We start from the raw sequence: 72,089 nt of genomic DNA on the forward strand, positions 1-72,089 counted from the left end.
AAACGAGATAATCACTCTCTTTTCTCTCTACTCCTTTCTGTTATGATCATTCACAGTTTGCACCAAGGGCACTATGAACTGAACCAGGAAGAAAAATATCTTTCTCTAGACCACGTGAATTCAGGTGTTTCTCTTTCTGTTCTACTCTATTTATCTTTATCAATTATAGATACCGAAAGTAATCCCCACCTAACCCAGACCAAGATGACCTTAAAATCAGGCTTCCAGGTGAGCTGGTAGAGCTAAGCAAGCCAGCAGAAAACATCTGAAAAACCAGCATACCTAAGGCTCAAGGCCAAGAGGTATTGAAGAGTTGGAACTTGAGAATGTCCTCCACAGGAACTGAGCTAAGCTGAGAACTTAATTTCCTCTCTAGAGACCAAAAAGTATAGAAAAGGATTAATTCTCTCATATTAGTGGAGTAATTTTGTGTATTTGTGATTATACCTTTAAAGTAAATATTTCTTATTAGAAGCTAAACCAATTGTGGTGACTAAATGGGAGAGAGGATACCCATTTTTATAACATTCATAACAGATATTACTATCCGTACCTATAATTGGAATACCTTAAATGTATTAAAGAGACCAGGGAGAAGGGTGAGATATAGCATACCTGGCCTTCATATAGAGAAGGGTTCAGGGGAGTTAGTGTCACACTGTTCTTAAATAGCAAAATCCCAGGAAAATAAATAGAACTAGTTGTAAAGGAAATACCAAAAAGAGAAAGAAAGAAAAGGAAAATTTGGGCCTGATGCATTAAAAGGACAATTCTATCAAACTTTTTAAGAAAAATTAGTAGCAATAATAGGCAAATTATTCCCCCAAATTGAAAAAGTTTTAATTATTGAGACAAAGGATAGTCTAGACAAGATAGTCCCAATACCTAAAATAGGCAAGAATAAAACACAGAAAGAGAATTATAGACATATACAGATTTTCTCCAAAGGTAATAGTACTATTTTGAACTGCAACAGCTTAAAATTGCACTAAGGCTTTTGTAATCCTCTGTTTAATAAGAAATATTAATTTAAAATCTTAAATAAAACTTTGTCAAATAGACTACAGAGATTCATATTAAGAAATTAAATGTGGAATTTATATTAGGAATACAAAGATGGTTCAACTTATGGTGGTAATACAAATATTTCCGTTAAAAACAAAAACATATCAAACCTTATGATTATCTCAAGATATATGAGGAAATCCTTTGGCAAAAGACAACACAAAATTTTATACTATACTATGCTGTAAAATAAAGTAAGTGAAACTACAAAAATAAAATAAATAACAAGTGAAAAGAGAAAGCAAAAGCAAGCACCCACAAAACATCCGAAGTGGATGTTACAAAATTATAAAGAAAAAGCATGGAAGAGGAAAATAGGAAACCTTAAAAGAAGAGAAAGAACTGATTATCTATTCTACTTCTTTGCAGATATAGGACATTTATAAGTAGAGTACATTAATAGTATTTTTGGTACTAGTATTAGTATTCTTGATGTAATGATCAATTTGGGGGGAGCTTAAATATATTATTTGTTATATATGACATCTAGGGAGCAGCTAGGTGGCACAGTGGATCGAGCACCAGCCCTGAATTCAGGAGGACCCGAGTTCAAATGTAATCTCAGACACTTAACACTTCTTAGCTGTGTGACCCTGGGCAAGTCACTTAACCCCAGCCTGGGGGGTGGGGGGTGGGGTGGGGAATATATATATATATATATATATATAAATATATATATATATATATGACATCTAGAGGATGGTGAATGATACAGAAAAATATTTTAATGATGTAAAAATTTAATAAAATTTGTTTTAAAAAATAATAAAATGTAAGGCTTCTCATTTTAAAAATTGAGTAACCTAGAAAGTAGTTCAAAAGGAGATGGTTTCAGAATCACATTTTTAGAAATTATGAAATAAAATTATATTTTATGACTATTAGAAGCAAAGGGCAAAGTAAAAATGGAAAGAATGCAACAACTACCTCCTAAAAGAAACCCCAAAATGAAAATTCCTAGAAATATTGTATTCAAAATCCAGAGCCTTTTTTTCACAAGCAACAGCAGTTATAGTACTGAGAACTCTAAGTCAGGATTGTAGAAGATTTGGTAGATGATATTATAAAGAAGCAGGAGAGTTTTAGTATGCTATACCCCAAACCAAAGATGCAGATTTATGAGAAAGAATGGAAAATTGCTGGAAATTGGTTTGTAGGTGTTCTTCATTCTCAAAGAAGACCAAAATGACATTACTACATTAGAGTCAAGTTACAATGTGTCCAATTGTAGCTGATCAGACCAATCAATACGAATTTATGAATGCACTGCCCCAGGTGAGATTGAATAAATTCTATGGACATTTGGGATAGCTTCTCTAATTTTGTGCATCTCTCTTTTCCTTGGGGCTAATTCAATTCTGCTTTGCTTATAGAGCACAGCACCTTCTCTGATGAGGACATGCCATATTGGATGGTCCTGTGGCAGTGTCTCCCATGTCATAAATCAATTCCAAAGTTCTTTTTATAATTATAAAATTTTTTGACAGTATATATGTATGAGTAATTTTTATAACATTATCCCTTGTATTCATTTTTCCAAATTTTCCCCTCCCTCCCTCTACTCCCTCCCCTAGATGACAATTCCAAAGTTCTTAAGAGATATGTTGTAAGTGTCCTTGTTTTGCTTTTTATAATCATCTTGTGAGCACTTGCCCTGTATGAATTCTCCATAAAATAATTGTTTTTGGCAAGTATACATTTGGGATTTGAACAATGTGGCTAGCCCAATGGAGTTGTGCTCTCTGCAGTAAAATAAATCTTTTGATGTTTCTTAAACTCCCTTTTGAGATATGGGTCCATTTTGTAATTCTAACTTATGACAGTTCTTATTAGAATCCAATGAAACTTCCTTGTACCAAACCTGAAACTCCTGTACTTTTCTTTAGCTCATGATCTATTCACCAAAGGTAAGGCTACTGACAATCATAGATCCTTAGACAGAATGAAATAGGCAACCTATTTATTACACTCAATAATCTCAAAAAAAAAAAAAAAAAAGGCAAGGTCACTGAACTTCATGTTTCATTGGTAAGGAATCCACTTCCCTTTATGTTCATAGGCCACTGACTAGTACTACAACTAAAACTCTTGGTAGCTGCTGTGGATAGGGCCTCTTGCTTTCATCAAAAAGAGCAAGAGCTGAGTTCAAATTCTATGTCTCAGCAACAGGAGGAACACCTTTCTTCCCCCCTGTAGAGTTTTTAAATTACAGAGCAGAGCTGGGTCTAAGACCCATAGTAACATCAGACAGGATCTCCTTCTTTCACCAAACAGAATAAGGACTAAGATACTAAACCCCATATTTCAGTAAAAGGGAATTTACCTCCAACAGTATCTCTTATATCAATGAGTTCTAGATTACTACTAAGGCACACAAGTTATCTGACTTGCCCTATTATAGTTAAGGTAAGGCTTGTGCCAATTATTAATACATTATGAAACACTAAGATGTCAGTTGCTAGGATGAAGACTCATTATTCTGGAAAACTGGAAAGCAGTCTTACAGAAATTAGTTTTAAACTCACAACTCACACTATAGGCAAAGAAAAAGTTAAAAGGCATGCATGACATAAATTAATGGAATTAGGATAGAGATATAATTTGTGATCAAAGAAGAGACAAAGAATATCACAAAAGATAAAATGGACAATTTTTATTACATCAAGTTTAAAAGTTTTTGTACAAACAAAAACCAATGTAGCTAAATTTAAAAGGAAAACAGTTAACTTGGGTGAGGAGGAAAATGTAATGGCAATTTTTTTCAGATAAAAGTCTTGTTTCCATGATATATAAGGAATTGATTTAAATTTATAATAAATTAGAATTTTCCCAGTGGACAAATAGTTCAAAGGTATGAACAAGCAATTTTCTTTCTTTTTTTTTTTATTCATTTTTCCAAATTATCCCCTCCCTCCCTCCACTCCCTCCCCCCCGATGGCAGGCAATCCCATACATTTTACATGTGTTACAATATAACCTAGATACAATATATGTGTGTAAATACCATTTTCTTGTTGCACATTAATTATTAGCTTCCGAAGATATAAGTAACCTGGGTAGATAGACAGTAGTGCTAACAATTTACATTCGCTTCCCAGTGTTCCTTCTCTGGGTATAGTTATTTCTGTCCATCATTGATCAACTGGAAGTGAGTTGGCTTTTCTTTATGTTGAAGATTTCCACTCAGAATACATCCTCATACAGTATTGTTGTTGAAGTGTATAGTGATCTTCTGGTTCTGCTCATTTCACTCAGCAACAGTTGATGTAAGTCTCTCCAAGCCTTTCTGAATTCCTCCTGCTGGTCATTTCTTACAGAGCAATAATATTCCATAACCTTCATATACCACAATTTAACCAACCATTCTCCAATTGATGGACATCCATTCAACTTCCAGTTTCTAGCTACAACAAAAAGAGCTGCCACAAACATTTTGGCACATACAGGTCCCTTTCCACTCTTTAGTATTTCTTTGGATATAATCCCAATAACAGCAATGCTGGGTCAAAGGGTATGCACAGTTTGACAACTTTTTGGGCATAGTTCCAAATTGCTCTCCAGAATGGCTGGATTCCTTCACAACTCCACCAACAATGTATCAGTGTCCGAGTTTTCCCACATCTCCTCCAACATTCATCATTATTTGTTCCTGTCATCTTAGCCAATCTGACAGGTGTGTAGTGGTATCTCAGAGTTGTCTTAATTTGCATTTCTCTGATCAGTAGTGATTTGGAACACTCTTTCATATGAGTGGAAATAGTTCCAATTTCATCATCTGAGAATTGTCTGTTCATATCCTTTGACCATTTATCAATTGGAGAATGGTTTGGTTTCCTATAAATCAGGGTCAGTTCTCTATATATTTTGGAAATGAGACCTTTGTCAGAACCTTTACTTTTAAAAATATTTTCCCAGTTTGTTACTTCCCTTCTAATCCTGTTTGCATTAGTATTGTTTGTACAGAAACTTTTTAGTTTGATGTAATCAAAATCTTCTATTTTGTGATCAATAATGATCTCTAATTCTCTTCTGGTCATAAATTCCTTCCTCCTCCACAGGTCTGAGAGGTAGACTATCCTCTGTTCCTCTAATCTATTTATGATCTCATTCTTTATGCCTAAATCATGGACCCATTTTGATCTTATCTTGGTATATGGTGTTAAGTGTGGATCCATATCTAATTTCTGCCATACTAATTTCCAGTTTTCCCAACAGTTTCTTCCGAATAATGAATTTTTGTCCCTAATGTTGGTATCTTTGGGTTTGTCAAAGATTAGATTGCTATAGATGTACCCTTTTTTGTCCTTTGTATCTAATCTGTTCCACTGATCTACCTGAACAAGCAATTTTCAAAGAAGATATATATAAAACCATTAGGAAAAAATGCTCAAATAACTAAAAATTAGGAGTTCACATTTAAGCAATTTTCAGATTCTATTTTCTACCCATTAGATTGGCAAAGAGGACAGATTTATAAAATGGTAAAAACAGACATATTAATATAATCTGAATGGATCTGTGAATTCTGAAAATCAATTTAGAATGATGCCTCCAACTCACTAAATTGTGCATACTAGACTTATATTCAAGTATGATTAAAGAAAGAGGGGAAAATACTTATCAGAGTCCTTTTTAATATTGGCAAAGAAGTACAAATAAAGTAATTGAGGAATTGCTGAATGAATTATATGTATATAATTGACTTTTTTTTTTTACATATAAAAATGATTACAGGAATGGTTTTATAGAAACCTGGGGAGACTCATAAAAGCTGAAACAAGGTTCACTGAGCAGAATGAGGGGATTAATTCTTATGATAATAGGACTGTTAAAAAAAATTTTAAATTCATAGAAACCAGCGACTAGGAAGTGTAGTGGACAGAATACTCAACTTAGAATCAGGAAGACTTCAGTTCAAATCCTGTCTCAGACATTTCTGAGCTATGATAATGAACAAACTATGTTTTTTTCTTGGTTTCAGTAATCTCTTCTATAAAATGAGTATTAATAACAACTATACTACAGAGAACAGAGTAGTCAACACTGTTGTAGATTTCTCCCCTAAATTCCCAAGTACATGGAGCTCACATTACTATGGGTCTTTGTACTGTCTATGCTTGGTCTGCCTTCTTCCCTGCCCCAATTGAAGCAGACCTTTTCTAAAGTTCTTCCAAATTATCTTCTGCAAGTAATTTGTTACACTCCAAATATTTGCAGGTTCTGTCACTCCAAAACCAGTTCAGAGGCTTGATTTGCTCTTAATTGGGGAGAGCTCAGATAAAGTCACATCTCCTCTCCATCTTCTTGGCTCAGCACCCACACATACACCCCCGTCATTTTGTATAGAACAATAATATTCCTTCATAATCCCCTACCACAATTTATTCAACAATTCCCCAGTTGATGGGCAAGCTCTCAAATTCCAATTCTTTGCCCTGAGAAAAGAACTATTATAAATATTTTGATACATATAGGGTCTTTCTCTTTAAAAAAAAAATCTCTTTTGGTATTCATGTATATTTAGTAGTGGCATTATTAGATCAAAAGATATGCAAGATTTCATAATCCTTTGGGCACAGATTTTTGATCATTTATCAGTTGATCATTTATCAGTTGGGTAATTTTAAAAATATAAATCTGACTCAGTTCCCTATACATTTGAAAAATGAGGCCTTCCTCAGAGAAACCTGCTTCAAAATTCTTTTCATAATTATTATTGATAACTGTATTCCCACCCTCTTTTATTCTATTATCTCTTTCCTTTCATTCTGTCCTTTCCTTAAAATATTTTGTTTCTGACCAGCCCTTCCCCAATGTGCCTTCTCTTCTATCATTCTCCCCTTTCTTATATCCCCTTCCCCTCCTAGTTTTGTTTAGGATAAGATAGATTTCTATACTCACATTGAATGTGTATATTTTTTCCTCTTTGGTGAGAATAAGCTTCACTCACTCCCTCTCAACTCCCTGTTTCCCTCAAATATAAAAGCTTTTGCTTGCCTCTTTTATGGCAGATAAGTTATTCCATTCCACCTCTCCCTTTCCTTTTCTCCCACTATATTCTTCTCTTACCCCTTGATTTTATTTTATTTTATTTTTAGGTATTATCCCTTCACATTTACTTCATACCTGTGGCCTCTGTCTATTTATACTCCTTCTAACTGTCTAACTGTCATAATAATAAAAAAAAAAGTTCTTATCAGTTACAGGTTTCATCTTTCTATGTAGGAATGTAAACAGATAAATGATTTCTTATGATTTTTCTTTCCTGATTACTTCTATATATTTCTCTCAAGAATTTCTATTCAGCTCTGGTCTGTTCATTATAAATGTTTAAAAATCCTCTATTTCATTGAATGATATTCATCTTTGCTGGCTAGGTAATTCATGATTGTATTCTTAGCTCCATTGATTTCTGGAATATCATATTATATCCCTGATTCATTAATGTAATGCTAAATCTTGGGTTATACTGACTGTGGCTCTACTATGCTTGATTGTTTCTTTCTGGATGCTTGCAATATTTTTTCCTTGACCTTGGAGTTACAGAATTTTGCTATAATATTCCTGGGAGTTGTCATCTTGGAATCTATTTCAAGAGATGATTGGTGAATTCTTTTGATTTCTCATGTACCTTCTAGTTATAGAATATCAGAATAACTTTTCTTAATAATTTCTTAAAATATGATGCCCAGTGACAGGTAGGTAGCACAGTAGATAGAGCACCAGCCCTATAGTCAGGAAAATCTGAGTTCAAATCTGATCTCAGACACAACACTTCCTAACACTTCCTATATTTTGTTTTGCATCACTCTTATTTCTCTTCCCAATTTTTTCTTACCTGATTTTCAAAATCCCTTAGAAATTCTTCTGTGAACTGAGACCAATTCTTCTTTTTCTTAGAGGCTTTGGATGTAGAAACATAACTTTGTTGTCATCTCCTGAGGGTATTTTTGATCTTCTTTGTCACCATAATAACTTTCTATGGTGGAATCATTTTCTGTAGTTTACTCATTTTCCAGACTATTATCTAGCTTTTAGCCTGTACCATTTTCATTCCCATTATCAAAGCAACGCATCTTGACCCCTTGAGTTTCATAAATAAAAATGGCCTTTTTTATGAAAATATCTCTGAATCTTATCTTATTTAGCTAGATTAAGTTCCTTCATGCATTCTAAAATCCTGAAATGACCTTTAGCCACAGGAAATCTTTTTTTACCATGATAATCTAATAATGCTTCATCTATATACCTATGTAATCATTCCACAAAGAATCTATCTTCTCTCTCTTATTCAAAATAAAGGAAGGATAAAAGGAGCTATTACATAAAGTTTTACTTATGATCTCCAGAATTTTAAAAATTCTACATGACTTTTAGGTCATCTCAAAAGTTCACAGCAGACACACTCTCCCCTTTCCTATCACTATCTCCACAAAGTGGTTAAGGCAGCTTGGGAATAAGAGGGAGACTGTGATTGTACACATACTCCTGTCCATAGGAAGCAACAATCTGTCCTGAAGAAATTCAGGTGAATGGTAGCTTCCAAACATTCTTGAGAAATGAGGTAGCTTGCTAGACCAAGAAAGATGATGTAGAAAACACTTGAAAAGTCACTTCCACTTTTTAGAATCAATGGAATCAATCCAGGAGGAATCACCATGAGGAAAGGTTGTTTTGTCTTGACATTTTGTCAAGAAAGCCATTGGCAAAAAAAAATTCCTTGCCCCTCCTACAAAAACTACTTGATTCTCTAGTCACCTGATGACAGCCTTTTTTTCCTTTTTAATTTATCTTATTTAAAGAAACAGAATAAGAAAAAAAGAAAAAAATATATTAAAAAAAACAAACAAAATGAACCAAAACAAAAGAGGATATTGTCAAGTGCCCAGCAGAACATCATGGAGGATTCAAAATATATAACAACAAAATACCAGTTCAAGAAAGTATATGCATGCATACACACACACACACACACACACACATATATATATATATATTTGTAGAAGAAATTATATTCATGAGTGTCCATCTTTGCTGCATACCTTATTTGCTTTATTATTTTTTTCACTCTTTCATCCTCCCACCACCACCACTAAGCAGACTATAATTAAGAAAGGATATATTTATGTATACATATGTAGATATATACATGCATATCCATACACACATTCTCCCATACATAGATAAACACATCTTTCCTATCCCTGCTGACCCTTTGCTTTAATCTGCTCCTAACTTGCCTTGCTATTACTTAACCTCCCACCACTCAGGGATTTCTCCCTTATCTTATTTCTGCACTCTTTGCTTCCCTAAATGCTCATCTCTCCCCTTATTTCTTTATAGATTTTGAGTGTGCTATACCCTTCATACTATATATGTAGTGCTGACTATTTAACCTATTCCCAATTTGAATAGGTTTTCAGAACTATGAGCCCTCTTCCCCCCTTTAATGTCTTTGTGTCTATTCTTTCTCTATACCTCATTTGTACAACGTAATTACTATTTTTACCTTAACTCTGCCCCAATATTTTTTTAGCTTCCCTATTGTTGATATGATTGCCTCTTTGACCTCCATACTGAGAACATGGGGCTGACTTGGATTTAGTAAGTCATCCCTAGGAGTAAGGATAATGTCGGTGAGGTTTTCTTCCCTTATATAACATTGTTTAATTTCTTCTCTTCTAGGATCATGTACTTGCCTACAGAATTCTAAGGACATAACAGCTTAAATTTTATCCTTTTGAGAGAAGGGCAAATGATCACAGGAATTTAGAACCACTTTGGGACTTTGGGCTTCATAACTAGGTGAGTAAAACTGAGGGAGCAAAGAATCTTTTCCATCTGATCTTACTTGACCTTATATTTACAGTCACCTGAATGGCAAGGCAAGTACTCTGTGTCATCTTCAACATGGCTTGCCATAGCCCTCACTTTCACCAAAACCTGTATCTAATTGCACACACAAGAGCATGATGATATTAGATTTTAAGGGTTGGAAAGGTGGATCTCTCATATTCAATCTTCTTATCATTCCTCCTTGATCTAATCCTAGGTTGTGGAATATCCTATCAAGGATATAAGCTAGCACCTGGAGATGGATTGATTAGAAGAATAATGGAGAGATCTTCACTACCCAGAAATCTTAGGAGGTAGTGAGTGTCCCATTAATGGAGATTTATAGTAGTGGAGAGGAAGAGGGGGAAAACATTTATATAAGGCACCTACTGTGTATCAGGCACTGTGCTAAGTACTTAACAAATATTTTTTCATTTGATTCCCACAACAACCCTGGGAAGCACATGCTGCTATTAACACATTCTGCAGCTGAGGAAATTAAAACAGAGGTTAAGTGACCTAGGGTCACATATCTAGGAAATCTCTGGGTTGGATTTGAACCAAATTCCTAATTCTTAGTCCAGTACTTGATCCACTGAGCCACCTAACTTCAAAGTTAAGTTGCCAGGAGGAGACTAGATAAAAACTTTTTGGAATGTTGTAAAAAGATATTCTTATATTCTACCATTTGTGTGAAAGGGTGAGCGATGGAATGACTTAATTGGGACTGACTCTGGGATCCTTTTTATGTGTCTTGTCCCTCATCATCCAGTTACAAGATGGGAAGGAGTGGAACATCAGGTATGGCATTCCCACAGACTCTGTCCAAGAAGCCATTCTCAGATCAGAGGAGCACATTATCCTAATGGCTGGCAGCAATGGAAAACATTCAGCACTTCACCTTCATGTCTAATAAAGGTCATAATCTACACTTTGGAAATGTCAGCCAATCAGTTTATTGCCTTGTCCCCACAAGAAACAATAGTAGTTAATGCCATCTTTGTATATCAATCAAAGTGTATATCAGGGATTGGATTTGAATGAACATCCCTCAAACCATGAAAAACAGGAGGAAGGATGCAATTCTCAGACAATAAAAGAAACAGTAAAAATGACACCTCCAAAGATGAGGCTCTAATCTCAAACCTGTCCCCGAAAAGTATAAAGATGATGAACCTGATTCTGAATGATTCCATTAGAGTGTAAATGAGAAAGCCTTGATCTTAGGTGGAGCCCCGATAAAAGCTATAAGCCCTCAAAGAATGGGAGTAAAAACCTTTACAATTTCAACATGCCAGACAATAGGAAAAGACTGAAAATTGCATCACAAAAAATGTATATGAATACCTCCTGATTCTCAGATAACCTGCATTGGACTGGGGAAACAAATAAAAAGGATTGGAAGGAGGAAGCTTTAAAACTGGCTTCAATTTGGCTTTCAGAGCTATGGGTGAAGGAAAATCCTCCCACTTCCTCAACCCTGCAATTCCTGCCCCAGCCCAGTTGACCGTAAAGGAGGGAAGGAATACAAGGGGTGATTGAAGATAGGATTCAGATAGAAGGACACAGATGATATGATTACACAGAAGAGGAGAATCCGTCTAGGACAAAAAAGGAATCACATTCCTAATAATTTAATAAAGATTCTGCAAAAAGATGGTGTGGTTCTTGGATGATCCTATTGGGGGGAAAGTCATCTCTAAAGAATGGGCAGTCTTGACTTTGAGCTGGGAAGGTGATAGGGAGATATGGACTCTCTACCCTAAAATGGAAAGTTATTTATGACTGGGGCAGGCACGACCAGTGGGTAAAAGATCACCCAAGAACTTTTTCTCAGCAGCTCTCTGAGAAATACTTAAGCTAATCCATTAGAGCCTGTTGCCCCACATCTGTTCCCTGTTGGGATAGAACACTTGGTTCTAAAGGTCTCCTTGTCCCCTTTAGAGCAGAAGACTTATCAGAGAATTACACATAAAGTTTTGTGCCCAAATGTGCTAGAAGTTGTCTTGCCACTGTAGGACTGCCTGGATTCCAAAGCTGTGAAGGTGAATTTCCCAGTTTTTGCTTTCCACTACAAGTCATTCTATACTCTAAAACCCACACTAGGATCCTCTTTTAGGGATACTGATGTGATACTTGTTGCCTCCTTTGACCCATGGTGATGTCTCTAATTTTCTTTAGAATAAGGGTGCAATCTACCTGTTTTCCTTCTTACCCTCTAAAGACTACCTCTACTTCTTCCAGTGGACTCCAGTCTGGTAAAGCCAGATCAGGAAGAGAATCAGATAATCTTCATTCTAATCCCTCCCTTTCCTCTATTCTCCATTATGGCCCTCACCCTCCTCAAGGGAGCTCACTCATAGTGGGCAAAAGGTCCTGTTAAGAAGATAGCAAAGGTTAACACTGAAAAGAGAATATCTTCACCAGTGGGCAAAAAGTCCTGGCAGGGCAGCTTGTTAATAAGACATCATCCTGTTTAGGTCTTCCACAAAGATTTAGGGCTCAGAATTGTCTTTTATTAGCCATCTGAGGCTTAGGCTTCAATTTAAAATTGAATGAGATTCACTCATTGTTGTTAATATTCCAGGCCTAGAGCTCCAATGGAAAAGAGATTACTTATCTTGGGAGCTTGAGCTACTGGGAGTAGTTCCAGACTACAATGTAACCACATCCCTGACCTCAATCTCCAACTGAATGAAACCACCCAACTGGGCTCCCTGAGGGTGGATCTCTTTCAGAGGAGAGTTTGAGACTCAGGAAGGGGGACAAAGTCTCAGGGCCTCCCAAAAGTCAAAAGGGATACAATTTACATCAGTTCTGCATCTTTAAGTGTAGCTTGGGCTTGAATATATCCATCTTCTCTAAACAACAATGTCAAATGCAGTAATGACTTAAGTTCAAATGGGGAATGATGGTCCAGATCAGGGAAAATCCTTTGGTTCAGAGTATGCTTTCAAATCCTTATCAGAGAAGACAGTTAATTATGGATGAGCTTCAGATACAACAGCTAATACAACAAAATCCAGAGATTAGTCTTGTGATTAACAATCTAGCTATAATAAGGCAAATGCTAGAATTTGCAAGAAATCCAGCAATGAATTTAGAGCTATGCTCAAAAAGTCATAAAACTATGCCTAGCCTTTGATCCAGCAATGTTTTTACTGGGCTTGTATCCCAAAGAGATCTTAAAGGAGGGAAAGGGACCCATATGTGCAAAAAATGTTTGTGGCAGCCCTTTTTGTAGTGGAAAGAAACTTGAAACTGAGTGGATGCCCATCAATTGGAGAATGGCTAATTAAGGTATGTTATACGAATGTTATAAATATTATTGCTCTATAAGAAACAATCAGGAGAATAATTTTAGGGAGGACTGGAGAAATTTACATAAACTGATACTAAGTAAAATGAGCAGAACCAGGAGATCATTGTACATGGCAATAGCAATATTATACGATGATCAATTCTGATAGGCATGGCTCTTTCCAACAATGAGATTATTGAAGCCAGTTCCAATGATCTTGTGATGAAAAGAGCCATCTAAATCCAGTGAGAGGACTATGAGAACTGAGTGTGGATCACAACATAACATTCTCACTGTTTTTGTAGTTGTTCACTTGCTTTTTGTTTTCTTACTCATTTTTTTCCCTTTTGTTCTGATTTTTCTTATGCAGCAAGATAATTGTATAAATATATTTACATATATTGGATTTAACATTTATTTTAACATGTATAGTATTGGATTGCTTGCCATCTAGGGGAGAGGTTAGGAGGAAGGAAGAGAAAATTTGAAACACAAGGCTATGCAAGGATCAATGTTGAAAAATTATCCATGCATGTATTTTGAAAATAAAAAGCTTTAATTTTTAAAAGAAGCAAAAAAAGAAAGAAATCCAGCAATGATTCAGAAAATGATGAACAATCAAAACAGAGCCTTAAATAATCTCAAAAGTATACCAGGCAAACACAATGCTTTGAAGCTTATTCAGGAGCCAGTATTTAGGAACCAATGTTGAATGCAGTGCAGCAATTGTAAGCCATCTGCTTTCCTGGTATGCAATTCACCCTCTGGGAAAAGAAGTCACCTTCTCCCTATAGAGGAAAAAAGAGCCTTTACCTAATCTATGGGCTCTGCACTCTGGCATTCAGAGTTCAACCCCTGTCAGTAATACCACCCTCAGTATTGGCAGCACTGGTTGCAATATAAGCAATAAGGTCCCCTGACCTTAGAGAGCTTTTATTCTAACAATCTGTCGATTCTAAAGTCTTCTGGCTTTAGAATCAGTGATCCTAAGGATCCCCACTACACAAACCTTAGAATGCTATTGTTCTAGCAATCTGTCCATCAATGATTGTAAATGTTTTCTGGCCTAGGAATATAATAATATTTTTTTCCCTTAGGCTTTAGGGAAGATATATTAGTGATCCTGAGACCCTCTGACCTTAGAGTGCTATAGTTCTTACAATCTATCAATGATTCTAAAGTCTTCGGTCCTTAGAATAGTCCTACAAATATTACTGAATGTCAGATAGATAATCTGTTGGTCAATGATTACCAAGTTACTGAGACAATAGTAAAAAAAAGCCACTCCTCAAACTTACCTGTAAGCCAAAAAATGAGCAAATAAGTGATATGAAGAACTGGATACTTTTGTCTCCTTGCTTCTTATGTAGCATGGTTCTTTGCTAAATTCTTTTGGAACTTGGCTCAATTTAACTGGCATAACAATTACAATTGCTCTTTGACTTGGAGATGGGATCAAGCCTGCAAATTCTTTTTGAGATACCTTCTGATACCGTTCTGCCACCCCAATATTTTGGGGTCCCTTATGAACCTCAACAGTAGCTACTAGCTCTAGTATAATTACAAAGTAACACTATACCAAATACTTTACATGGTATTGGAATTAATTGTTCTTTAAATGTTTGGTTGAATTCACTTGTTTATCCATCTGTCCCTGGAATTTTTTTCTTAGGGAGTTCATTGATGGCTTGTTCAATTTCTTTTTCTAAAATGGTACTATTTAAGTAATTTATTTCCTCTTCTGTTAATCTGAGCAGTTTATATTTTTGTAAATCTTTATCATTTTCTATTAGATTGTTAAACTTGCTGACATACATCTGGACAAAATAACTCCTAACTATTGCTTTAATTCCTTTTTCTTTATGGTAAATTCACCCTTTTCATTTTTCATGCTGGTAATTTGGGGTTTTTTTCTTTCATTTTTCTAATCAAATTAACTAAAGTTTTATCAATTTTGTTGGGATTTTTTTTCATAAAAACAACTCTTAGTTTTATTGATTTGCTCAATAGTTTTCTTAGTTTCAATTTTATTAATCTCTCTTTTGAGTTTCAAATTTTCTAATTTGATATTTACTGGGGGAGGGTTAATTTATTTAAAATTTCCCCTAAAAACTGTTTTGGCTGTATCCCATAATTCCCCCCCTCCCCAAGGCTGGGGTTAAGTGACTTATCCAGAGTCACACAGCTAGGAAGTGTTAAGTGTCTGAGACCAGATTTGAACTCTGGTCCTCCTGAATTCAGGGCTGATGCTCTATCCACTGCACCACCTAGCTTCCCCTGTATCCCATAAATTTTGATATGTTGTCTCATTATTGTCATTTTCATGGATGAAATTATTATTTCTGTGATTTGTTGTTTGACCCACTCATTCTTTAGAATTAAGTTATTTAATTTCCAATTGGATTTTACTTTATCTTTCCCTGGCCTGTTATTGAATATAATCTTTATTTCATTCTGGTCTAGAAAGGAAGCATTTATAATTTCTGCTTTTCTGCATTTGATTGTGAGGTTTTAAATCCCTAAACCATTGTCAATTTTTGTATTGCTGAGAAAAAGGTGTATTCCTTCCTGTCACTTTCAAATTTCTCCAGAGATCTAGCGTATCTAAATTTTCTAATATTCTATTAATGTCCCTAGTTTCACTCTTTTTTATTTTGTGGTTAGATTTGTCTGATTCTGAGAAGGGGAGATCAAGATCCTTCACTAATATAGTTTTGCTGTCTGTTTCTTTTTGTAACTGGCTTAACTTCTAAGAATTTGGATGATCTACTACTTGGTACATACACATTTAATATTGATACTACTTCATTTCTATAGTACTCTTTAACAAGATGTAGTTTCTTTCATTATCTCTTTTATTTTTTTATTATAATTTCATAATTATAACATTTTTGATAGTACATATGCATAGGTAATTTTTTACAACATTATCCCTTGTACTCCCTTTTGTTCCAATTTTTTCCCCTCCTTCCCTCCATCCCCTCCCCTAGATGGCAGGTATTCCATATATATTAAATATGTTATAGTATATACCAGGTACAATATATATGTGTGCAGAACTGAATTTTGTTGTTGTTGTTGCAAAGGAAGAATTGCATTCAGAAGGTAAAAATAACCTGGAGAGAAAAACAAAAAAATGCTAACAGTTTACACTCATTTCCCAGTGTTCCTTCTCTGGGTGTAGCTGATTCTGTCCATCATTGATCAATTGGAATTGGATTAGCTCTTCTCTATGTTGAAGATATCTACTTCCTTCAGAATACATCTTCATATAATATTGTTGTTGAAGTGTATAATGATCTCCTAGTTCTGCTCATTTCACTCAGCATCAGTTGATGTAAGTCTCTCCAAGCCTTTCTGTATTCATTCTTCTGGTCATTTTTTACAGAACAATAATATTCCATAACATTCATATACCATCATTTACCCAACCATTCTCCAATTGATGGGCATCCATTCATTTTCCAGTTTCTAGCCACTACAAAAAGGGCTGCCACAAACATTTTGGCACATACAGGTCCCTTTCCCTTCTTTAGTATTTCCTTGGGATATAAGCCCAGTAGTAGCACTGCTGGGTCAAAGGGTATGCACAGTTTGATAACTTTTTGGGCATAATTCCAGATTGCTCTCCAGAATGGTTGGATTCTTTCACAACTCCACCAACAATGCATCAGTGTCCCAGTTTCCCCACATCCCCTCCAACATTCATCATTATTTGTTCCTGTCATCTTAGCCAATCTGACAAGTATGTAGTGGTATCTCAGAGTTGTCTTAATTTGCATTTCTCTGATCAATAGTGATTTGGAACATTCTTTCAAATGAGTGGAAATAATTTCAATTTAATCATCAGAAAATTGTCTGTTCATATCCTTTAATCATTTATCAATTGGATTTCTTCTAAATTAGAGTCAATTCTCTGTATATTTTGGAGATGAGGCCTTTATCAGAACCTTTAACTGTAAAAATGTTTTCCCAATTTGTTACTTCCCTTCTAATCGTGTTTGCGTTAATTTTGTTTGTGCAGAAACTTTTTAATTTGATGTAATCAAAATTTTCTATTTTGTGATCAATAATGATCTCTAGTTCTCCTTTGGTCACAAATTTCTTCCTCCTCCACAAGTCTGAGAGATCAACTATCCTATGTTCCTCTAATTTATTTATGATCTCATTCTTTATGCCTAAATCATGGACCCATTTTGATTTTATCTTAGTATGTGGTGTTAAGTGTGGGTCCATGCCTAGTTTCTGCCATACTAATTTCCAGTTTTCCCAGCAGTTTTTGTCAAATAATGAATTCTTATCCCCAAAATTGGGATCTTTGGGTTTGTCAAACATTAGATTGCTATTTTTATTCACTATCTTGCCCTGTGAACCTAGCCTATTCCACTGATCAACTAGTCTATTTCTTAGCCAATACCAAATGGTTTTGGTGACTGCTGCTTTATAATATAGTTCTAGATCAGGTACAGCTAGGCCACCTTCATTTGATTTTTTTTTTCATTACTTCCCTTGAAATTCTCGACCTTTTGTTCTGCCCATTATCTCTTTTAATTAGCCCTATTTTTACTTTTGCTTTATCTGAGATCAGAATTGCTACCCCTACTTTTTTTTTTAATTTAAGCTGAAGCATAATAAATTCCACTCTAGTCTTTTACCTTTACTCTGCATGTATCTCTCTATTTCAAATGTGTTCTTTGTAAACAACTTTTTGCAGGATTCTGGTTTTTAATCCACTCTATTTGCTTCCATTTTACAGGAAAATTTATTCCATTCATATTCACAATTATGATTACCAGCTCTGTATTTTCCTTCATCCTATTTTTCCTCTGCATATACTTTTGTTCTCTCTTTCCACTCTGTCTCTTTCTGACCCTGTCCTCAATCTGCTTTTTCTTCTATCACCCCTCTTCTATTAATCCTTTTTCCAGATGTTTCTGCCCTCCTTTCTATCTAGTCTCTCTTTTTTCCCCCTTTTTTTCCTCCTAATTCTTTATAGAGTAAGATAAATTTCTATACCCAGCTGAGTGATTATGTTATTCCCTCTTGGAGTCAATCCTTTTTCCACCCCTTAATGTCTTTTTCTTTAATATCATTACATGAGAGTACACTCACAACTACACCCTTTGGCCGTGTATACTCCCTCTAACTGCCCCAATAACAAAAATAGTTCTCAAGAATTACAGATATCATTTTCCCATCTATGGATATAAACAGTTTAACTTTTAAATAATATGTGTTTTGTTCCTATTTACCTTTTTCTGATTCTCATGAGTTCTGTGTTCAAAGATCAAATTTTTTCAATAAAAATGATTGAAAGTCTCTTCATTGAAGAGCTACCTCTTCTTCTGAAAGATATTGCTGCTCAGTCTTGCTGGGTAATTAATTCTTTTTTCTTTTGGTCACACAGCTAGTGTCTGAGATCAGATTTGAACTCAGGTCCTCCTGAATTCAAGGCTGGTGCTCTATCCACTGTTCCACCTAGCTGCCCCATGGGTAATTAATTCTTGATGTAATCTCAGGTCCTTTACTTTCCATAATATGCTATTCCAGGCCCTTTTATCCTTTATTGTAGCTGATGTCAAATCCTGGATAATGCTGATTGTTTTTTCTTAATACTTGATAGAAGATGAGAGGAAAGTAGAAATAGAAAAAATCCACTGATCACCATATCAAAGAGATGCTTTGTAGAAAATAAACAGGAATATTATTGCCAAATTTCAAAATCCTCAGATCAAAGAAAAAAAATTTGCAAGAAACAAGAAAAAAAAATTAAATACACAGGAGCTATAATTAGAATTGTACAAGACTTATCAGCAACTACAGTAAAAAAGCACAGGTCTTGGAATCATATTTATAGACAAGCAAAAGAATTAGGCTTGCAGCCAAAAAGATCATACCCAGTAAAATTATCCATAATTTTGAATGAGAAAAAATGGACCTTCGTTAAGTTTCAGTAAGTTTGCAGAGTTTCTGGACTTTCTATTAATCAAACCCAAACTTAACTGAAATTTACCATATGAAAACCAGTATCAAAGAACAATTTTAAGGAACTCAATATGGACAAACTGTTTAAAGATGAACAAGTTGTTTATGTTTTGTTTTTTTAATATGGGAAATTTATACCATATGTTTAAGATTCACATCAACAATAGGGCAGCTCAAAAGAAGACTGGACAGAAAGAAAGACTAAGTTAAGGTAAAAATAGTAATCATATTATACAAATGAGGTGCAGAGGAAGAACAGACACAAAGCCCTTAGAGGTGGGAGGAGGGCTTGTAGGTCTAAAAACCTACTCACAATAGGAATGGATTCAACGGGCAACACTACATATATACCATGAAGGGTATAGCACCCTCCAAAATCTATAAAGAAATAAGATAGAAGGGATGAGCAGATTGAGAAGCAAAACATAAGGGAAGAAGACATGGGAGGGATCCTTGGACAAGGGAAGATTAAGTAATAGAAAGGCAAGTTATGGAACAGAATTTAATGAAAGAGTTAGCAGGAATAGGAAAGATGTATGTAGGCAGTGTGTGTGTGTGTGTGTGTGTGTGTGTGTGTGTGTGTGTGTGTATCTACATGTGTATACATAAGTATATCTTAACTGTAGCTTGCTTGGGAGTGGGGGAGATGAAAAGGGGGGAAAGAATAAAATAAATAAGGTGCACAGTAGAGAAACAAAAAACAATTTACAAGGAAGCAAAGAAAAAATGAACACTCATGAATATAATTTCTTCTACTAATATATACATATACTTTCCTGATCTGGTAATTTGTTGTTTTATATTTTGAATCTTCCTTAATGTTCTGCTAGGCACATGACAATGTTCTCTTTGTTTAGTTGTATTTTGTTTGTGTTCCTTTTCTGTCTTTCTTTTTTTCTTACTCTGTTTTTTCAAATAAAATAATTTTTTACAAATGTTTATTCTGAGTTTAAATATCAAAAATAATATTATTAAAATTCACACGTAGAACACCAAAGAGTAACTCCATATTTAACTGTCTTTATTTCAAAATGCTTATTTTAAAGTATAGTTTTGCTTGTGCTTTCTTCAGAACTTTCTTCTATTCTCTTCTATGAAGTTTTTTTGGAAAAATATTACAAAGCTATGCCCAAAGGGTAATAAAACTGTGCATACCCTTTGATCCTGTAAAGTCACTACTGAGTCTATATTCCAAAGAGATCATAAAAGAGGAGAAAGGACACATGGGCAAAAATGTTTATAGTAGCTCTTTTTGTGGGGAAAGGGAATTCAAAATTGAGTAGATGCCCATCAATTGGGGAATGATTGAATAAGTTGTGATATATGAATGTAACGAAATGTTATTGTTCTATAAGAAAAAATGACCAGGCTGGTTTCAGAAAAAACCTAGAAAGATTTACATGAAGGGATGCTGAGTGAAGTGTACAGAACCAAGAGAACATTGTACACAGTAACAGTAATATTATGTGATGATTGGGGCAGCTAAATGATGCAGTGCATAGAGGGCTAGCCCTGAAATCAGGAGGACCTGAGTTCAAATCCTGCCTCAGACACTTAATATTTCCAAGCTGTGTGACCCTGAGCAAATCACTTAACCTAATTACCTCAGTCAAAAAAAAAAATAAATTATGTGATGATCAACTATAATGAACAAGGGTCTTCTGAGCAATGAATTAATTCAAGATAATTCCAATAGATTTGGAATGGAAAATCTCATTTACACCGGAACTATAGAGATTGAATACAGATCAAAGCATATTTTTTCCATCTTAAAAAATTGTTTGCTTTTCTTTCTTGTGGCTTTCCCTTTTGTTCTGATTTTTGTTTCACAACATGACAAATATGGAAATATGTTTAAAGAGGTTGTACATATTAACCTAGATCAGATCACTTACTCTCTTGGAGAAAGAAGAGATAAAAAAAGAGTGAAGAAAAGAAAATTTGGAACTCAATGTCTTGCAAGAATAAATGTTGAAAGCTATCTTTATGTATAATTGAATTTTTTCAATTGAATAGAAAAAGAATAAAAAGAAAACTATCAAAAAGTCTCTGTGTGCTTTTTACACTATTGTTAACCTCCTTCATTCTTCCCAGTTAAAACTGAGAGAAAATAACAAATAAGTTTCATTATAACAGTTTAGCTTCTAACCTTGTAAAAATGCATATTACATATAACAATATATGTAAAAATTTATAATGACCTCCAAACAAATAATCTTAGTTAAGACAAATCAACACAATGATCATAATCAAAAATATATGTTTCTTTCTTAATCTTGAGTCCATTTCTCACTATCAGAAGGTGGGGAACATACTTTATCATGGCTCCACTAGAGACAAAGTCTATCAAAGTTTTTAAGTTTTCCAAAATTTCCTTTAGTGTTGCTATCCTTGCAGAAAGTATTTCCCCCGATTCTGTTTAATGCAAGCTATATCAGTTCATACTACTGAGATTCTCTGAAATCATCTTTTATCTTTTCTTATAGAACAATAATAGTAGATTACATTACACATTACAATTTGATCAGCCATTCCCCAATCATCTAGGAAGTGACCTAAGGCACTCCCTTAGATTCTAGATTTCTGCTTTTATTTTTCCCTCTTTTGTTCTCTCCTTCAAGATCATGAAGTTTGTTTTGCTGATGACTATTTTGTCTCCCACAATCTTATCTCTTATCCTCTTTAATCCCATTTCTTTCTCGGTTGAGTTGATATATTTCAAATTGTTCAAGTATATGCTCAACTCTTCTTTGTCCATTTCAAATAATTTAAATTTATCTGATTCCCACTGCCCCAGCCCCTTCTACATGTTTGTATAATTTTCTTCTCAAACATCCCAATTAAAAGAAATAGTAAATCCCCCCCCTTCTTCCTCTTTTTTACTCAAGTGAATTCCCTTTATTCTCTTCTCTTTCTCCTCTTCAAATCCATAGAACAGAACCAATGAACTCCTAGAACTTATGGGGTTTTTAAAAATCTCCTTAAAGACCCTTTGAAGATGTTAAGACCCTGAAGGGACAAATTGTTTCTACTTTTTAACTAAAATGGTTATAATTATATAATTATATTTCCAATTGGTCAAATCAATTCTCCTTTCTAGGTTGCTCTGGAATCTGTGTTTCATATTTTCTGCTCTGGTCTTTGCATAAGAAATGCTTAAAAAACAACTTTGTTCTATTAAAAAACCATTTTGCTTCTATAGAATTGTTCTGAGATTGACAAGGTAACTTATGCTGAAATATAAAACTAGATATTTTATCTTTTGGAACATTGTATTCCAAGATATCCTCTTACTTATAGTAGAAGATTTTTTTTCTGGGAACTTAACAGGATTTTTATTTGATGTGGGATATGGGCTATTATTTTCCTAGAACTTTTTTTTTTCATTTTGAGAGGCAATCAATGCATTCTTTCTATCATCACATTTTCTTTTGGTTCTACTGTACCCAAGAAGTTTTCATTTGTGATTTCTTAATACTTCCTGTACTGGGTTTTTTAAAATGTGGTTTTAGTTAATGCAATGATTCTTTAATCATCTCTCTTTTTCCTGTTTTCCAGAATATTATTTTTTAAATATCAGGTATCATATATAATCTTTAGAATAAATATTCTAATATTTATTGCCACATTATAGAGTTCTTGTTAATTTTATTTTTGTATATTCTAGTTTCTGGAATAGAAATAAATGTGTTAAATAGCATTTGCCACTTTATCTTCTAGGCTATTTTTATTCTCCTCATTCATTGCTCTAGAACTTTTATATCATTTTTTATCTCTTACTACATTTCTTCTAGTTTATGTATGTCAAAAGGGGGAGCAAAGGAAAAAGGGGGAAGGGAAGGAATGAGGAACTAAAGAAACAGAAGAGCAAGGTCTTAGGGAGGAGATTTCACTATATGTGTGTGTATATCTGTATATGCATACATGTAAGGATATACACACATGCATTTTCTATCCTCCCTCTGGAATAGTAGTAAGGCAAAGTGGATAGGGAACTGGTTTCAAAACCAGGATGAATTGGGTTCAAGTCTTACATCTGACCTATTCTGGCTGTGTGACCCAAGAAAAATCTTCAAACCTCTCAGATCTCAGGTCAACTCTCCAGGATTGCATTGCCCAGAAGTTACCATCCCGCATTGATTGAGGGAGTTTCCTCAACCTAGAGTCTCCTATAGCAAAGAAATAATGGATCTCATCCATGTCACTTTATATACTTTTGCACCAGATTCAAATTTAGCTCATTGAATTGATTCATGATTTGATTGAACTGACAGAGTAATCTTGCAGTTTTATTGACAGGTATTGCACAGGATGAAAATAGAGTTAATCATAAAATGTTGAGCACTTGATACAATAGAAGCCCTGGGGCCCTGAAAATAAGTGCTGCAAGAGTCCTTAGAAGATAGAAAACAGAATCCAGAATTGCTAGGCCCTTAGAATGTAAAACAAAAAGTATAACAATAGTAAGGATTATTGAACAAAGAATAGAAAACATCAATAATATAAAAGACTTAAATTAGAATACAAAATTCAGAGATGGAGATCTTATAGCACAGAATTCCATATCTAAAAAATTCTTTAAAGATTAATCCTTTCCTAACACAGTGGCAAACTAAAGCCTTCAGGGCTTAAATGATTTTCCCAAGGTTATAGGGTTAGTCAGTGTCCAAGCTGCAGACTTAAACCCAGGTCCATGTATTTCCCAACCAACATTCTTTCAGTAGCACCCTAATGTCAGAAATAAAATCAGGGTTTGCAGAATGACAGATGAGAATAGCTTGAGGAGTCAAAGATGTGGAAAGATTAATAGAGACAAAGGAACTTTTCTTAATAGTTGGGAAAAGGAAGAACAGGAAGAATGATTAAACAACAAAGGGAATGTAGGAACTTTTGATTTTCCCCAAAGCCCTTCCCCAACACACATACATTAACCAAATAGGCTTGTGAGATTAACCAAATCCTGCTCAATAATGTTTTCATAAGGACAGATGTGTCCCCTCAGTAAATTTGTTTGATATCACATCAATTTTATAGGAGTGGAGAAAAAGATTCATTGTATTAGGATTTTCCAAGACATTTTCCCTTAAGCCTCCCCTGCCTCACCCCAGAAGACTAATAAGAAATCTATCAGATGAGCCAAAAACAATTTTCTTGGGGAAGTACTAGTGACTTGGGTCTATTTGCTTCATTTCCCTGAACTAAAATTTAATACTTTAAGCAAAAGAGTGGTATTGTTTGTTAGTCACAATAAGATTATGATATAGAAAGAAAAGAAGAAATCTGGGGGTTATACAAAGAGGGGAGACAGGTGGATGCAAGCGCTGTGGCATTGCCTGAGTAGACTTGAAGGATCTTATCATGCTTTCCTTGCTCTCCAACACTGGACTCAAGCTGTTAGAAAAAGAACGGGACATCAATTCCAACCCACTCATTATATGGAGGAGAAACTAAGACCCCAGAATTGAAAATTATTTGGTCATTCAAAGTCAAAAATACAGTGTCCTGACTTCAAATCTAGGGTTCATTTAGCTATTAATAAGCTGCATCCACTACCTATACTGCAGAACCTAGGGACTACATCCAAATAGCGGGAACCATCCATCAGGGCCCAGGATAGGGATCCTTCTTGGCTAGGGAAGGAGTGGACTCAATTCTTTGTTCCCTCTATGCCTTATCTTCTGTACAGTGAGGATATGGATATAAGTATTACTACACATCCAAGGATATTTCTTAACTGACTTCAGATAATTATGTAAGGATCACCATTTGAGTGGCAGCTGTCATGAGAAGCCCTGAGAAATCTAAGGAGAAGCTTTGTATAGCTGTCCAGGAAGTTGGACTGGGCTAGGCTGGGAAGGGATGGGCCAGCTGCCATAAAGGAGGAACTCACACATCATCTAAGTAAACAATGGGTGAGTATAAATTACCTCAGTAAGTGGAGACTAGCAAAGCGCTTCCAGTCCAGAACAGGTAAGCAAGATATGGGAGCCCTGGGATCAGCTCAGAATCTGGGGGGGACTAATGATAGGAATGGTAATGGGGACTGGACTTCTGGATTCAGCTCTAGAGATAGCAGGACTTTCGAAGATTAGAAAAGAGAGATAAGAAGCTGTGATCTTGGGGAGTTCAGAAACATGAGGCAAAATAGTAGGAAAGAATATGAATCTCTTGAGATGCTAAGTGGTTACAATGAGTAGAAATCTGGCTTTAGAGTGAAAAAATACCGAAGTTCAAAATCTGCCTTAACATTTACTAGTCATGACTCTGGGCAAGTCATGTAATCTTTCAGCTTCAGCTTCCTCATCTGTAGAATGAATAGGTTAGACTTCATGAACTGTAAGGTCTCTGTCCAGCTATAAATACATGAGTCTTTGATTACCATGTAATCTTTGCATTCCACAATCATTTCTCCTCCTTTCCCTTTCTCTCCAGGCTGGGTCCTTAGGCCTCTTCTCTGGTGGATTAGGGTTGGAATCCTAATTCTCTGCAGCTTTCTATCTGTATGACATTAGTCAATTGACTTCTATTTTTTTGGCTTAACTCTAAGTTTCTCAGGTTCCTTTCAACTCTAAATTCTATGACATGCCTCCCACTTCTTGGCATGTGAGGATACAGGTGCAGGACGAGGTATACATTTTTAGATATCTCCAAATCGTTGATATATTTACTTTGACTCTACTTATTATGAGTGAGATATTGAGATTCAATGGCACCGAGAGGGTAGCAGTGGTGAGGACAATAAGTGGTGACAGAGAGGCCCCCAAAAAGCATTGATAAAATATTTTTAAATAGCATAGAATTTTTAAAAGTATTCCCAAAGGATAATGAACAGGAAAATTTTGTCACTACCTTGTTAAAATTTTTTATCTCTGCTAAGAATAACTATGTTAAAAAAAAAAAAGGTACATTTCTTTTCAAGATTTGATATTACATTTTTCTACTTTGTATTTGAAAATGTTTGTCCTTGTTCACAGTTATAAGTTTATAATTTTAAAAAACAGAAAATAAATAAACCATGAGGTACTAGGTTTTTTTTTTTTTAATACTATTGTATCTTCTTTACAGAATGCGATTCTTCCTGGTCCTTGTCCTCTTGGGAGGAATAGCCTGCAATTTCCATGGTAAGTCTTGATCCTTCCCTCTTCGATTCTGGCAATCCAAGAGAGCAACTCCATCAGATTCCTGATTTTTTGAGATTCTGCCTCTTAAACAGCCCTCTTTCAATATCAGAGATGTAAGGATTCTTATGGGATTTAGTGGAGGAAGAATCCTAGAATCCTAGAAAATTCCATAGAGAATTTTCTCTGAGCTTCAGGAAAACTTATCCCAAGCCTTAATCTGCTAGTCGCTCAAGCTGATGGTACAACAATGTGGGTCATGTAACCGGCAGCTTGATTTTGAGTGTAACAGGAATTTCTAGATAAATCTGAAATGCTCTACAAAGCCATGGCCCAAGGAAACTAAGAGTCCTTTTGTGGAAAGCAGTACAGCAACTATAAGTGGGTAATCAATAATGCTCTAGGAGGTCTTTGCACCATTGTAATTTTCTTCCATGAAACACTTATATTACATGCAAAAAATCACAAAAAGAAAAGTTACTTATTAAAGCAAAAAATAAAATATGTCTGTGTAATAATTAATATTAAAGCCCAAGCAAACTTCAGCATTCTGAAGCTAGTGTCTCCCCAACACCAGGGAGCATAATGTATATGGAATGCATGATTGGATTTTGTTGCAAACCCTCAGGTACTTGGGTTTATTAGGACAATTTCACTGCTGGTAGTGGGGTAATAGGGATGGGATACTGAGTGAGCTCACATTGGGGGAAGGGTTACCTTCTATTGGATTCTGGATTTGAAAAATCCCAAGAGACAAGAAAACATTTCTGATCTTCCATCTTGTTGTTTGTGTGACATCACTATTAGTATTATTATTGATATTATTGTTGTTGTCACCATTATCATCTCAGCTCTACTAGCTCTAAATTTAAATTTTTGTGATATGTTAGATGTGAAATAAGCATTTTGACTCTTCTAGAATTTCATCAGATGACTTGCTTTACAGGAATTGCTTAGAGTTCCTGATCTGTGAGTTGCCTTGACCCCCTGTGCTCCCCATAGACTCTCACATCTTTCTAATGGAGGAAAACACCTTTTATTTACCATTCTTACTTTGTCCTTAAGCCTTTGCTAAAGTACTGAGTCTTTAAGAGAAAAACCAGAAGAGAGACGCCATCACCATTATGCCATTGTCTCTGTGCATTCAAAATAAGTCATTTCTCTTCTCTGGAATTGGGTCCCTCTTCATCACTGCCCTAGAAGGTTTATCTTCTTCTTCAAGGCTCTACTCAGCTTCCATTTCCTTCATGATATCTTCCTTGATTCCCCCATTTGTGGGGTTCTCTCTTACTTTGAATTATATGCTATACATTCCCATACCCATCTTTATTACTACCCCCAATAAAATGTAATTCCTTGAAAGCAGAAACTTTTTTATTGCCTGTATCCTCATTGTCTACATAAGTGTAATTCACTCAGTAGATACTTCACAAGTTGAACTGAATAGAATTTAATCCTTACTGAAAGTCTGTAAAGTTATCCCTATTTTTCAAATCAGGAAATTGGTTCTCAAATCAGCAAAGGGACTGATCCTGGGCCCACCCAAATAACCTATAATAGTGACCACTTACAGATCTTTTAGATCTCCAAACTCCTAATCCTCCTCCACATGTCACACATCAAAGTAAAGCTTCTCTTCCTCCTTTCTCTAGGTGTTCTTTCTGAGCAGCTCTCTGGCATTGGGAATGGATTTTTCACCATTGGTGAAGAGAAACCTGGAGACAGAATTCAGGCTGTTAAGTTCTTCCTGGGATTATTTAGTGAATTCAAGGGGTAAGTAGAATCCATGGAGTCTCTAGGCCTCTTCCACCCAAGACAAGTTTCCCCATAGCCATGAATCTGGTTCTTCACTGCAAAGTCCCTCTGTGATAGCCTCTACTCCATAATATATCCATAATCCACTTCAGCCTTCCCCTTAACAACAGTGGCCCTGATAAGCAGACTTTGCAAGGATTATTGAGTACTGGACAGAGAGACAGGAGACGATAGCTTTGATCTAGGAGACTCAAAGATCCCTTTAATTTTCTGTGTAACCTTAAAGAAGTTATAAGCTTTGGTTTCCTCATTGGTCTAATGATGGAATTGCATTAACTGATGACTCCTTTGAACTCTGATATCCTCAGAGTCTGTTCCAATACTTTAAGTTCTAAGGTCTTTCTCAGCTCGAATATTCTGTGTTCTAATATCTCTTCCAGTTCTGAGATAATGATTCCAAGTTCCTAATGGCACTAAGAGTCTGTGTTGAGTTTTGTACATAGAACCACTGCCTTCTGAGGGTTTATAATCAACATAGATATACTGACAGAACATGAAATGCAGAATAAAACCAGGAGTTTTGTATAGATGACACAGGAGAAAGGTTTTATCACTGGGATTGCCTGGATGGAAGGATACTTGCATGGGAAGGGACAGAATTAAAGAGCCACCATTTATCCAGCCTGTCTAGTCTCATCCCAGGAACACAGGAAACCCAATATTAGAGAACCTCAAGCTTAGGGACCATACCTTTATAATGTCTTAAACCACAGTTCCTCTAAGAGGCTTTGGCCAGGCAGTTAGGCAGACTGCCCACTCATAAGCCTACAGCCACTATTCTTTGTTCTGTTTATAAGAAAAGCATCAGCTTCCCTCTTCTGTTTTTCTATCTTCTGCCCCCGTCCCCAAGTAATGAAGAAATGAATGAATGAAAGAATTAATGAATGAATGAATGATCAGAGATTCAAAGAATATCATCAATGACAAGAGCTTTGAGATCACTGAGCCCAGGACCTTTATTTTATAGAATATAGAATCTAGAGCTGGGAAGGACCTCAGAGGCTAGCTAGTCCAACTTTGCTCCTCATTTTAGAGATGATGAAATTGAGGCATTTCCAGAAGCCCAGAAAGAAGGCCAGAAAAGTGAAGTTCCTAGTTCAAATCTGGTTAATAGGCTGAAGGACCAAGATTCAAAACCAAATGACTATAGATCAACTTCTCTTTTCTCTTGATCATCTGATCTCATTGCCTCAGAAGGGGAAGGACATAGAACAATAAGATGGTGTGGCAAGAAATAAAAATAGAATATCCCTTAAGAAAATCATTTCAATACTAATCTATGGTTTATAAAACTTTTTTCTTTGCAACCACATTTGAGGTGAATAGTGTAGCATTATTGTCCCCCTTTCACAGAGGAGAGTATAATAATCCAAAGAAGATATTCCCAAAGTCAGTGCTTATTCCAACACACATAACCAATAAGTATCACTGCCTGCGTCTTTTGATTCCAAGTCTATGCCCTTATTACTGGGATGATGAGTATGGTGAAGGTAAGAGGCTCTTTTTTTTAAACTTGATGATAAAAGGATTCCCAGGATATCTGGCTGACCAAATTCAGTGCAGACATTAGAGATCCACTAGGAGAATCCCCTGGACAATCAATAAAATAGATCATATTGTCTGTGAGCCTTCTAGACATTTCCTGCATCCTTCAGGGAAAGTCATTTCACATAATTGGCCTCAGTTTCCTCATATGTAAAATGAGGAGGGAGGAGATCTTGAACACTATATAATCTCTAAGGTTCTTGCTAGCTCTGAATCACATGGCAGAACCATAAACATTTAATATCCACACTTTAGAATGGGCCATCACATAGATGTCACTCAGTGAAGATTTGTTACTAATAGTGTTGTAGTGTCTCCAAGTTAGAGCTTGAAGAGTCTTCAGAATATAAAATGTCAGTTCTAAGGGAGAGCCCTTAGAATATAAAACAGAATATAAGGACAGACATGGCTCCTAAAACATATAAGAGAGAATGTAAGAACTGGGATAGAACTTAAAGATTACATTATTCAATCACCTCATTTTATAGATGGGAGATAGGCTTATTTAAGAAACTTGCTTGTGGCTAAACTGGAGACAGTGAAATTATAATCCATGTTTATTGAATCTTTTTAAATTTACAAAGTATTTTCCTCATGATAAGTCTGTGAGATAAAGGCAGTGCAACTGTTACTACTCCTAATGTTAAAATGAAACCGAGGCTTAAAGAGCTGAAGACACTTGCTCAATATCACCCAGATAAAAAGGGACAGAAGTAGGCTTGAACCATGGTTTCCTTGCTCCAAAGATCAGAATTCTTTTCACTACAGTATTTTACAAATGTCCTTACAGAGATAAGACATCATGAAAGAACTTCTGTCTCTTCAAGAGCAAAGGAAGGCTGTAGGATCTATTTTCATAGAAATTACCCAGAAAAACTATGAACAACCTTCAACTTCTCCCATAATTTACTATCTAGTTTGGGGAAGATGTTTCCTATTTAGAAAAAAATATTTGGGGAGAAAACTCCGAGGTTCAAAGGAATTTTAAAACTTTCCTTTTCTTCCAGCATCCAGATGAAAATAAATGATCAATGGAGTGAAAAATATGGACTCTCAGGGGGCGAACCTGAGAAATTCACCCTCTGGAAAGGAGAAAGCATAATAAAAGTATCAGGCTATCATAACCTCTGCATCCACTCAATCACAATGGAAACCAACTTCGGAAGAGCTTTTACAATCGGGGAGTCCACTGGCCAGAAATTCACTGCCTCTCCCCCTGAGGTGGGGATGGTGCTCAGTGGCATCAGGGGTTTGTATGGGGCCATATGTATCAAAAAAATGTCATTTGATTGGAAATACGCTCCTAAAAAAATCAAACATCTGAAATAACTCTACCTGAATGAGACTCCTACTGAAGACACCTCAACTGGACGTACTGAAGACACCTCAACTGGACGTACTGAAAACAACTAACAAATTCTTCCCAGGACAGCCCAGCTGGGTCTCTGTTGAAGACACTTCAACTTAACAATCCTGTAATTTAGTATCCTACAATTACTGTCCATTAAGTCAACTGTCCCTTCTAGGAGAAAATCTAAAATTGTATTTACCTTGAGTTGTTTTTGTAAGCTTATATATTCCACAACCTGGATTAGTCTTCCAGAAACCTTCAGCCAACGGCTGACCAAGAATCCTGGAATCTTAAGGAGATAAGGTACTCATGATCCAGGTGATGTGACTCTCCCAGTAGTTGCTGGTCTAAAAGTAAAGGAAGGAAAGAAGACTATGATGGGGGAGGACAACTTAAGGGAACTTAGAAGTCTAATCAGTCAATAAAACGTCTGCAAAAGCTATGTCTCAGGTTGTACACTGTGTTTTTTGTTGAGAAATAAATTTGAGGTTTATGAGGGCAGATTCCAATCTCTCTCTCATTCTAATGTAGCAATCCTCAAAACAGGGAAAGTAGGGACTGTCTGCTACGGAAAATAGAATTAAGTAATATCAGGAAATGGTAATGCTTTGATTGCTTCCTGGGGGAAAAAAAAGTACATCAAGTTCTGTACTCAGATACAGAGAGTATTTAGAATACGAATATTTGCTAGAGCTATGGGGCCATTGTGGACTGACTCTAACCACTCTATTCCAATCAATTTCCTTGTCTGTTAAATGAGGGAGATAATTGTGCACTGATTTACCTCATAGGGTCAGTAGGAGAATGCTGTGTGAACTGTGAAATTCAAAATAAATGAGAGCAGTGATCACAATTAATGACTTCTTCTCTGAAATACATTAGAAATACATCAAAAAGAATGATTGGAGCAGAGCTGAATATGATCTGAATCTTAAAAGCAAAACTGTTTAGGAAAAGATAAAAATATTAATTATGCTACACAAATGAGGTACAAAGGAAGAATTGATACAGAGGCATTAGAGGGGAAGAGGGCCCATTGCTATAAATCTATACATCTTTTTATATCCCACCTTATCCTATCCCCTCCCCCTTCATTTCTTTATAAGTTTTGGAGAGTGCTGTACCTTTATAGTGTATATATTTAGGGTTGTCCATTTCCAATATGAGTAGGTTTTCAGAACTACCAGCCCTCCTCTAGAGTATGCCTCAATCATCAAATCATCAAAAACATAAAATAACTCTTATATCTGTCTCTCAAGATGCATCATTTGTGTTCTTTCCTCATCCTTCATGAACCTCCAGTCATAGCATTCAAGGATTTATAATGACAGCAATGGGTTCCACACTGATCTAGTCACAAAGATAAGTACATTCAACACCCACACTATGCAGGTTTGGGGGCCAGCCTCCCACCTATCATCTGTACATCTGTACCAGAAACCTCATTTCTTTCTACATTTGTCTTACTCCTCCAACTTGCTCTCATCGTAGCAGATTTAAGATCTCAGAGAAAAACTACTATCACATGGTTACAAATTTTGAGTTCTAAATACTCTCCCTCCCGGAGTTAAGGTCTTTGCCCAAGGCTAACAAAGAGTTCCCTATAATCTCTCGAACAAGCATTTGACCTCCTTATTAGCTCTGAGCTGACTCCCACAGTTGTTGCTGCAGCATTGTACCATATGTAGGGGCAAGATCCAATAGATCTCATCCCCCGTGTATAAACTTCTTCTGCTAACCTCTTAAATTTTCTTAAGCTGGAAAAAAATCTCATCCCATAGTTTTGTAGGCTCTGCCACTTCAAAATTTGATTTAAGGCATTACTTTCAAGTTATTTGAAGATGAAGATTGGGAGAATTCAGCTGGGTGGCTGTCCTTGATCCATTTAATATGTTTTTTATCTAGATCACCAGCCATTCACAATAATAACATTTTCACATCTTAAATACAATCATTTACTTAATAAGACAAAAGAAATGATGATATTACAAAAGCTAATTTATTAAAACAAATACATAAATAACAAACTGCATATAGAAAGCCAAATTACATTCAATAGTTTTCTTTGATGGAATTGGTACTCATTTAAATCTAGTGGGGAAAAAAACATGAGAAAGGAAAATATATATGTTTGGTATACCTCACGATTCTACACTCTAGGTTTCAATGTTCTTGATCTGTTCAGAAACTGCATAGACCTGCTTGTTGCTGTGCTCATTACATGATTGTTCATTTTCACCACTCTTCAGCTAGGGAGATCTTCTCCAGGAACTACTCAAACGTAACCTAAATAATCTTTTTAAATTCTTACTAGTGTGAAGGTAAATCTCTTATAACTGCATGCAAATATATATATATATATACACACATATATATTCATATATATGACATACTGTGAAATTTTATCTGCATTATTAACATTTTCCATGTCATTGCCTTAAGTCTACATATTCTACAATTTATGTGAAAGATTGGGTGATGAAATGACTTAATTAGAACCAACTCTGGAGTCCTTTTATGGGTTTTGTTTCCTAGGATTCAGTTACAGTATGGAAATGAGTAAATTGTTTCTGATAGATTTTTGTCTAAAATACATAGTATTAGTATAATATATAATTTTTTTCTTCAACAATTTTCCTACTCTAATAAAAACTATTCATATCTTTTAACTATATATTTATTCAGGAATGGCTCTTAATGCTTTGGGAAATTGGTTTCAAGGCAGAGTAAGAACTTCAGCACAGGATTCTCTTCCACTCAAAGCCTTATTTCTCTAAAGCAGGTGGGGAAAATAGCATGGGCAACTGACAGACAATTAGGGTCAGGGGAAAAAAAAAACTTTTATATCAAAAATTTAGTTTTAAAACATATTAGGAATGTGAAAGTTGCTAGAAACAGAATCTTTTTCAGATGGTAGCCTAAGCACAAGTTCTGTTAAAAACAGAGCTGATCAAAACACCAACTTGGTTATCTGGTTCAAGGAACAGTTTATGAGGTAAATGTTCCTTCTGTAAGCCCAGCAAATCTAAACATATTTATGTTACAGATTTTAGAAAATATTTATATTAGTAATTTTCATAACCCTGTCTGGGGTCAAGGATCAAGGTCTAGCATATCATCTACATTAACATTATATATTTGTGATGATTTCCTTTTTTTATATATCATACTATTTCAGTGATGTCTGATGCAAATATTTTTCCCATTTGACCATCTTACATTTTAATTTAACTGCATTGATTTTCTTTCTACAAAAGCTTTTAAATTTTATATCATTTAAATTATTAGGTCTTATCCGCTCTCCTTTCTCTGCTGTTTTCTTATTAATTTCTTTCTCCAACCACATAGAGCCATAGTTCTTCAGAGAATTAAATGAGTACTGCATTCAAATTACTTTGGTACACCTTAAAAGTCAAAAACTATAAGACTAAAATGTTGCTATTGTTTCCTCTGAAAGATTTGCCTGCTTCTTGTCCAGGTAACTAGAGTGATTCCTAATGAATCTCAATTTGCTTTCAGAGATACAGAAATCCTGGATTTGGACAAGGATGTTGGAATCATGGAGCAACAATATTAAGAATCAGATGACCTCAAATTGACTAGTACTATTTGATTGATGTCAAAAAGTTGTTTTATGTTTTAATTGTTCAAAAGATTGTTTCATATTAAGGCTATATTAATGATTTCAAGTATTATGATTATATTATAAGTTTATGTTAACATTTGTCAATGATACCTAGAATGTGATAGTAGCTAACATTAAAAACTTGAATCCTCTTTGAAATGAATACTATGATTAACCAAAAATTTATCTGAGGGAACATAGTATTCCTTCTTCAAGCAATTGAAATATATACACACTAATTTATTAAAAAAAAAATGGTTTTAGCTAACAAAACAAGAGATCTTAAGTGGGAAAAATATTAAGTAAAATAATCATTCAGCAAGCAGCAAGTAATCATAATCTCATATTAGTGATTTTTCGATGACAATGTGACTTTAAGTAAAAAAAGAAAATAACTACAATATCAAGTGACTAAAGCCATATGGATGAATGAATGGATGGATGGGTGGGTGGATGAATGAGGGAATAGATGGATGGATGAGTGAATAAGTGAGAATTTAGAAGACAACACATAAGGGTAAACTGGAAAAGAAAAGAGAAGGCAGCATGATTTGAGGATGATTAGAAAGTGGTTTACTTATCATAGTCTGGAATCCCAAGGAAAGAATTCAAGCTAGAGGATGTTAAGTACATGAATAAGTGGAAATCAGAAATGAATAGACATTCAGCAATCAGTTAAACAAGAAAATGAACAAATTAGGTTTAGACATTAAAACTTCAGAAAACTATGACAAGGATGCTACAGGGATTTTATAAAATTTACATATCTGGGCATGACCAGATTATATAGATTATCCAAAAAAAAAAAATGTGTGATGTTCTGGAGAGCAATTTGGAACTATGCCCAAAAAGTTACCAAACTGTGCATACCCTTTGATCCAGCAGTGCTACTACTGGGCTTATATCCCAAAGAGATCTTAAAGAAGGGAAAGGGACCTGTATGTGCCAAAATGTTTGTGGCAGCTCTTTTTGTAGTGGCTAGAAACTGGAAAATGAATGGATGCCCATCAATTGGAGAATGGTTGGGTAAATTATGGTATATGAAGGTTATGGAATATTATTGCTCTGTAAGAAATGGCCAGCAGGATGAATACAGAGAGACTTGGAGAGACTTGGAGAGATGCTGAGTGAAATGAGCAGAACCAGGAGATCACTATACACTTCAACAACAATACTGTATGAGGATGTATTCTGATGGAAGTGGATATCTTCAACATAAAGAAGATGTAATTCACTTCCAGTTGATCAATGATGGACAGAAACAACTACACCCAGAGAAGGAACACTGGAAATTGAATGCAAACTGTTAGCACTACTGTCTTTCTACCCAGGTTACTTATACCTTCGGAATCCAATTCTTACCATGCAACAAGAAAATTGGTTTTACACACACATATTGTATCTAGGTTATATTGTAACACATGTAAAATGTATGAGATTGGCTGTCATCTAGGGGAGGGAATGCAGGGAGGGAGGGGAAAAATTTGGAAAAATGAATACAAGGGATAATGTAAAAAAAAAATTTGCTCATGCATATGTACTGTCAAAAAATTATAATTATAAAATTAATTTTTAAAAATTTTTAAATGTGTGATGCTCTTCATATAAGGTGGGAAAATAGTGATTACATAATGAATTTATTAAGGAGTTTGATTAATATTGTGAGAAGGCAGTGCCACTTTAAAGCATGAAAACAGTGCAATTCACAAGTTCACAATATTTGAATTGCTATGAAATGTTAAATTGTTATGAAAATGTTAAATAGCCTATGTAAATAATGTATGTAGTATGAATGTAAATAATGAATTGATTCCAGAGATAACATACATTATGCTATTACTGAAAACAAAAGCCAGTACTTATGATGAGGTTCTTAGTAACTAGATACAATTGGCAGAACTAGACTGAAGTATTGCCCTGAGGCAAACAGGAAAGAGTACTCACGGTGATCAGTTTAACCTCATAGTCCCACCCTCTGTGGAAGTCTTGGGCAATCTACCCTTGCTACATCGGATCAGAAATGCAAATTATGTCAAAGCCGTGAAGTTAAATTTCCCCTATAAATCTGTCCATGGCTCATGCCATTTTTGCTGAATTCCTATTGAGGTTACAGCCTATCACAGCAGTCTGCCTCATGGGATCTTTTCCCCTCACCCCTGTCCCATGAAATGTGGTCTCTCTTCTCATCCATCCCTCTAGTTTGTCTCAAGGTGTCTCTCCTCTTACTCCACTATATCTCTTAGTGTCTTTCTCCTTTCTTTCTCCCAATATCTAACTAACTTTTTTAGGGTGCTAAATTCTTTTATAGATTTAGCTTAACAACTTTACTACAACTTTATAGGGTGTTCTCTTTCTTCTGGTAAATTGTGAATTCCACAATTAATTGTTAATAATTAATTGTTATAATTGTTAATACTCCATTGCTAACTATATGCTCTCTTAATTCCATTTCTTATTTACCACTCCTGGTGTCTATTGTACCTCTTCATTTTGTCTGTAGGCTCTTCTCCTAAATAAATCTACCTTTTGTCAAAGAGAATGGCTGTTGTGAATTTTTCACGTGACTAAATCCCAACATTTGGAGCCTACAATCTCATCATTTACTGCTAAATCCCAAAAACATCATTTGTGATATGGTTCGAGGACCAAAATGATGCATGTGATATAGATGCCAAATGGATTATAGTCCTAAGTATAAACCCAGGAATGGAATATCTGAGTCAAAATGTATACACATTTTAATTATTTTATTGGTCAAGACTCATGGTTGTATTGACTTGAATTTCTTTTGTTATTAGTGAATTGGGTCTTCTTCTTTTGAAAACTGGTTATTCAGATACTTTAATCATTTATCTATTGGGGAATGGCTGTGTGTGTATGTGAGAACATGCGCAAGTTCACACATTTGACAGAGACAGAGAGAACACTAGTGAATTCTTTATATCTTGAATACTAAACCCTTATCAAATAAATTTCATATGAAGTTTTATTTTTCCTTTTTGAGATCTTCCTCTTTTATATGAGGTGCATTAATTTTGTCTCTGCAGAAGCTTTTCAGTTTCATGGAATCAGAGTTATCTATTTTATTTATTTTCATTGCCTCTCTTTCTCTTGTCTGGTTAGGAATAAATCTCCAACCAACAGCATAACTAAGAGATGTATATGATCTGTTTCTCTTCTAATTTTCTTATAATGAATTGTACTTTGAGAGGCTGACTTATTCTAATGTACTTTGATTATGTCATTTACTTCTAAGTTACCATCAGCCTTGGGCAATCTAATAAAGAATTTCTCCTCACTCAAACCTGAGTAGAGCACAATGGGCTTCTCCATCTTAGATTAAATTCCTTGTAAAGTTGGGTGAGGTCTGACCATGATTGATAAGAAAGTTCATTCAACCTTCAGAGATTGAGCTTTCAAATAAGACCTTTAGAAAAATGGGGGACTCTGGGATCTTCCTAAATCATTGGTTAATAACATAATTTCTCTCAATAACCTTATATTTCTCTTTTTCCTGATAGCCCACTTCAAAGCCATGGATTCCAATTTGTGGATCAGATAATAAATCTTTATCATTAAGTCTTCCACTGGCAAATAAAGTAGCTTTCTGAGACCTATGACTCTTGCAATAAAACTACTACCCATACTTCCAAGCTAAGGATTGACCTGGATTGGCATGATCTAGTGTTTGTGCAAGTTTGAAGCAAATATCTAAATATTTAAGAGTCTTTTCACACTTCTTATCCCATTCATCTTCAAAGCCTTTCAAAGAGATCAAATAGAATTCACTTTCTTGCCTTTATGTTTTCAGTTCCCCAACCTTCTATGTATGAGAGAAATCATTAAGGAGCTTGATGACTACAGCATAATTCTTTATACACATTTATTATTTTCATTCCAAATATTTTCATTCCAAAAGATCCTTTAGATATGGCTACCTGATAAGTACACCCAACTTTTCTGGAATTCACTTCCTATTGTGATACTATGCCACCCACATACTTTAAAAAAAAAAATTATATTCTGAATTTAAGCACCAGAAAAAAAATAAGAGTGTTTAAATTTACACAAAAGAATGCCAAAAAAGAATTCCATATGAAACCATTTTCAAATTGCTAATTTTAAAGTATAGTTCTGTTTATGCATCCTTCAGAACTTTCTTCTGTTCTGTGCAGTTTTTTAAAAAAATAATATAAAGTCTGTATTTTTGCAGTTATTGCTAACCCCCCCAACTCCTCCCACTTGAAAGTTAAGAGAGAGAATATAACAAATAAGTTTCATTATAACAAAGAAGCTTAGTTATAACTTGTAACCTTATAAGAAATACATATTAACTGTAATAATGTAAATAATACATATTATATGTAACAATTTATAACAACCTTATATCAAATGAGCTCAGAGATAAAAACAAATTCACAAAATGACCACACCCAAAAATGTAAGTTCCTTTCTTCACCTTCAGTCCATCCTTCCTTGTCAGAAGGAGAGAATGCTTCATGATGGTTTCTCTCGAGACAAAGGTGATCAAAGTTCATAAGTCTTTCAAGGTTACTTGATTTATTTTTGCAGACATCATTCTTCCAATTCTGCTTAATGCATATTGCATCAGTTCATATTACTGAAATTCTCTGTAATCACTTTTCTCATTTCTTAAAGAACAATAAGAGTACATTATATTCACATACCAGAATTTGTTCAGCCATCACTTAAGCACCTAGGTAGCAACCTAAGAACTTCTTTTGGTCTAGATTTCTGCTTTTATTTTTCCCTCTTTTAATCTCTCCTTCAAGATCATGAAGCTTGTTTTGTTTATGACTATTTTCTCCCCATTATTATCTTCTCTCTTATCTTCCTTACATCTACTTCTGTCCCTGTTGAGTTGATATATTTTTGTCATATTGTTTATATGTATGCTCAACTCTTTGTCCATTTCAAATAATTCTTAGATTTGTCTCATTCCCACCTACCCAGTACTTTGTATCATTTTCTTCTCAAACAACCCAATTAAGTGAAAGAGTAAATTCAGTACTCTCCTCTTCCTTTTTACTCCAGCTAATTCCTTTTACTCTCTTCTTATTTCCTTTTTTTTTTTTCAACCTCCAGGATCTGTTTTTCTTCTTCAATGTCCTCAACATTCTTTAAAAGAACAACTTGTTTCTACTTCTGAACTGAAATAGTAGTACTATATCATTACATTTCTATTTCTTCAAATCAATTCATCTTTCTAGTGCCTTGAAATCTGTGTTTCATATTTTCTCCTCTGATTCTTCTATAAGAAAAGCTGAAAAGTCTACTCTGTTATATTAAAGTACAGTCTTTCCCATATAGAATTGTTCTTTGCTTGGTAAGGTAAATTATTCTGAAGTATAAACTTATATATTTTGTCTTTTGGAATACTGAATTTCAAGATATCCTCTTACTTACAGTAAAAGGTTTCAGGTCTTACATGATCCTAACCATAGTTCCATAGTATTTTAATTCCTTTCTAGGAACATGGGTGTTCTGGATTTAGGCTATTATTTTTCCAGAACTTTTCCTCTTAAGGTCCATTTTAGGAAGTAATCAATACATTCTTTTTAGCATCACATTGTCTTTTGTTTCTAATAAACCTTGGATGTTTTTATTTATGATTCCTTAATATACCATGTACAGAGTTTTAAAAATTGTGGCTTTTATATAGTTCAATGATTCTTCAATTATCTCTTTTTGATCTGTTTTCCAGAACATTTTCTAAAATATCAGATAGCATACAAAATCTTCTCTTTTTAAATTTTTTCTTTTGTTTCAATATTTCTTGCCATTTCATGGGGGTCCTTGGTTTTTTTGTTTGTTTTGGGGTGGGTTGTTTTTATTTTTGTTTTGTTTTGTTTTTAGTGTATTCTAGTTTCCATTTCATAGATAAAATTTGGTACTTTCTCTTCTAAGCAACTTATTTACCTCATTCATTTTTCTAGAGCTTTTGTTTCATTCTTTTGTCTCTTGCTTTGTTTCTTTTATGTATTTATATCAGAAAGGAAAGGAAAATGGGGAAAGGAAAGAATGAGGAATTTATCAAACAGCAGCATGGGACTTGGGGGAGAAGGTTTCACCAAGGTAGGAATTCAGTTAATGAGAGGCAAGAAAAGACATCTAGCAGAGTGAAACACAAATTTAAGATTTGTAGAAGTAGGAAGGAAGACAAGGGAAGCCATTAAGAATAATGGAACTGCTCTTTCACTGTCTGTTTTCCCACCTTAGAGAAACTTCTTCCCTCACATCCCATTCTCCAGTTTAGAGATGGCTATCAACCATGCTAATATTACTCATATTTGTCTCATTTTTCAGACTACTTTAACAACTTTGCCCATACATAAATGCTCTTTCCTTTCTACCTTTTTGCAGTTTTTTTCCCCCACATTTTCCTCCTTCACTTGGATATAAGCTTTGGGATAAGAACTATCTTGTCTGCTTGTATTTGTATCTCCAGAGCTTAGCACAATGCTTAGCAAATAGTGAGCTCGTTAGGTCTTTTGGTCAGTGCTAGTAGTCTACATATCACAATATGATATTGGAATCCACTACCCAAAACACCAAAGTCTTTTAAGACTTATTTGTGTTTATTTTGTTTCTTCTGGAACCAAAAAGTTATGAAAGGTCTGTGCTCAAATCAAGAAACTTGTGGATACTCTCCACAGGTCCATTTTTCAAACTTTTGGATATTAGAGCATTGCATACAGAATAAGGAAATCTGCATTCAAGTTGTAATTTAGACATTTATTAGAGTTTTGAGGCCATGGTAGACTGATTCTAATCATCTCACTCTACTCCACCTCGGTTTCCTAATCTGACAAATATGGACAATTATTTTGCACTAAGCAACTTCATAGGGTCAGAAGAAGAGTGCTTTCTGAACTATGAAACTCATTTCTAATGAGATCAATAATGAAAACTTGTGACTTTTTCTTATAAACACATTAGGAGCCCCTTCAAATAATAATGATGATGGTGATGGTAGCTAGCATTGACATAATGCCTAATTTGTGCCAGCCCTTTCTAATCACTGAATTGCTGTGATGAAGGGGTTCACATATCTCAATCAAACTCTAAGTTATGCTGTGCAAGGTTACCCATAATGGACAGGTCATAATGGAGAGTTTGACAAAAGATGATCTATTAGAGAAGGAAATGGCGAACCACTAGAATATTTTGAAAAAAAAAAAACCTACAGATATTGAAAGAAGATGTGATGATGGAAGATGAATCCTTCCCGTTGGAAATTGTTCAATATGCTACAGGGAAGAAGAACAGAGGACAAGTACAAGTAGCTCCAGAAAGAATGAAGTGGCTGGGCCAAAGCCAAAAGGAAGCTCAGATGAATATTGAATTTGCCAGATGACAAAATAAAAGGCAAATGCTATAAAGATCAATATTACAGAGGAGCCTGGAATGAAAGATCTATGACCAAAGTAATCTAGATGTGATCAAACAAGAGATGCAAACATTCAATATCAACATCTTCTGTGCTAATAATCATCAATGAGGGGAATAGGTGAATTTAATTCAGGTTATATATCCACTTGTGAGCAAAAATCCCTTAGAAGAAATGGAGTAGACCTCATAGTCAATAAAAAGGTGAGATACTTGGTTATATACTCAATATATACAATACTTGGATATTTTATCTTGCTTTCCAGAGCCCCCAGTTGGGGTGATAAAACATACTGTTGCTTTCTAGAACCTCCACACTGAGGTGATTAAAATATACCTTCTTAGTGGAGAAGTTCTGAGGCAGAACTCCAGAGGTTGGTGGAAAAATGGAGTCCATTCATTTCAAAGGCTTTTTTCTTTTTATAATGTAACAAAAACAACACTGTGCATATGGGACCACATGAACAACTTGTTATTGTAGGTAGTTTGCCAACTGGTATCACTCTTCCACCTGGTATCACTCTGCTTCAATCTCAACACAGGTTGTCACTGCCCCCTGACTTCTCAGGAAGGCTGAGAGCCCTTAGGGAAGATGGGGAGCCCAACCAGACATTGTCAGCAGGTTCCCTCTGGGCTGAAGGGTCTTATAACTCACCCAGAGTTCCCCCACTGACTGTGACCCTCTACAGAATGCAATCTCAAAAATGATAGCATCATATCTCTTTGATTCCAAGGCAAGCCATTCAACATCACAGGAATTTGTGTATACTCCAACCACTGGTGCCAAAGTTCAATGAAGACCTTCAACATCTAGAAATAACATCAAACAAAGAGGTCACATTTATATGGAATGTTCAAGTAGAAAATCAAAAGACAATTGAAATAACAAGCAAGTTTAGCCTTGGAGTACAAAATGAAGCAAAGCAAAGACTAATAGAGTTTGCTCAACAGCAATCACTCTTTCAACAACCCCAAAGGTGACTCTACAGACAACAATTACTAGATAGTCAATATTGAAATCATATTGATTATATATTTTGTAGCCAAAGGTAGAACACTATACAGTCAATAAAAACAGGACCTCAAGCCCAGATCATGAGTTTCTTACTGCAAAATTTAGATTTAATTGAAGTATAAGAAACCAACAGACCATATAGCTATCACCTAAATAATATTAAAATGGTGAATAGGATTTAAGGTATTCATTCTGGTAGATAGAGTGCCTGAAGAATTATGGGCAAAGGTTCATAATATTGTATAGGAGAGAGAAACAAAAAAAAATCCAAAGGGGAAAAAAAAAAAAGAAAGAAAAGTTACTGACTGATAATGCTTGACAAATAACTAAGGAATAAAGAGAGAGAGAGAGAGAGAGAGAGAGAGAGAGAGAGAGAGAGAGAGAGAGAGAGAGAGAAGAGAATAAAAAAGATATATTCAAGTGAATACAGAATTCAAAAGAATAACAAGGAGACATATCTTAAATGATCAAGGCAAAGTAATAGAATGAGAAATACAAATAATATTTTCGAGAAAATGAGAATACAAGTAATCTCTTTGAGAAAATAAGAAATATCAAGGGAATATTTCATGCAAAAATGGGCATCATAAAAGACAAAGAATGGTAGGGATTTAAGAGTAGAAGAGATTAAGAAGCAACAAGAATATATATGGAAGATCTTAATATCACTGATAATCACAATGACAGGATTACTGATCTAAAGTCAGACATCCTAGAGAATGAAATCAAATGGGCTTTAAGAAGGATGGTTAAGAGTAAGGTTAGTGGAAGTGCCAGAATGCCAGCAGAGCTATTTAAAATCCTAAAAGACATTATTAAGTGCTGGATTCAATAGGGACCAAATTTGGAAAAATTCAACATTAGCCACTGGATTAAAAAAGATCAAGAGAGAGATGGAAAAAGAAAAACAAAATGAGACAGACAAAAAAGAGAGAAATCAACAGAGAGAGAAAGCGACAGAGAGGAGTGACAGAGAGACAGAGGGAGGAAAGAGACTGATAGAGAAAGAGAGAGAGAGAGTGTGTGTGTGTGTGTGAGAGAGAGAGAGAGAGAGAGAGAGAGAGAGAGAGAGAGAGAGAGAGAGAGAGAAAAGCAGAGACAAACTAATGTATTCAAGACCATAAAGAGAAATAAAGAGGAGAGAACAAAAGAAAGGAAATAAAGAGGATTGGAGAGAGAAAAAAAGAACTCAAAGTATGAAAGAGAGAAGAAAAAGAGGAGAGTGAAAGAAAGAAAGAGGATATCACAAGAGTGAGATGAAAATGTGGATTACAATAGGTCCAGTCATTATGGATCAACATGACTGGTCAAATTAAACATCTAGTCACTTCTCTGCTTTCAAGCACATCTCCAAACCAGAGGGAACTAAACAACTGCCAGAAGGGCTGGAAGTAATGGTGGGAAAAAGGAGGATGTAAAGGTTCAAGAGGGTCATTCGCCCAGGACATGGAAATTTCTTGTACGCGCGCGCGCGCGCGTGCGCGTGCACGCACACACACACACACACACACACACACATATATATGCACTATAGATATGTATATAGGCAAATGTGTGTTCATATCTGTATATGCATACATGTGGATATATACATACATATATATTTTTACCCTCCCTCAGGAAAGGCAGCAAGGCTAAGTAGATGAGGAGCTGGTTTCAAAACCAGGATGAGCTGAGTTCAAATTCTGTGTGACCCAAGAAAAGTCTTTGAACATCTCAGAACTCAGGTCAACTCTCTAAGATTGCATTGTCCAGAAACCACCATCTTGTATTGATAGAGGGAGATTTCTCAACCCAGAGTTTCCTATACCAAAGAAACAATGGGTCTCATCCATGTCACTTTATATACTTTTGCACCAGAGTCAAATTGAGATCATTGAATTGACTCATGGTTTGAACTGGCTGAGGCATCTTGTAGTTCCAGAGATAGGTATTGCAGAGGATGAAAAATAGAGTTAACTATAAAGAGTTGGGTACTTAATATAATAGAAGCCCTGGAACCCAGAAAATCAGTATTGAAAAGGTCCTTAGAAGGTAGAGAAAAGAATCCAGAGCTGTTAGGGTCTTAGACTATAACCAAAGAGTATAAGAACAGTAAGGATTGCTGAACACAGAATAGAAACCATCAGTAATCTAAGGTTCTTTAAATTAGAATACAAATCATTCAGAGATGGAGAACACCTTACAGCACAAAATTCCAAATCTGAAAAAGACTTTAGAAATTAATCCTTTCCTTCAACAGATAGCAAACTAAAGCCTTCAGAATTTAAATTACTTCCCAAGATTATATAGAAAATCAGTATCTGAGAGCCAGACTAGAACCTAGGTCCATGTATTTCCCAACCAACTTTCTTTCACTGGCAGCCTAATGTCAGAAGTCAGTTCAGAGAATGCAGGTTGGCAAATGAGAATAACTTAGGGGTTCAAAAGCATTAAAAAGTCCATAGAGACAAAAGGACTTTTCTTAATAGAGAAAGGAAGAACTGGGAGAGTGATTAGACAAATAGGGGGCTGTAGAGACTTTTTGTTTTCCCCAAAGCCCTCCCCAACACACATACACTAACCAAATAGACTTGTGAAATTATACAATTTCTGCTCAATAATATTTTCACAAGGATAGATGTGGCCCATCAGTAAATTTGTATGACATGACATCCCTTACATCACTTTTATGGAAGAATGGAAGTAGAGAAAAAGTAGTCCATTGTATTAGGATTTTTCAAGACATTTTCCATTAAACCTCCCCACTACCCTGCCACTCCTCAGGAGAATGATAGAAATCTAACAAAAGGGCCAAAAACAATTCTCTTGGGGAAGTACTCATGACTTGGATCTATTTACTGAACAAAAATTCAAGATTTTGAGTAACAGAGGGGCATTGTTTGCCAATTGGGGGTCAAGATGAGGAAAGAAAAGAAGAAATTTGAGGGTAATAAAAAGAGGGGAGACAGTTGGATGCCAGTGAGTGGCATTGCCTGAGCAGACCTGAAGGGTCTCACTATCTTCCCTTGCTCTCCAGCCACTATATAATGGCCTAAAGACTCATAACCTCATAGAGTGTTTAAAGAGGAAGGGGACTGAAATATCATCTCCAGCTACCCATTGTACAAATGAGAAACTAAAACCCTAAAACCCTAAAATGGAAATAAATTTAATCATTCAAGGTCAAACACATAAGAACCCAGGTGTCCTGAATCCAAATCTACAATTCGTTTAACTATTACAGATTACAACCACTTCCTATACTGCAGCACCTTAGGGACCACCTCCAAATGCTTCGGAACCATCCATCAGGACCCAGGATAGGGATTCCTCTTGGCAGGGGAGAGAATAGGTGAGTTCAATTCTTTGTTGCCTCTATTTCTTTTATAAAATGGGAATATGGATATGTGTTACTATACATCCAGGCACATTTTTTAACTGACTTTAGAAAAGTAACCATTTGAGTGGCAACTGTCATGAGAAGCCCTGAGAAAAATGTAAGAGGAAGTTTTAGAGGGCATCCAGGAAGTAGGGCTGGTCTGGGCTTAGCCAGCTGCTACAGGGAGGGACTCTCACAGCATCTAAGTAAACAATGGGTGAGTATAAATCACCTGGTTGAGTGGGGAATAGCAAAGCATTTCTAGTCCAGAACAGGTAAGAAAGAGATGGGAAAGTAGATAGGCCTTGGGATTAACTCTGAGCCCAGAATCTGGGGAGCAGGAGATGGGAATGGGAATAGGGATGGGACTTCTAGACCCAGCTTTAGATATGTTAGAATTTTCAAAAATCAGAAGAGAGAAGTAAGAAGCTGTGATCTAGGAGGGTTCAGAAGTACGAGACAGAATAGGAGAAAGGAATGAGTCCCTTGGAATGCTAAGTGGTACAATGGGTAGAACTCTGGCAATAGAGTGAGAAAATATGTGAGTTCAAATCGTGCTTTAATCACTAGCTATAACTCTGGGCAAGTCATGTAACCTTTTAGCTTCAGTTTCCTTATCTGTAAAATGAGCAAAATAGACTTTATGACCTCTATTGTCACTTTTTAGCTCTAAGTCTATGATCATTATCATTTAATCTTTCTCTCCAAAATCATTTTTTCCTCCTTCCCCTGCTTTCTCTCCAGATTGGGTCCATAAGGCATCTCATCTAGAAGACCAGGGTTGGAATCCTAATTTTCTGCAGTTTACTAGGTATATGACTTCAGACAAATGATTTCTACTCTTTTGGCTTAATTCTAAGTCTCTAAGGGTCCTTTCAATTCTAAATTCCTCCCACATACCTCCCACCTTTTGGCAGACAGGTGAGGGAATACAGTTTCAGAATGAGGTATACATTTTCAGACATCACAAACATGTTGATATATTTAGTTTAATTCTGCTTATTCCAAGGGAGATCTTGGAATTCATTGGTATAGTGGGGGATATGGCAATGGAGAATACAGTAGATACCAACAGAAAGGCAAAAAAAAGCATCAATAACATATTTTTAAATACATAGAAGAAGACTTCATAAAGAATAATGAACGGGGCAATTTTGTTATTACTTGTCAAATTTAAAAGTCCTGCTAAGCATAATTATATGAGAATGTACATTTGTTTTCAAGATTTGGCATGACATTTTGTATATGAAATTGCTTTTAATTATTCACAATTATTAAGTCCATAATTTTTAAAAATAAGAAATAAGTAAATAAAGCATAAGGCCCATGGTTTTTTAATGATACTTTTTCTTCTTTGCAGACCATGAAATTCTTCCTGATCTTTGTCTTTGGGGCAGGAATAGCCTGCAGTTTCCATGGTAAGTCTGGATCCCTCCCTCGTGGATTTTGGCAAATTATTCTGTCCATCTTCCCACCCTACCCATCTGTAGTGTAACATAGTATTTGATCAACACTAGGGCCAGACTAGATAAAACTGCAAAATCCAACCAAGCCATGCCTCAGAGAACTTAGTCTTATCCTTGTGGAAGTCAGAAGGACAGCATAATTGGGCAATCAATAATGTCTTTATTTCCCTATCTTCTCAAAGAGCATTGCCTAAAATTTTTTTCTATCACATATAAGATATTTCTAGTTTTGGGGGACAATTATTTTCTGATTCTAGTATAAAAATTATTTCTCCTAATCAGGGAAGATGATGGTACTTGAAAGTAAGTTCATCTCCGTTGAATAGCTTAATGTCAAGCAACTTGGCTAAGCTTTCCTCAAACACTTATCATATTAAAAAATCACTGGTAAAAAGTGTTCACTTATTAAGCAAACAAATAAAAAGTGTGTGTGTGTGTGTGTGTGTGTGTGTGTGTGTGTGTGTGTGAAATAACTAATCTAGCAGTCCAAGCAAATTCTGTGTTTTGGAGCTACAGGCTCCCCAACACCAAGGAGAAAGATTTGGGATTGAGAATAGAATTGGGATGGAGTTTGAGATTGGGTTTTATAGGAAGCCCACATGTCTGTGGGTCTACTAGGACAACCTCACTGCTGGTAGCATGGCTAATAGAGTTCTCACAAAGCTCTGGTTTAATCAACATCAATTCAAGAGTGAAAGGGAATGATTATTTTCTTTTGGATTCTGGGTGTGCATATAGACAGCTGAAGTTCTATTTTTGTTGCATAATTTCTGTTTGAGAAAAATTTGAAAAGGTCTCAAGAGGCAGCAGAACATTTTTAATCCTCCATTTTGTTACTTGTGTTATCCCAACTATTAATATTGTTGTTGTTGTTATATCATATAACATATCATTTGTTATTATCATTTCAGCTACCTAAAAGCTCTAAATGTAAAGTCCTGTGACATGTTAGATATGAAAAATGAGCATCTTGATTTCTTTAGAGTTTCATCAGATAATTTGCTTCAAAGGAACTGTCTAGAGTTCCTGATCTTTGAGTTGTCTTGGCCACCTGTATTCCTCATAAAGATGACTCACATCTTTCTGATAGTGGGAAAATACCTTGTACTATGTCCTTAAGACTGCTAAAGTATCGAGTCATTAGGAGAAAGCCCAGAGGAGAGGATCCATCACCAAAATTTCAATATCTTTGTATATTCAAAACAAATCCTATCTCTTACCTGGAATTGGATCCCTCCTCATCACTTTCCCCCAGAAGCTTTAACTTCCTCCAAGGCTCTACTAGGTGGCATCTCTATCAAAATGTCTTCCTTGATTCCCTCATTTATTATGGTTCTTTCCCACTTTAAATTATCTCCAGTTTACTCCTCATCCACATAAGCTAGAGCAGTGACCACTTATAGATTTCTCAGATCTTCAAACTCCTGAACACCTAAGAGCAAAGCTTCTCTTCTTGCTGTCACTTCTAGGTGTACTTTCTGAGCAGCTCTCTGGCATTGGGAATGGCTTTTTTTTTCCATTGGTGAAGAGAGACCTGGAGACAGAATACTGGCCATTAAGTTCTTCCTGGGATTGTTTAGCGAATTCAAGGGGTAAGTAGAACACACAGAGTCCCCAGGCCTCTGCCATCCAAATCAAGTTCCCCTGTAGCATCAGTCTGGTTCGTCATTGCAAAGTCCCTCTGCTACAAACTCTACTCTTTGTCCACAGTCCACTTCAGCCTTCCCATTAACAACAGTGGCCTTAATAAACAGAGTTGGTAAGGCAACAAACAATGGACAGAGAGTCAGGAGACCACAGCTCTGGCCTAGGAATCCTAAAGGTCCCACTAATATTTTATATAACCCTAGAGAGGTCATAATCTCTCTAAGCTTTGGTTTCCTCATCAGTCTAATGATGGGATTGCATTAGATGATTTTCAAGATTCCTTTGAACTCTGATGTCCTCAGAATCTATTCCAATACTTCAAGGTTTTAAAATCCCTCTCAGCTGAACAGTTTATGTTCTAAGGTCTCTTCCAGTTTTCAGACTATGATTCCAAATTCTTAATGGCATAAGATTCTATGCTGAGTTTTGCACATGGACAAAATCTCTGCCTTCTGAGGACTTATAATCAACATAGATATACTAATATAGGATATGAACTGCAGAACTAAATCGGGAGTTATATGCAGGCAACATGTGTGAAAGGTTTTATTATTAGAATTGCCAGGGTTGGGGGACACATGTGAGGGGAGGGACAAACTTAAAGGTCCACTACCTTTCCCATTTACCAGGCTATATATTCCCATACTAGGACCCACAGGAACTCCAATTTAGATAACCCCAAGTTCAGGGACTATACCCCTGTAGTATCTGATCCTCTAAAGTGGCTTTGACCAGTGAATTAGGCAGATGGACCACTCATACACAGATAGGTATTATACACTATATATTTACCGAAAAAGAGTTTCAGCTTCCCTCTTATGCTTTTTCATTTCCTGGTCCTTTCCCCAATCCATGAGAGAGAGAATCAATGAAAGAATGAATGATCACAGAATCATAGAATCTTACAAGAGCTTTGAGATCTTTAAGTCCAGGCCATAACTTTGCAAATCATAGGATTTAGAGCTGGGAGGCACCTCAGATGAAAACTAATCCAACTCTGCTCTTCATCTTACAAATGAGGAAACAAGTTTCCAGAAGCCCAGAAAAGTTAAGTTACTAATTGAAATCTGGTTAGTGAGTTGAAGAAAGAAGATTCAAACCCAAGTAAACTGACTAAATCAATTTCTCTGTCCTTTAGAGCATCTGGTCTCATTGCCTCAGAAGGGGTACAATTTAGCAACAGAGAAATAATGTGGCATGAAGGAATAATAGGATATACCTCAAGAAAACTTTTCTATCATAATCTATATTTTATAAAGCTTTTTTCTTTCCAGAAAGGTGAAGTGAATAGTGCAGTATTATTCCCATTTCACAAATGAGAGCAGTAAAATATAAAGAAGATAGTCACAAAATCACTGCTTATTCAGACACACATAGTGAATAAGCATCACAATCTGGGTCTTTTGACTACAAGATTATACCATTACTACTACCCAGGGATCTTGAGTATAGCGAAGGTGAGAAGCTCTCTTTTTTGAAACTGGTGATAAGATGGATTGCAAGGATGGTTGGCAGATGAAACTCAGAGAAGGTATCAGAGATCCACTAGAAAAGTCCTCTGTATAGCCAAATTCATGTTGTTTGTTAATCTTTTAGACATTTTTGTATTCTTCAAGACAAGTCATTTCACATCATTAACCTCAGTTTCCTCATATGAAATATAGGAAGGGGATACTATGACTTCTAAAATCCCTTCTAGCTCTGAATCCAATGACAGACCCATCAGGACTTAGCAACAAATCTTTACAAGAGGCCATCACATAGAAGTCATTCATTGAAGGTTTGTTGCTAGTAGTATTGTAGATTCACCCAATACCAGAGTTTGAAAAGCCCTCAGAGTATACAGTGTCAGATCTGGATGAGACCTTAGAACATAACACAGAATATAAGGGCGGTAACAGCCCCTAAAACTTATAAGAGAGCATGTAAGAACTGGGAGAAATCTTAAAAGATCATAGTATTCAACCATTTCACTTTGTAGATGGGAAACAGGTTTATTTAAGAAACCTGATGGATGTTGAACTTAAGACAGGAAAATTTTAATCCACATTTATTGAGTTCTTTGATGTCTGTGAGGTAGGCAGTACAACTGTTACTATCCCTAATGTTGTACAAATGAAGAAACTGAGTCCTAAAGAGCTGAAGTCACTTGCCCAGTATCATCCAGATAAGAGTCAGCTATGACCTAGAATATGAACCATGATCTCTTTGCTCCAAGTTCATAATTCTTTCCATTACACTGTCCACTATAATGTCCCTAAGATATCATGAAAGAATTCCAGCCGTGGAACATGCAATGGACACTGTAGAATTGCCTTACCTGGAAATAATCAATGCAAAAACTGGAAAACATCCAAATTCTCTCCCATAATTTACTATTCAGTTTAAAGAAGGGTTTCTCTGGAGACAAATGCTGGAGGAGGCAACTCTGGGGTTCAAAGAAGTTTTAACACTTACCCTTTCTTCTAGTATCCAGGTGAAAGTAAATGATCAATGGAGTGAAAAATATGGACTCTCAGGGGGCAATCCTGAGAAATTCACCCTCTTGAAAGGAGAAAGCATAATAAAAGTATCAGTCTATCATAACCTCTGCATCCACTCAATCACAATGGAAACCAACTTAGGGAGAACTTTTACAATCGGGGAGCCCACTGGCCAGAAATTCACTGCCTCCCCCCCTGAGGTGGGAATGGTGCTCAGTGGCATCAGGGGTTTGTATGACATTAAATGTATCAAAAATATGTTATTTTATTGGAAATACATTCCTGCAAAATTCAAGCATTTGAAATAACTCTACCTGAATGAGACCCCTGCTTAAGACACCTCATCTGAACCTACTGAAAACAATTGACAAATTATTCCCAGGATACCACAGCTGGGCCGCTGTTAAAGACACCTCAACTTAAAAACCCTGTTGCTTAGCTTCCTACAACTACTGCCCACTAAGCCATCTGTCCCTTCTAAGATTAGATTTAAAGCTATAGTTACCTTGAGTTGTTTTTGTAAGGTTATATATTCCATGACCTGGGTTACTCTTCCAGAGATCTCAAGCCAGTGACTGGTCAATCATCATAGATGTGAAAGGAGAGATGGTACCCATGACCCAGATGATGTGACTCCCCCAGTAACTGCTGGTCTAAAAGTAAAGGAAGAAAAGAAATTAAGGCTGTGGTGGGAGAGAATAAGCTGAGGGGACTTAGCAGTCTAATCAGTCAATAAAGCTTCTGCAAAAACTGTGTCTCTGGTTGTAAACTATGTTCTTTGGCAGAAAATGAATTTGAGATTTAAGAGTACAGATGTGGTAGCAATAGAGGTTCCCATTCTAATGTAGCAAGTCCTCCAAACAGGGAAAATAGGAGCTATTTGCTGTGAAAAGGGGAATTGAGTAGGATCAGTAAATAATAATTCTTTGATTGCTCCCTTTGAGACCAAAAGAACATGAAGGGTCTGTGCTCAAATCCAGGGAACATTTGGGTATTTTCCACATGTCCATTTTTCAAATTTGGGGGTTTCGGAGCTCAGAGGATAGAGTAATGAGTCCTAGGTTCAAAAACGGATTTTAATATTTACTGCTATGGAACCATGGTAGACTGACATCACCCAATGCCACCCCTGACTCAGTTTCCTCATCTGTTAAAGAAGGGAGGCAATTATGCACTGACTTACTTCATAGGGTTTGGAGGAGAAAGGTGTCTAAACTATGAAACTCAATGAAAATGGGAGCAATGATGGCAGTTGGTGACCTTTTCTTTGAAATACATTATGAGCCCCTTCTATAATAATACCAAGTATTTATATAAAGTATACTACGTGCTAGCCACTGGAGCTAAGCACTTCACAAATACTATCTCATTCGATCTGTCACAGAAACCTTTGGAAAGGGGTACTGTTATTAATTAAATGATTTGCCCAAGATCATACAGCTACTGTATGTCTGAGGTTCAGTTTGAACTCAGATCTCTCCCACTTCAGCACCAGTACTCTATCCACTGTCCATCAACTGCCTCCTCCTATGGGCAAGATTGGTCTAAGCAGAGGGTGTTATGAGATGTATTTTTTGTGATCCCATACCTGACTCATTTCCCTGTTTTCTGCTATCTATAGTAAGCATCAGACTGTCATATGATTAAATCATTAACCTGTCCTGGGGATAAAGTACATGATTTGGCCACCATGCCTCATTCTGACAGATAACCCCTGAAAAGCCTACTCCTCTCTTTATTTCTAACATTCTTTCACTACCATCACTAGTAGAGATGGACAAAGACTCAACAGATAAGAAGTATAATCTATAGCAGAAATTCTGAACTTTTGTATCATGGAGTCCTTTGACAGTTTGGTGAAGCCTATGACCCTTTTTCAGAATAGAAGCTGGTAAATGTACAAAATATCAAACATGAGATTTCAAAGGAAAATAGTTATATAGAAATCGTTATCAAAATATTTCTAAAATTAAAAAAAAAAAACAAGTTTAAGCTTTGTAAAAACAAATCCACAGACCTCTAAGTTAATAACCTGGATGTAAAACATGGTTCCTCAAACTTTTTCATTTGAAACTTTTTTCCCCTGAGAATTTTTTATGTGACTTGGAGTATGCAGGTATATTAACAAAAATCATCATTCTGTAAACTCCACATTCCATTACAAGATCCCCATATGGGATAGTGACCCACAGTTAAAGGAGCTATGATCTAAAGGATGCCTCAAATGATCAAAAATATAAAATAACTGATCTCTGTGCTTCAAGTTGCATCATTTTGTTCTTTCTTTTTCCTTCATGAGCCCCCAGCCACAGAATTCAAGAATTTATAATAAGAACAATACAGTTTTCCGCACCCCACCTCCCCTTGTACTTTGTTGATAGTTAGCAAACACTGGCATTGCTTCCTCTTAAGTGTTCCTTTAGACTTAGCTTATGTGCTACTTGTACTCCAGATAAAGAAAGGATCATTTCAAGTATCTTGCTGTAGTGAATGTAGTTCGGGGAAATCCAGTGGTTATTTGACTGGGAAGATTTCCATCCTGACATTAAGAGATGGCCTAAGGATATGAAAAGCTATTGTGATTTTAAATATATAACATCAACTTCTTAAAACACAAGAGTTGAAACTGAATTTTAGTTTTGTCCCTGGTCCAAGGAAATCATTGAACCCATAGGTCTATTAGACCTATTGTTGTAGCTACAGAAGACTCCATGTATACCTGAGGGAAAAAAGTTCCTCAACTCCTCCATTCTGACACTAGGGAAACGAAGGAGGGGAAGGATGTGATTGAAAGAAGGTTTTAACCACAAGTGAAGTTGCATGGATAGAAATGAATATAGTCTGGGAGAATCAGTTTTGCAGTCTTTTATGGGAATTTAAGAGTCTTTAGTGCTGTTGGGTGATTAGAGTACCTGACTTGGAGTCAGGAAGAACTAAGTTCAAATCTTGCCAATGAAACTTGTTTAAGAAGTGTGTGACCCGGAGAAACTCACTTACCTCTGTTAACCTTAATTTCTCATCTGTAAAATGAGCTGGAGAAGGAAATGGCATATCATTCTAGTATCTTCGCCAAGAAAACTGTTAACAGAATTTTACTCCTTTGGTCTATAAATGGTAAATAGCTGGAGCTGCACAAAGTAAATCTAGAGACAGGTTTTAGAGATCTAGTAGCAGTTTCATTAATAATTTTCAGAGTGAGAAATTTAGTTTGCAAACTGCAAGTTCTCCTGAGCAGGAAGATAGAGATTTTATATACAAATCTTAAGTGGGATGAATGTAGGAAGATAATTTTAATTTTTAGGGACTGAGTGATTGTTCAGGATAATAAAAGTGTTTTCCAGTCCTATGGAAATAGTTCTTAAATGGTTAAGTGATTGTTTCAAATCCAGGGGGGACTGTTATTTGGTGGGGTACTGGACTAGACTTCTGTGTTTGGAACAGGCTCTGCAATCTATGATTCATTTCACATAATATACACAGAAGAGTGTCCTCAAGAATTGATTGAGCATTTCAACCTGTATTGCAAGACTGACTCCCAGCCAGAAAAGGGGAAAGATCCAAAATACTTTTGTAAAGTTTGTATTTTTGAAGAAAATTGCAATTATTTTTAATTGTTTAGTTAAGTTTTCATTTCCTTATTGTGCTAAATGTTCAAAATGTCCTTTATGACTGGATTAAATAAATCTTCATATTTAAAAAAATAAAATATAATTTCCTAAGGGAATACTAGTGAAAAGTTCTGCATATACCTATGAGAATTAAAGCATATCAGAGATAGAAGAGGCCTTAGAACACAGTGCCAGATAATTGGGGTGCAGCGCAACTAGTGGATTGCGAGCTGGGTCTGAGCACTGAGCAGTGGCCACGATATTAGCAGTTAGCAGCAACTATATAGGCTTGACCCTGCACCAGAATCCAGACTGCGCCTCATCAAGTAACGGGAAAGGGGGTACCTACCCCTCCTCCTAATTTGTCTTCATCCCACCCTCTCTCCCACCTCCCTCAGCCTCCTACACCCTCAGCAATCAAGCTTCTCTCCTGAGCCTCTCCTCACTTGCTAAGTACTAGAGGGACAGAGCTGCTTTAAATCTCGACTTCATGAGACCGCTAATTATGGCAATTCTCGTATGCAGCAGCTAATAAAACGAAATCCAATCAACAATCCAGCTATAACGAGACAAATACGAAATTGCAAGAAAAACAGCAATGATGCAAGAAATGATGAAAAATCAAGACAAAGCTCTGAGTATTTTTGAAAGTTTACTATGCAATACTGGATTACTTGCTATTTAGAGGAGGAGGTGGAAGGAAGAGGGAGGAAATTGGAACACAAGGTTTGCAAGGGTCAATCATGAAAAATTATCTTTGCATATGTTTTGAAAATAAAAAGCTTCAATTAAAAAAGTATACTATGCAGATATAGTGCTTTGAGGCATATATACACTGATATTCAGAAACCATTGTTGAATGCAGCTCAATAACAGTTTGAAGACGATTGTTTATACTATACTTAAATGATCAACTTGGTGATTTTTCCTTAAAAATCCAAACCTGCTCTAGGTTACTGCTCTAGCCTATTCAAATGACCTTGTCTTTGATACCATTAAAAATGTCAAGGGGTGTTAGTGACTTGACAATTTAGATCCCTAGCAATTGTCTACAGATGCTTCTGATGTGAAGTGTTCTATTATGTGAAGTACCACAAATGCCCTTAATTGAGAAGATGTGAACCAGAGTGACCAGGATTGTAGGGAAAAGTCAAATCAGGAGAATGTAGGCCAGGAACAAACTTGTACATCTTTATTTCTGAATATCTGGGAAGCTGATGCAGGGTTATTTTTCAGAAGGACAGTCCAAAATATGTTTTGCATGATTTCACATATATAATTTATGGCAAATTGCTGCTAGAATAATTCAAAGTATTCAGCATGCAAGAAAAAATTGGTAGGCTTTCTGATCTTTATAATCATCCATTGTTTACAAAATTGTATATTGTGTACAAAAATAAGATTTTTTTGGATCAAAGAACAGAGAGTACACTCTCCAGATAAATATATGGTATCAAAATATCTGTTCTGTAATAGCTATGACCAAAGGAATCAGACTATGAACTCACCAACTAAATGGATCAAATAAAGTACCAATTGCCTTTAAACTAGATCATCTTCATCCTAACTTTTTAGGCTTTAGTGCCTTTGGCTGGAGGTTCAAATGTGAGAGTTTCTGCCCACTGAATTAAATTCTCTGACCCAATCAGAGGCAATGCTTCCAACCTAATGTAGAGACTGTGATGGCATCTGAAATAGTTCTTGTTTTACAGTTTTGCTCTGTTTTCTGCACTAAAGAAAAATACAAAGAAATTTATGGAATGGTCTTAATCAATTAAAATAATTAATTTTGCTACTGATTATCAACTATAACATTGAGACCCTAGAATTAACAAAGATTCATCAAATAACAGTGCTAATAGCACAAAGTAGGAATTATGATAGCCTATAAACTACTTCCTTTTCAGTCTAGTTGATAAAATTAAACAAAACTCTTTTATTTAGAATAAAAGTCATTTCTAGATTTCATTTTAGAAAGGTGGCTTGAAAAAAAAACTTAAAGACTTCCTTGTAAAAACTGATTTGCTGGAAAGCAAACTTGACTCTTAGCTAGTTAAGACAATAGTCTTCCACTATCTTTCAATGACCTGCAATTATGAACCACCTAAAACAGTGTTCTCTTTTCAAGGATTTCAAATTTTCAGGATATTGCTCAAAAGAAGGAAGATCTTTCCATATATGACAGAAACAATCAAGGAAGAAATCCAGTAATTCAAGCAATTTAAATAGATTAATTGTCCATTGTTCAAGAATGCTTAATCTGAACAGGTTTTTATTGGGGTTTTTGTTTCGTTTCATTTTGTTTTAGCATCTTAAAACCTTTTCCTTGTTCTATGTTATAAGCATTATCTCAAACCTGTTGGGGTAGATGCATGCCAGAAGATATTGGGAACAAAGGGAGAAGGAGAGGAAGCAGGAAAAAAACCATACCAGTTCGAAATATATATATATATATATTTAATACCAGGCTTTATCTAAGTATATCACTGCATATCTAATGCATAAATTTTTCCCACTTGACCATATTACAGTCTACTTTTACTGCATTGAGATTCTCTCTACAAAAGCTTTTTAATTTTATGCAATTTAAATTATCTATTTTGTCCTTATATGATCTCTTCTCTCTGTTTCCTTATGAATTTCTTTTTCCACAGTACCACCCCAATGAATGTTTTGAGAATCAAATGAGACAGGGCATGTAAACGGTTTTGTAAATCTCAAAAGCCAAAAAATAGAAGTGTAAGATGTTATTGCCTTGAAAAATTTGATTCTTTCCCAGGTAACTGGAGAGATTGCTAATGATTTTCAACTTAGTTTCAGAAATGCAGATATCCTGGATTTGGATGAGGAAGTTGGAATCATGGAATAAACTAGTTTTCAGATTGCCTAAATTTCAGATTAAATATGGTTTGAAAGATTAATTATAGGTAATTTTAATGACAATATAGTCAATCTGGATTGTAGAAAATAATTGAGGACCAATACTTTTGCAATCTGAAACACTCCAATGGGGTTCATTCAGCATAGAATTCCAAAATTGGGAGGCACAGAGATTTTTTTCCCATGTCAAGAATCAGATGACCACAACTGGACTAATGCTACTAGATTGATAGCCAAAGTTTTGTTTTATATTTAATTGTCCATAAGATTGTTTTACATTGAGGCTATGTTAATGACTTGTAAGTGTAATGACTGTATTATAAAACTATGTAGTTAAAATTTGGGAATGATACCTAGAGTGTTATGTATATATAACATAAAGGAGTTAGATCCTCTTTGATCTGAGTGATGGAATCTAGCTTCTAGAGGAGACAGCAATCATTTTAAAGTTCCCTGAGTTTAGGGAGCTTTTGTTCTAATAATTTGTCAGTGATTCTAAAGTCTAGTTTTGGAATCTGTGATCCAGAGGTCTTTCCCTTACTCCTCCTCACCTCACACATAACCTTGAAGTGCTATTGTTTTAGCAACCTCTCTGTCAATGACTGTAAAAGTCCTCTGACCTAGGAATATAATAATATTTCTTCCCTTAGACTTTAGGGAAGATATATTAGTGATCCTGAGACTCTCTAATCTTGGGATACTATTGTTCTGACAATCTTATTTGTCAATAATTTTAAGTCTTCTGGTTTTAGGATAGTCCTAGGTTTGCTGGTCAATGATAACCAAATTCCTGAGACCACTTCTCAGTTCTATATCTAGATCATAAAATTAACATATCAATAACATGAAGAACTAGATAAATGTGCCTCCTTGCTTTTGGTTCTTTGCTAAATTCATTTGGAATTTTGTCCACTTCAATTGGCATCACAATTACAATAAACTTTCCCCCTTGACTTGGATATGGGTTCAAGCCTGCAAATTTTGCTATATTGGTTTGCGATACTGGTCTGTGATCACAACCTTTTGGGATCCCTTCCCAACCTCAACATTTGGTGGCCTGGTATGGAGAGAGTCTGACATCTTCTAGTTTGATTCCCTCCTTGTCAAGGTAAGCCCTTCATTTTTCCCCCTCACAATTCTATAGCTGGGACATCCCAAGCCAATGGGAGAAGACTTGCCTGGGTCATTGTGAACTCCAAGCTCAGCAAGTTTTCCTTGACTTGGGACACCCAGACTTGGAAATTCTTGCAATTTTCCACAAAGTTCCTAAGGAACCTTTGCCACCTTTTCATCTTCTATGGGGCACCAGAGGAGATGAAGTGCTATAGAATGGCATTTGGCAAAATTTTATGGCTTTTGGCAAAGATGGGACAATGCTTTTTCATGTCATTTTTGTGTGCAGAATATCTGTTATATTTGTTCTGTGAGCTAAATTTTGTCACCTGGAAAGATTTAAAATGCAACAAGCAAGAAAAAAAACCTCTGTGTTGTAGTTAGAATGCTGGGAAGATTTCTTAAAAAAACCTAACTTTTTTCTTTGGACTTCAGCTCTGGTCAAACTGGGGGCTACACAAAAAAGTTAGCTAATTAAAATTAAAATAACATCTTAGCAGATTCTTAAAGTTTTGAGAGGAATGATTAAGAAATTTGGCAATTAATCATTTTAAGATGGCAAGAAAAATTCCTGAAACATTGAGGATAATTCCAGGAATTTACCCCATTGTGAAAAAAAGTAAAAAGAAAAAACAACGTAGGTAAATATCAACTTTTAGCTAACCCTTGATGCCTATTTTATCGGGAGTCCCTTTCTGTTCCTTTGGGAAAGTACTCCAGAAGGTATTAAGGGACCCTTTTCACTCCACTCTCCAGAGTGGTCCTGAGTGTATCTCAGTTGTGGGAATTGCTAATAAGATCAGTATAACCCAGTTCCCTCTGTTTGCTAACTCCTCTCATCTTAGATCAGATTAAGAAAAGAGAATGCTAAAGTACTGTGAAGAAACTCAAATTCTGTAGAAACAGGGTAAGCAGCTGTGAGGACCCCATACAACCTTGCCCAAACACCTCGCCAACCCAGCTTGGGAAAGTGGATGGAGTGGGGGTAAGGCTCAATGGTCAGCATTCCCTGAGCCCTGGCACCTGAGGATATCCTGGCACCAATAATCCCAGCTTTCAGCAGGTTCAGCCAGGAACTGTCTGGGAAGAATTCAGGTATTCCTGGCATCCCGTAGCATGGCAGTGTGAGGTAAGAAAGCCAGTCAGGCTCTGCATTTGGTAAGCCCACCATTCTCTGTTTCAATTGTGGACATGTATTAACTATGTAATATGTGGCAAATTATTTTATCTTTGCCCAGTTTCTGATTTGTAAAGAGAAATAACAAGTGTTATTGTGAAGATCACATGATGGCAAAAGTGCTTGCCATAAAACATGCTATATGAATGTTAATTGCTTTATTGGATATAATTGCTTCATATTTGATAACTTTATGGGGTTTTAGATATAATCAACAAATTATTTCTATACGTGTGTGTAAAGTAATTTGGAAATGTGTTTGAGATAAGATAATAAAAGCAATTTTAAAGGAGCTCTAATTAAAGCCCACTAAAGGGATATATAAATTGTAATCTATTTGCACTGATAATATTAACAGAAGTTTTAATAATTTGGGAATATTAGGGAAACAGAAAAGCAGTTTGCTACTACTTTTAAAACTCTGGCTACAGATAGCCCGCTTTTAAGTTATCTAGAGCCAGACTTCTATGACCCTGACAGTAAAAACTGGCACTTTAACCCTTTTACTGGCTCACAAAAGAGAAATGATTTGTGTGAATTGGAAAATAACCAAATGGGAGTTCAGTTTGTCTAGAACATTTAATCAGAATTTAGGGAATCTCATTAACTAAAGTTAAATGAATTACTTAGGAAAATTCCAAAATTGTCAACTAAGTTATTTGGAGTTATAGTCATCATGTTAAACTTAAAATTGGTAATTACTGTGTGTGTGTGTGTGTGTTTGTGTGTGGAACAAAAGGGATGAGGCGAAAGCCTTATCAATTCACCTCCAAGTATGAGATGTGCAACACCTTTTTTCCCCTTCACAGAATAGAGGGAGGTATCAAGCAGCATAGCCCAAGCAAACACTAAAAAGAATTGGGGTGGACAACAGCAAACTTAGCTCTTTCCCTGGGGTCTCTGTCAACTTCTCTTATTTGTAAGCTTGCCAGTTTTCTTGAAACCCATGATGGGTTAGCAAGGTCATCAGCCCTAAGAAATGAGCCTGTTTAGGATTTATAGATCCTAAAAAAGGAATGAGTTTACTAAGAATCTATAAGCTTGTTTAATGATTGATCCTTTGCACCAGGATAAGTTTAAACATATAAAACATATTAAACAGAATTTCCTAGGGGTCTAAGCTCTGGTAAACTTTTAAAATAATTAATATAGCCCTAAGTTGGAATTTGTAGAATCTGCTATTAGAGATAAAACTTCTTGGGACTTTTGAGTTTTGATTGCCTGATCATTGTCATTCGAGAGAAATGCCATAAATTATTCAGCAGAATGCCTTTCTGAACTGTCACAGGTGGGATGTGGCTCTGGGCAAGAGTTGGGAAGACAAACAGCCTCTGCTTGAGGTGAGATCCTTCTGACTCAGTTTCTCAGTTCTGTTTCTTTGTTTCTCATCTGATTATTCCTGAGTCTGACTATAAGGTGGAATTGTTACTGTATGATTGTTAAACAGAAATAAGGATGCTTTATCCTGTCATGTGTGTGCTTTCAGGCTGAAGCCTGAAGACTTGTTTTGATGCTGTTATTATCATGTCCCTGCTTTTTCCTCTTATAGCAGCAAATTTCTGTAATCAGAGCAAATGGTCGATAGAAGCCATGAGCCCAGTACAAGTATCCCAGGGGACACAATGGTTTTCTACCTCAGATCTTAAAGATGCTTTGCATAAAAATTCACAATTTCTTTTTGTCCTTGAAAGAGCAAATTTAGGAGAACATAACCCCAATAATTAACATGGGCAGTCACTTCCATACCCTGGGACAGCTCAGGGCTCCTATGACAGCCCCCACATACTTGGACAGGCCCTGGCTATCCAGTATGGAGATGATATCTTGTATCTGCAGCCTTACCTGAGAGGCTTCTCTGGCTGCAGCCCCTCACCCCCCACCCAAGGCTTTGGAGTTTCTTTGTCTAAAGGCCCACATTGCCTGTCAGTCTGTTAATCACTCCCTGAACCATTGTGTACTTTCCTGGGCATGGCTGGCTTTTATGCCTTTATTGACAACCCCCTCAGTGATTCTATTTCAGGCCCTGACACAATTCCCCTGGAATGGGGCCCTGATCTGGCAGGGTTTTAAGACCCTGAAAGCTAAACTGACCTCTTGCCCCAGCCTTAGCCCTGCCTACAACTTTTTGCACTGTACATTGATGGAAGGTGGGGCCAGCTCCTAGAGGTCTCAACTCAGTCTCTGGAACCTATTGCAGACCCCTTGCTTCTTCTCAAAGAAACTGGGTGTCTTTGGGGTGAACCTCCTGAATTAGAGCAATGGCTGCCACAGCCCTTCTAATTGAGGAAGCCTCTAAGCTCACCCTTGGCCAACCAGTGGGGGTTCTAACCCTCCACCACATGCAGAGCATTTTTGCCTTCACAGAGTTTTTGATCTGAGGAAAGGACCGCGGAAGGGAGATTCACTTCAGGCTATGGAAACAGGCTTGAAAATTCAGCTGCCCTCGCTGTTGCCCATTTGCCCCTGATCATAGCACCTTTAATTTCCCAGTTCCCTGACTCTTATACTCCTTCATATAGCTCTCAGCCCTAGCAGAGGAGAGGGGATACACCCTTTCTTCTCCGGGATGGTTTCAAACCCCCTCAGGACAGCTTCTACCTCCAGAGGCAAGTCAGTAAGAGCTTCTTTTTGTCCTGCCCAGCTCTTTGCAGAGTGACAATGGCCCGGCCTTCACTTCTCAAATAACTCAAAAGGAAGCTGAGGCACTTAAGATTACTTATGATCTCCACCTTGCCTGGGGACTCAGTCTTCTAAGGAAGTGGAAAAATGAATCACACCCTCAGGCCAGTCCTTAATAAACTATGGAGAATTGGGTGAAGAATCTCCCATTAGGAAGGACCATGTAAGGTCATTTTGACTACATTAGTCAAACTCGAAGGTTCCTGTAGTGTGCTTTAAAGCCCCCAAATTGGGATGCCAAAAATGTACTATGCTTTCTAGAGCCCCCATGCTGGGGTGTCAAAATATAGCATCTGGACTAGCTCTCTGGAGGACCTCAGGACCAGCCCTAGTCCTTGGTCTTAGTGGAGGAGTGAAGAAGACTCATGAGGCTGGTCAAAAATGGAGTCCATTTATTTCAAGTCCTCTCAGCCCCTAAATACCTTAGTTCACTTAGCATGTGCTAACTATAAGCACCCTGCTATTGATATGTAAATGCATCTTTACTGTGAGAATCCCAGATATCCAAATAGAACACAGGTAGTCACCCGCCCCCCTCCACTTCTCAGAACAGGTGAGACACCCAAAGGGAAGATGAGAGCTGAACCAGACATTGTCAGCAGGTTCCCTCTGGGCTGAAGGGTCTTATACTTCACCCAGAGTTCCCCCACTGTCTGTGGCCCTCTACAGGTTCCCTCAGCTAGATTAGCATTTCTAGAACTAAAAGTGCTCCCTCAGCCATTTCTGAATATTCCTGTGAACCCATAGAGGACCAGAAACGGCTCTTCAGAAGGCCTTCAGGAAACACTGGAAACACATTGAATAGAGAAGAGTGACATTGTCTGTGTCCTCTCCCTCACTCTAGCTTTTTTTTGCTCCTGTTATTTCCCCCTTTTTCCAGGTATGACTTTAACAACACGCTGAGGATGAGAGCTTTGTTCCTAGTATTTTCTCTCCAGCTCCCCTGGTGTCACTGTGTGGCCCCTGCCCGTGGGGAGATAACTCCTTAGTCCTCAGACACCCTAGGGAACTCTATGAGCAGCGGGGGCATTCAGGATTGTTGGGTGTGCCCTCAGCATCCTCAAGGTAGCCCATATATGGAACCTGATACATTTTTGCAAAGACCCCATTCCCAAATGACACCATCCCCACCCTGGATGGCTCTTCATTTGCACTAGCCACCCCCCGGGAAAATAACTTTAACCTGACTATGCCATTTTCTTGTCTAAAAGGATTTCTTACCCACATACCTCAACACATATATCACAGGAACAGCAAATCAATGCATAAATGAGTGAATAAGTGAGGATTTAGACAACACATATAAGTGAGCTGGAAAAGAAAAGGGAAGGCAGTGTGGTGTGAAGATGGCCAGAAAAATAACTTACTTATCATAGTCTGGCATCTCAAGGACAGAGCTGGAGCTATAGAATGTAAAGTCTTTGAATAAATGAAAATCAAAAATGAACAGAAATTTAGTGACCATTTAAACATGAAAATGAAAGATTCGGTTCAGACCTTAAAACTTCAGATAAACTATACAAAGTTAGTTCATATATTTTATAAAACGTATATCTGGAAAGGACCAAGTTATATAGCTTATCAAAAAATGTATGATTCCTGTGTCTCCCTTCATAACAATTGGGGAAATAGATATTAGATAACTAATTCTTGAAACATTTTGATTAAGATTATGTATAGCAAGTGCCACTTTAAAGCATGAAAATAATGCAGTTAACAAGGTCTTAGAATATATGGAATAACATGAAAATATTAAATAGCTTATCCATATTGTATGTAAATAATGAATTTGTTTTCAGGAAACCAGAGCACATATTATGAAATGAAAATACTGAAAATCAAAGTCAGTACTTAGAGATTCTAATGAAAATCACAATTGAATGTTTAATTGTGAGCACTGAAATCCCTGTGTGACACACAATTCCCTGAGACCAAAAATTGACTCATTGCTTATGATCTCACCCTGATCCTGATAAAAAGTACTTACACTGACAAATCAACAATTCATTATGAAAAGGAGGTTTTGTACCCGCAAATCTATGAAAAGGTCAATCTGTGACTTTTTCACTCAGTCTTTATAGAGAAATTAAAGGTTGACAATGTCCTTCCCCCAAATGCCTAATAGGAAAATTAGAAAGAAAATCAAAAGACTTGAGCTAGAAGGGACCACAAGGCAAGGTAGTGGAAGCCCTTATATTTTTTTTTTGAAGAAAGATTATAATTGATATTAGTTACTTTTTATACAATCATAATTCTCCTTGTTGTCTGTCTACCATAGAGCCATTACACATAATAAAGACTGAACTTTCAAATAAAGCCTTTAGAAAAAGAGGAAGCTCTGGATCTCCCTTACTCATTAGTTATTAATAATCATTTTTCTCAATAGCCTCAGAATTCTCTTCTCACTGATTGCCCAGTTCAAAGCCATTAATTCCAATTTGTGAATGGGTTAATAAATGTCATTATCATTAAATCCTCCACTACCAAATGTAAGTTTTCTGAAAGCTAAGATTCTAGTGGTACAACTACTCTCCAAATTTCCAAGTTAGCACCACAATTGGCTTGATTGCCATGATCCAGCATTTGGGCAAGCGTGAGGCGAATGACCAGATCTTTAAGCGTCTGTTCACACTTCTCATCCCAATACTTCAAATCATTTCAAAGGCCAGATAGAAAGAACTTTCTTGCTTTTCTGCTTCCAATTCTCCAACCTTCTGCCTGTGAGTGTGATCACTATTAGCTTATTGATAATAGCATAATTCTTAAAAATGTTTATTAGAAGCCACCAAATATTTTCATTCCCAAAGATTCTTTGGACATGGTCAACTGATGAATACATCCAATTTTTCTGAATTCACTGCTTATTGTGGCACCATGCCACCCACATACTTTTTAAAATTTGCTAACAAAAAAAAAGGATCATTTAAATTCACACAGCAGAACACCCAAAAAAATCCATATGAAACAGAATTTTTATTTCAAACTATTTCTTTTAAAGTATACTTTTGTTTGTTCTTTCTTCAGAACTTCTCTCCTATAAAGTTTTTTTTAATGCTAAAGTTGATTTTTTTTTTAGTTTTAGCTAACCTCTCCCCAATTCTTCTCAGTTAAAAACCAAGAGAGAGATTAAAACAAGTAAATTTTGTTATAACAAATGAGTTTAGTTATAACATAACTTTATATAAAATTATCTATGACAACATATATTACAATTTATAAATTATATATATATATGTATATATACAATATATATATATACAATTATACTAAATGAACTTAAAGATAAATCCACACAATGACCATACCCAAAAAAGTATATCCCCTTCTTCATCCTGATTCCCTCCCTCTCTGTCAGAAGGTGGGGAGTTTTCTTTATTATAGATTCTTTAGAGACAAAATGTCTATTAAGCTATTAAGATTTTCAAAATTATTTTTCTTTAATGTTGCTATACTTGCAGAGATCATCTCCTGATTCTGCTTAATGCATGCTGCATCATTTCATACTACTGAGATTCTCTACAATCTCTATAATCATTTCTTATAGAACAATAATACTACATTATATTCATATACTATGATTTGGTGAGCCATTCCCCAATTGTCTAAGAGGCAACCTAAAGTACTCCATTAAATTTTAGATTTCTATGTTTATTTTTTCTTCTATGTTTGAATAATTTTCTTCTCAAATACCCCAATTAAGACAAATAGTAAACTTAGCCCCTTCTGCATTTTTACTCCAGTAGACTCCATTTACTCTCTGCTTTTTCCCCTCTTCAAAACCATAAAATAGAACCAATCTATCTCTAGGACCTCTGTTTTTCATCTTTAACTTCTTAAATACCCCTTGAAGATGTTAAGGTTATAAAGAAACAACTTGTTTCTACTTTTCAACTACATCATTATATTTCTAATTGTTTAAATCAATTAACCTTTCCAGGTTCTGGACTCTGTGTTTTATATTTTCTGATCTGTTCTTTCATTAATATATGTTGAAAAGTCCACTCTATTCTATTAAGATACCATCTTTCCCTTCTAGAATTGTTCAGCTTGGCAAGGTAAATTATTCTTAAGAATAAACTTTAGCAGTGTCAGGTCTAAAACTATATTATAAAGCAGTAGTCATCAAAACCATTTGATACTGGCTAAGAAATAGAGAGGTGGATCAGTGAAATAGATTAGATAACATGGCACAATAATCAAGGCCTATAGTGATCTACTACTTGATAAACCTCCAAATTCCAGCTTTTGAGATAAGAACTCACTATTTAACAAAAAAAAAATTGCTGGGAAAACATCAAAACAATATTTTAGAGACATATAGCATAGACCTATGTTTCATACTCCATACCAAAATAAATTCAAAATGGGTACATAATTTGGGCATAAAAAGTGATACCATAAACAAATTAGAAGAACACGGGATAATTTACCTATCAGATTTTTGGAGAAGGAAGAATTTATGACCAAAGAAGAACTAGAGAATATTATGAAAGACAAAATAGATTTGATTACATTAAATTAAAAAAGATTTTGCACAAACAAAACCAACAGAAACAATATTAAAAGGGAAATATAAAGCTGGGAAAAATTCTTTATAGCTAATGTTTCTGATAAAGACCTCATTTCTAAACTATATAAAGAACTGTGTTAAATTTATAAGAACACAAGTCATTTCCTAATTGATAAATGCTCAAAGGATATGAACAATTTATTTTTTGCTGAGGAAATTGGGGTTAAGTGACTTGCCCAGGGTCACACACAGGAAGTATTAAGTGTCTGAAGACAGATTTGAACTCAGGTCCTTCTGACTTAAGGGCTGGTGCTCTATTCACTGCCCCACCTAGCTGCCCCTTAAAGAAATCATTTCCAGAAGATGAAATTAAAGCCATCTATAGTTATATGAAGAAATGCTCTAAATTATTATTGATTAGAGAAATGCAAATTAAGACAACTCTGAGATACCACTATACACCTCTCAGATTGGCTAAGATGACAGGAAAAGACAATGATAAATGTTGGAGGGGATGTGGAAAAACTGGTACACTGATACATTGTTGATGGAGTTGTGAAATGATCCAACCATTCAAGGCAGACAATTGGAAACTACACCAACAGAGCTATAAAACTGTTAGCTTACAGAACATCCTTTGACCCAGCAATGCCATTACTGGATCTGTATCCTAAGGAAATCATAAAAGTGGAAAAAAGATCTTATGTGCAAAAATGTTTGTACTAGCTTTTTTTGGCAGCAAAAAACTGGAAAACGAGTAGATGCTCATCGATTGGGGAGTGGCTGAACAAGTTGAGGTATATGAAGATGATGGAATATTATCATTCTATTAAAAAAGGGTCTCATGGAGTCCTTGATTTCCTTTTTTGGTATATATGTAACTTTCAGGAAATCTATTTTTGGATAAAATTTGCCACTTTCTCTTCTAGAGAAATTCATTTCTCTGGAGCTTTTATTTCATTTATTATCTCTTGCTTCTTGCAGGTATTTACAACAGAAGGAGAAGGAAAAGTAAATGGAGAAGGGAAGGAATGAGAGACTTGCCAAACAGCAGAGCAGAACCTTGAGGATGAGGTTTACCATGGTGGGAACACAAGTAATGAGGAGGAAGAAAAAACATCTAACAGAATGAGTCACAAAATGCCTTAAGTTCCTTTTAAGTAGTCAGCAATTTTCTAAGATGAACTTGTTGAAATGGATATTATCCATTCTCCTTGGTTGACGAAGGCAAGGGAAGAATTAAGAATTATGGAACTCCTCCTCACTCTTTGCTTTCCCACCTGGAGAAACCTCCTTCGTTTTTTTTTTTTTTTTTTATTCATTTTTCCAAATTATCCCCTCCCTCCCTCCACTCCCTCCCCCCGATGACAGGTAATCCCATACATTTTACATGTGTTACAATATAACCTAGATACAACATATGTGTGTAAATACCATTTTCTTGTTGCACATTAATTATTAGCTTCCGAAGGTATAAGTAACCTGGGTAGATAGACAGTAGTGCTAACAATTTACATTCGCTTCCCAGTGTTCCTTCTCTGGGTGCAGTTATTTCTGTCCATCATTGATCAACTGGAAGTGAGTTGGATCTTCTTTATGTTGAAGATTTCCACTTCCATCAGAATATATCCTCATACAGTATTGTTGTTGAAGTGTATAGTGATCTTCTGGTTCTGCTCATTGCACTCAGCAACAGTTCATGTAACTCTCTCCAAGCCTCTCTGTATTTCTCCTGCTGGTCATTTCTTACAGAACAATAATATTCCATAACCTTCATATACCACAATTTACCCAACCACTCTCCAATTGATGGGCATCCATTCAACTTCCAGTTTCTAGCTACAACAAAAAGAGCTGCCACAAACATTTTGGCACATACAGGTCCCTTTCCCCTCTTTAGTATTTCTTTGGGATATAATCCCAATAACAGCAATGCTGGGTCAAAGGGTATGCACAGTTTGACAACTTTTTGGGCATAGTTCCAAATTGCTCTCCAGAATGGTTGGATTCTTTCACAACTCCACCAACAATGCATTAGTGTCCCAGTTTCCCCACATCCCCTCCAACATTCATCATTATTTGTTCCTGTCATCTTAGCCAATCTGACAGGTGTGTAGTGGTATCTCAGAGTTGTCTTAATTTGAGTTTCTGTGATCAGTAGTGATTTGGAACACTCTTTCATATGAGTGGATATAGTTTCAATTTTATTATCTGAGAATTGTCTGTTCATATCCTTTGACCATTTATCAATTGGAGAATGGTTTGATTTCTTATAAATTAGGGTCAGTTCTCTATATATTTTGGAAATGAGACCTTTGTCAGAACCTTTACTTTAAAAATATTTTCCCAATTTGTTACTTCCCTTCTAATCTTGTTTGCATTAGTATTGTTTGTACAGAAACTTTTTAGTTTGATGTAATCAAAATCTTCTCTTTTGTGATCAATAATGATCTCTAGTTCTCCTCTGGTCATAAATTCCTTCCTCCTCCACAGGTCTGAGAGGTAGACTATCCTCTGTTCCTCTAATCTATTTATGATCTCATTCTTTATGCCTAAATCAAGGACCTATTCCATGAGTTCAAACTCGTTCCATCAGTTCAAATCTGGTCTCAGACATTTAACACTTCCTGGCTATATGACCCTGGGCAAGTCACTTCACCCCAATTGCCTCAGGGGAAAAAAAGAAGAAGAAAAAGAAAAAAGAAAAGGAAAGAAAAGAAAAAGAAAACAAAACAAAACAAAATTATATGTTGAGGTTTTAAAATAGCTGAGATGAAAGACAGAGAAAGGAAAAGAAAAAAGGGAAAGATATAATCAAATGAATACAGAATTCAAAAGAATAGCAATGAAACATAAAAGTTTTCTTAAATGAGCTTTGCAAAGAAAATTTTAAAAAGCAATAGAAAGAGAAATGCAAGAGATCTCTTCAAGAAAATGAGAAGTGTCATGAGAATGTTTGATGCCAAAATGTGTACGATAAAAGACAAAAAATAATAGGGATTTAATAGCAGAAGACATTAAAGAGTAACGAGCATATACAGAATAGCTATACAAGGAAGAACTTAACATCACTGATAATCACAATGGTGGGATTACTGGTCAAAAGACAACGTCCTGAAGAATGAAATCAAGTGGGCCTTATGAAGGACAGTTAACAGTAAGGCTAGAGGAGGTGACAGAATGCCAGCTGAGCTATTTAAAACCCTAGGGAATGATGATATTAAAGTCCTGGTGTCAGTATTCCAGCAAATCTGAAAAATTCTGCAGTAGCCACTGGATTCAAAAAGAGCAAAAAAGAGACAGAAAAACAAAATAAGAGAGACAGAGAAGAAGTGTGAGAGAGAGAAAGAAAAAGGATAGCATCAAGACTGAGATACAGATGTGGCTTATGACAGATGGAATGGAAAATGATCACAATGGCTGGTCAAATTCAACATCATGTCAGCTTTATGCAACTATCCCAACCAGAGGGAATTAAATAACTGTCAGAAGGGCAGGAAGTACTGATGGAAAGAAGGGGATGAAGGTTTGAGAGGGCTCAAGGATTCACTCACACAGGACAGGGTAATTTATTTTGTATATATGTATATGGACACATACATGAATAAATATCTATACGCCTATAACTATGCATACATACATGCACACATATGTGTGTAGGCACACACTTATGTATATGTGTAGATATATCCCCACATACATTTTCTACCCTCCCTGAGGAAAGGCAAAATGTCGTCATGGACAGAATATATATATATAAAATGGGTCTGATCCCATACTTTTGCATCAGAGTTAAATTAAGCTCATTCAATGGACTCATTTTCAGTTGAACTGACAGTGTCATCTTGCAGTTTCAGGGATAGGTACGGCACAGAGAGTGAAAAACAACAAACTAAAAAGAATTGGGCAGTTGATATAATGGAAGTCCTTGAACCCAGAATATCACTGTTGAAAGAGTAGAGAACAGAATCCAGAGCTGTTACATTCTTAGATTATAGACCAGAGTATTGAACTATTAAAGACAGAATAGAAATCATCAGTACTCTAAGAAATCTTAAATGAGAACACAAAACATTCAGAGGTGAAGATCTTATAGCACA

General features: G+C 35.9%; 1 protein-coding gene and 1 long non-coding RNA gene across 2 annotated transcripts; both read left to right on the forward strand.

Moving 5' to 3' along the window:
* The first annotated feature begins 25,132 nt into the window (after positions 1-25,132).
* On the forward strand, positions 25,133-31,461 carry LOC141549867 (prostatic spermine-binding protein-like). The gene is made up of 4 exons (XM_074279870.1): positions 25,133-25,156; positions 26,252-26,307; positions 27,957-28,077; positions 30,672-31,461. The coding sequence occupies exons 2-4, from the start codon at positions 26,253-26,255 to the stop codon at positions 30,991-30,993; spliced, it is 498 nt and encodes a 165-aa protein (XP_074135971.1). The 5' UTR covers positions 25,133-25,156; position 26,252; the 3' UTR covers positions 30,994-31,461.
* Positions 31,462-47,167: 15,706 nt separating this feature from the next.
* Positions 47,168-49,476, forward strand: LOC141554501 (uncharacterized). Its single transcript, XR_012485883.1, has 3 exons — positions 47,168-47,237; positions 47,787-47,844; positions 49,362-49,476. It is a non-coding gene; the product is annotated as an uncharacterized LOC141554501 (long non-coding RNA).
* Positions 49,477-72,089: the final 22,613 nt, after the last annotated feature.

The sequence above is a fragment of the Sminthopsis crassicaudata genome, chromosome 1 (assembly GCF_048593235.1).
Source record: "Sminthopsis crassicaudata isolate SCR6 chromosome 1, ASM4859323v1, whole genome shotgun sequence".
NCBI lineage: Eukaryota > Metazoa > Chordata > Mammalia > Dasyuromorphia > Dasyuridae > Sminthopsis > Sminthopsis crassicaudata.

What these genes read in the sequence shown, in the direction of transcription:
- LOC141549867 (XM_074279870.1), top strand. Translation starts at nt 26,253, where the DNA reads ATGCGATTCTTCCTGGTCCTTGTCCTCTTGGGAGGAATAGCCTGCAAT. An exon ending in AATAGCCTGCAATTTCCATG is followed by an intron (nt 26,308 to 27,956) that starts GTAAGTCTTGAT and finishes TCCTTTCTCTAG; the next exon opens with GTGTTCTTTCTGAGCAGCTC. An exon ending in TTATTTAGTGAATTCAAGGG is followed by an intron (nt 28,078 to 30,671) that starts GTAAGTAGAATC and finishes CTTTTCTTCCAG; the next exon opens with CATCCAGATGAAAATAAATG.